The 55,392-nt window shown below is 46.6% G+C and overlaps 3 protein-coding genes across 3 annotated transcripts in view; all 3 read left to right on the top strand.

Moving 5' to 3' along the window:
* Nucleotides 1-20,231, top strand: part of lars2 (leucyl-tRNA synthetase 2, mitochondrial) — a 35,428-nt gene extending 15,197 nt beyond the window's left edge. Inside the window, exons 8-21 of the mRNA XM_079731417.1 lie at nt 1,198-1,305; nt 2,569-2,728; nt 4,325-4,429; nt 4,824-4,939; nt 5,058-5,341; nt 8,807-8,905; nt 10,044-10,181; nt 10,506-10,609; nt 12,023-12,202; nt 12,905-13,074; nt 13,887-13,964; nt 14,105-14,216; nt 15,446-15,573; nt 18,688-20,231. Of these exons, the coding sequence (XP_079587543.1) occupies nt 1,198-1,305; nt 2,569-2,728; nt 4,325-4,429; nt 4,824-4,939; nt 5,058-5,341; nt 8,807-8,905; nt 10,044-10,181; nt 10,506-10,609; nt 12,023-12,202; nt 12,905-13,074; nt 13,887-13,964; nt 14,105-14,216; nt 15,446-15,573; nt 18,688-18,867 (1,962 nt within the window). The 3' untranslated portion in view covers nt 18,868-20,231. The remainder of the gene's footprint in view (nt 1-1,197; nt 1,306-2,568; nt 2,729-4,324; nt 4,430-4,823; nt 4,940-5,057; nt 5,342-8,806; nt 8,906-10,043; nt 10,182-10,505; nt 10,610-12,022; nt 12,203-12,904; nt 13,075-13,886; nt 13,965-14,104; nt 14,217-15,445; nt 15,574-18,687) is intronic.
* Nucleotides 20,232-22,093: 1,862 nt separating this feature from the next.
* limd1a (LIM domains containing 1a) lies at nt 22,094-40,327 on the top strand. Its single transcript, XM_079730868.1, has 8 exons — nt 22,094-23,918; nt 30,452-30,553; nt 34,786-34,853; nt 35,921-35,983; nt 37,321-37,451; nt 38,416-38,467; nt 39,025-39,093; nt 39,698-40,327. The coding sequence occupies exons 1-8, from the start codon at nt 22,613-22,615 to the stop codon at nt 39,833-39,835; spliced, it is 1,929 nt and encodes a 642-aa protein (XP_079586994.1). The 5' UTR covers nt 22,094-22,612; the 3' UTR covers nt 39,836-40,327.
* A 7,603-nt stretch (nt 40,328-47,930) lies between these two features.
* slc6a20 (solute carrier family 6 member 20) lies at nt 47,931-54,720 on the top strand (the record flags this gene model as incomplete). The annotated part of the gene is made up of 11 exons (XM_079755465.1): nt 47,931-48,054; nt 48,832-48,972; nt 49,413-49,504; nt 49,816-50,043; nt 50,980-51,090; nt 51,327-51,568; nt 51,975-52,137; nt 52,964-53,168; nt 53,847-54,006; nt 54,186-54,351; nt 54,502-54,720. The coding sequence occupies 11 exons, from the start codon at nt 47,931-47,933 to the stop codon at nt 54,718-54,720; spliced, it is 1,851 nt and encodes a 616-aa protein (XP_079611591.1).
* Between the last annotated feature and the right edge of the window lie 672 nt (nt 54,721-55,392).

Genomic DNA, 55,392 nt, shown 5'->3' with positions numbered 1-55,392 from the left:
CCTCTGACCCCCCCTAACGTGCCGGATGTCGCCCTGACCCCACCGATGGTGTGTGTGATCTTATGTGCCACATTAACTAGGTTTGCGCTCTGACTATAGCGGCTAGAGAAATATAAACACAAACCTGTCCCAATTTGAAGTTCTTGTGCTTTGCGGTTGTTCCTATCTGCTCTTGCTGGCTGCGACATGTCACCCACACATGCAAGAATCTGTGAGGCTCTGACCGGGGCCAAAGCCACGGCAGAGTTAGCTTAGCCGACGCCGGCGGGAGTCATGCTTGCAACACGACCCAAATACACAGCAGAGACAAACGACACACATACTGCAACACACGGGAGGATTCGCTGCTGCCCACCGTCTTTCTTCCTGTGTGTATTTGCATGGGAGGAAGAGGAGGGGCCTTGATGAGGTGCGGCTCGCTCAGAGCGCACGGCGATGGGGGGGGAGGGATAATAAACGGCGACATGTTGAGAGGGCGAGGGAGCCAGGGCGAGACACATCTCCGGCTCAGGCCCAGCTGTGGCTTGTTGGCCTCAGCCTCGTTGATATGCATTGCTTCCTTTAATCCTGAGACTAACTGTGTGTGTGTGTGTGTGTGTGTGTGTGTGTGTGTGTGTGTCTGTGTGTCTGTGTGCGTCGTGATTAAATGCATGTGTGCATGGCGCTCCATCACCGCAAAGACCACATAGAATGTGTGTGTGTGTGTGTGCGTGTACGTGTACGTGTGGTGATATCCTGGAATATAGGGCGAGTAGGATTTTCTCAAATCCCTCTACCCCTGCATATCGTGACCCGGGTCACATTACTCTGCTTTGTTCCAGTAAATTGGCAGGGCCTTTAAACCGAGACCCCCCTCTTTGAGGACTGTTGATGGCTCCTCACATTATTTTTTAGAAAGTAACACACTGGTTACTCCTTCTCCCATGTAATCACATCTCCTCCTCCGGCCGAAGTCAGGTTTCCCCAGACCTAGCCAAGCAGAACGTCTCGAGGCTGAACTTTCTACAGCTGCATTTAAAGATCTTTGGCTTGTGACTTGTGACGTGAATCTAAGCTTGTAAACCTACAAGAAGACAGGGATGGCTACCTTCAAACGATGTCTGTGTTGGGAGGGGAGGGCTGGAACCATGCTACTGGACCTGTGACGTGTGTGTTTGTAAGGCATGTCTCATCGTTCTCTGTTCCGTCTCTCTGCAGCCCCTCCTGGAGGCCTTGGCGGACCTGCCCGAGTGGTACGGGGTCAAAGCCATGCAGGCAAACTGGATTGGAGAATGCAGCGGTTGCTTCTTTGATTTCCACCTCAAGGTAAAACCCCCCCCCCACCCCTCCCCTCCCTCCCCTCGCCTTCCAATCCGTCCGCCAATCCGTTTCCTTCTCCTCGCGTTCTGCTTCCATTCCATCCCCCCTGCGCTCCTCCGCCATCTTAATCCTTTAACCTCCTTCCTCTCGCTTCGCCTCCCATTTTCCCGCTCACTTCCACGCCCTACTTTGCTTTCTTTTTTTTCTCATTTTGCCGTCTTGCCATCTTTGCCGCCCTCTCCCCCCCCCTTTCCTGATTGATTGGCCTTCTTCGTTTTCAATTTCTCTGTTCCTGTTATTTCTTTTTTCTGCTTACCAAACACTCTTCACCTTGCCTAAGCGCTTCCATTTCCACATGCCACAGCCATCTGTGGAGCGGCAATTTAACCAAACAAGCGCGGGCACACATTGGTTCCTAATTGACTGTTTCTCCGGCCTGTTTGGAGATATTGACACTCGCGCCGTTTAAAATCCGGCTTTCTAGAAGCCCACGCCGAGATGATTATCCTTATTATACAGCGGCCCTCGAAAGACAAGAGGGGCTTTGATTCACTCTCTGAGGGAGGGAATAAAAAGAGCGAGGTAGAGAGAGTAGAGAGAGAGAGAGAGGTAAAGAGAGGGAGAGAGAGACTTAAGGTCTATATGTGCATGTGGCGTCTCATCCATCAGGAAGGTAATTAAAGCGCAGGCCATTGTGCAGGCCGGCAGGGGGGGGGCGCTGGAAACTGTGTGGTATTACATCTACATATTAGAAGAGGTCCCTGGCACTGGAGGGAGGTGTTATCACATGACCCCTGCTCCAGCGCTCTTTATTACATTAACCCTTGCCGCTAACCTGCCCCCATTTAAATAAACATTCATTACGTCAGCCAGAACCAGTAAGACTCCCCCCGTCGTGAACTGAAAGCCCCCCTGCTTGTAGCTGAAGCTACGCCTCTGTTCATAGCCGCTCTCACTCTCGCTCTCTCTTTCTCTCTCCTTCTTTTTCTCTCTTACTCTCTTTTTCGTACTGTCTCTCTAGAGAGAGAGAGACTAATCTAAATTAGTATTGGAGTATTTTCCAATGGTTCCCCCCCCCCCTCACTAACATAAGCTCTGGTGTTGTTCCCCATCTTGGGCAAACAGCTCAGGTCTCTTGTGAGGTGTGTCTAAGTTCATCCTAACCAATCAGAAGCCTGACCTGCTCCCTCCGAGCCGCCCCTCCCCCGTTGCCCGAGTGTTCCCCAAACAGTCCCCTGAAGGCCTCCCCCCTCCTGCTCTCTCCCCCAGGTGAGGGGTGAGGAGACGGGGGAGACGCTGGCTGCCTACACGGCCTCCCCGGAGGCCCTGTACGGCGCCGCCTACCTGGCCGTCCTCCCCTCCCACCGGCTGCTCCACGGGGGCAGCCCCGCCCGCCCGGCCCTGGAGGCCGCCTTCCAGCCCGGCCTAGGTAAGCTCGGCCCCATCGATCTCCACCCCTTCCCCACCCTCAGCGATCGACCTCCTCTCCACCCCTTCCCCACCCACCGATCCACCTCCCCTCCACCTCCTCTCCACCTCCTCTCCACCCCCTCCACCTCCTCTCCACCTCCTCTCCACCTCCTCTCCACCCCCTCCACCTCCTCTCCACCCCCTCCACCTCCTCTCCACTCCCCCTTCACCTCCTCTCCACCCCCTCCACCTCCTCTCCACCCCCTCCACCTCCTCTCCACTCCCCCTTCACCTCCTCTCCACTCCCCCTTCACCTCCCCTCCACCTCCTCTCCACTCCCCCTCCACCTCCTCTCCACTCCCCCTCCACTCCCCCTCCACCTCCCCTCCACCTCCTCTCCACTCCCTCTCCACTCCCCCTCCATCTCCCCTCCACCTCCTCTCCACCTCCTCTCCACCCCCTCCACCTCCCCTCCACCTCCCCTCCACCTCCCCTCCATCTCCTCTCCACCCCCCTCCACCTCCTCTCCACCCCCTCCACCTCCTCTCCACTCCCCCTTCACCTCCTCTCCACCCCTCCACCTCCCCTCCACCTCCTCTCCACCTCCCCTCCACCTCCTCTCCACCTCCTCCACCTCGTCTCCACTCCCCCTTCACCTCCTCTCCACCCCCTCCACCTCCCCTCCCCCTCCTCTCCACCTCCTCCACCTCCTCTCCACTCCCCCTTCACCTCCTCTCCACCCCCTCCACCTCCCCTTCACCTCCTCTCCACCCCCTCCACCTCCCCTTCACCTCCTCTCCACCCCCTCCACCTCCCCTCCACCTCCCCTCCACCTCCTCTCCACTCCCCCTTCACCTCCTCTCCACCCCCTCCACCTCCCCTTCACCCCATCTCCTCCACCCCTTTCCTTCTCCTCTCCTCCCCACCACCACGTCCTTATTTGTCCTGGGTGGTTGGATACATTTGCCGAGCCTCACATGCTTGTGGCATCTGTTTATTTAAATTGGCACAGTCTTCATATATGTAAACGAACTGAAGGCTTAGTAAATGTGTTTTGTACACCACCACCCTCAAGGAATGTGGGTGTGTGTGTATGTGTGTGTGTTTGTGTATGTGTGTGTGTGTATGTGGGGGGGGGGTAATTGGGATTCCATGTGGTGTCACAATGGGGGGTCATTGCTGATTATGATGATGCTCTGTTCTTGTTCCTCCCGCTATCTCCTCCTCTCTCCTCCTGCTGTCTCCCACTACCCTCTCTTCTCTGTCTCCTCCTGTTCTCCTCCTCTCTCCTGCTCTCTCCTCCTGCTATTTGTTCTCTTGCGCTTCCTCTCTCCTACTCCTCCTCTCTCCTCCTCCTCTCTCCTCCTGCTCTCTCCAACTCCTGTTCTTCTCCTCATCTCCCCCCCTGTTCCTCCCTCTTTCCTCCGGCTCTTTCCACCTCCTGTTCTACTCCTCCTCTCTCCTCCTGCTCTTCCTCTCTCCTCCGGCTCTCTTCACCTCCCGTTCTCCTCCTCCTCTCTCCTCCTGCTCCTCCTCTCTCCTCCTGCTCCTCCCCTCTCCTCCTCCTCCCTCCTCCCCTCTCCTCCTCCTCCCTCCTCCTCCCGTTCTCCTCCAGACTCGCTGACGGAGGTTACCGCTCGCAGCTCCCTCACTGGACAGGAGGTGCCTCTGGTCATCTCCAGCAAGCAGGCATTTGACGGCCATCTGGATACCGTGATCGGTAAATGGCACATTTCTCCCATAGCTGTCTCTCCATCTCTCCATCTCGCTACAGCGCCTTTGTGTGTGTGTGTGTCTCAGCTAGAGTGTGTAGGTGGCGGCTAAGCAGGCTGTCAACCGTTTCTCACACAGCATCACACACAGCATGTTCACCAGGGAGAGATTTCAGAGCACAATCAGTACATCTTTCATCTTCATCTCGTGTGCGTGTGTGTGTGTGTGTGTGTGTTTGCTTGTGTGTGTGTGTGTGTGGGGGGGGTTATGTCTCATGTGTATCTCATATGTGTATTTGTGTGTGTCTCATGTGTATTTGTTTGTTAGTGTGTGTGTGTGTGTGTGTAATATATGTTTGTGTGTTATTCATTTGTTTGTGCGTTTGTATCTTTTGTAAACAGGTATCCCAGACAGCAGTGAAGAGGACTTGTCTGTGGCCACCGCTCTGGGCGTGGAGTGGAACTCTGTTCTGCAGAGTCACTCAGACGGCACTCAGACTCTGGTGAACTCCGCCGAGGTAGGATGCTGAACACGCGTCACTCCCGTCAGAGGGCACCCACTCTGTCACGACGCAGACCTTCCACCATGCCGATAAAACCATCGCACCCGCCTCACATATGCATCTCTCCGTGCAGTTCACAGGCCTGACCAGAGAGCAGGCATTTGACTCCGTCACCCAGAAGGCCAGAGACGCCAAAGTGGGCGGGCACCTCACCAGCAACAAGCTCAGGGATTGGCTGATATCGAGGCAGCGGTACTGGGGCACGCCCATCCCCATGGTGCACTGCGCCGCCTGCGGCCCCGTGGCCGTGCCGGAGGAGGAGCTCCCGGTGGTCCTCCCCAAGCTGCCCTCTCTGACGGGTCGGGGGGGGGCAGCTCTGGGGTCGGCCCAGGACTGGCTGCTCTGCGCCTGCCCCAGGTGAGGCCTGCACCTTTGATCCACCCAATTAAGGAGGATATACTGATATTCCTCCGTCGGCAATGGAAATAGCCTATAGTGCTGATGTTGGGGACTATTAATGTCCCTTCTAAGTGAAGCATGGTGTTTGTGTGTGCTCGCCTGCTGACACGGCTGTTCACAGCAACCCACCAACCACGACCAGGTGTGGCTGTGGCCCCCACAACAGCAGCTGCAGCACCACGCACGGGAAGGAGGAGGGCGACGGAATAAGGCAATGAACCGCCAAAAAAAAATACACAGGGACAATGGACAGGGAGTCGAATGACACTAAACAAATAGATTCTGCTTCACAAATGGTGAACGGTAGCGGAGAGGATGAGCGGGTTGCGTGTCATCCATAATGTAAAGCTCGCCGTGAAGACGTCTCCATCAATCTCTCCTCTGTCGCGCTTCACGGAGGCTGGAGAGCAGCAGGCTGATAAGGATTCTGTGCGGGGAAGGTTTCTAGATGCCAAGTCCTAATTCACTAGGCTCTGTACACCCTCCTCCTCTTCCTCTTCTGCCTCTTCCTCCTCCTCCTCCTCCTCCTACCTCCTACGTGTCCCGTGGGGACGATGGTGCGAGAGAAACGACACATTTTATCCGACATAACACGCAGTAACAGGCGCGGGACTGCATGGGACCCTGGGAAGAAAGTTGCATGAGGAAGCATGCACACACACACACGCACACGCACACATTTCTGGGGTCACATAGAGGGCTGTGATTCGTCCCGTCATCCGAGTGGCAGTAAGAAGCTTGTTACCACGTTAGTGTGTTTGACTCAGGTAAGCCGTTGAGCATTTCCCGTGTGCGTGGGTTAGGGCGGGGAAGTCCTCTGTAAACAGGTTAATCAAGCAGCCGCGCGTCAAACCAACCTAGCACTCACACCCAGATGGATGGCTGTATCGAAGAGGACACATTTATCCCCTCCATCCACATATTCATAAATCTTCTCACACATAAACACACATACACACACATACATAGACACACGCATAAACACACACACACACACACACACACACACACACACACACAAACAAACACCCCCCCCTCCCGGGTTAGCCTGTGAGGGTCTGGAAATGTGTTCGCGTCACTTGTCTACCGTATCCAATTAAAGTCTTGAGTTGTACTCGGTGGTGGTGGGGGTGGGGGGTGGGGGGTGGGGAGGGTCTGATGAGAGATTGAGTGTCGCTGATGCTGTCTTATCTGTCCTTGAGGAAGTCATTTCCTGCGCGCCAATCTGTTCTTAAGACTACCATCGCGGAGAAGGCAGGGGGAAAAAAATAGTGTAAACTGGCCTGCCAAGTGAAACGCAGGCTGCGATCATGGTGAATCTGCGCGGGCGTGTGTGTGTGTGCGTGTGTATGTATGTATGTATGTATGTATGTATGTATGTGTGTTAGTATGTATATGTGTGTGGTCGATGCTACACATGTTACAAAGGGTTATCCCGGGGGCGTGTCGATGATGCAACAGATGCTCCATCTGCTGTCCTGTGATGTTTCTTATGCTGCTACATGCACTAGCATGCACAAGCACACGCACACATATATACCTGCACACACAAACGCACACACACACACACACACACACACACACACACACACACACACACACACATATATATGCACACACAAACACACACACACACACGCATACACACACACACACATATATAATATACATGCACACACAAATAAACACACACACACACACAGCAAATAGGTTTTCACTCTTTATCCGGTTCCGATCCTTTGACGGAGTGCGAAACGTCTCCAGGGACGCTGCGCCTGAAGGACGGGGAGTGAGGGAGCCGTGTCCTCCGAGCCCTCTGAGTTCAGAGCTCCACAACTCTCCCACTAACCCCGCTGCTCTCTGATTGGCCGTGCGTGGGCTGCAGCCGCCCGGTCACTCGCTGAGACGCTGCGTGTCGCAGGGATGTTTCGGCGAAGGCTCCCCATCGGATTTGTTGTCCTTTGTGTTTGCGAGGACGGGCTTTTGTCACAACGCCGGGTCCAAATCTCGCCGGGATAACACCTGGCTTGCACGTATTAACCCTGCGAACACTATCCTATTGTTGCTAGGCAACCCTCTGCACTTACCTCATCCTCTCAGCCCCGTAATAGGTGGCATAGTGGGTGGTTAGGGTGGGAGTGAGGGGTAATGAGGGGGGGGGGGGGGGGGGGGGGGGGGGGGGGGTAATGAGGGGGGGTGGGGGGGGGGGGGGGGGGGGTGGTCAGTGTGGTCTGTGTAGACAGGGGTGGGGGAGAGCCCAGATGAAAGATCTCCACCATCAGAGGGATCCGTCCGCGTTAGCAGGGGAACAAAATGGTGAGTGGCTGGCAAATGGACAGGCGGTCGTCGCTGATGAACACCAGGCGGGAAGATAGACCAGCGCACAGACACGGAGGAGAGAGAGGCCTCGCGGTTGATCCAATGGTTTATCAGGCAGGCAGGCAGGCAGGCAGGGTGGCCGCCGGGGCCAGATCAGAGATCAGCCTGACTGCCAGAGGAGACGCGCTGACAGGGACGCGGAATAATTGATTTTAGTTGAAGTGAAAGAATATATACGCACGCACGCGCGCACACACGCACAGTCAACGCGCTCGGCTGCGCCCGACGGCATGCCTCGGATGTTTTTCCGCGACACGGATGGTTGGATATTAACTCCACAGAGGCTGGTGTTGTACCAGAGCATGCAGGTGCAATATAGAAGCGTCCTGGAACCAGATCATGTATTTACGCAAATATCAAGTTCATTTTTACCCCCACGCCTCTCCCTTTTGCTACACGTCTATCCGGTCGGCGCATCAAAAGTGAAACGGGGGGGGTTCACTGGTGTGTTGGCGTATTAGCGTTTTTTTCCCCCCGAGGGAGAGAGCGCTGGATAAAGGGCGAGCGGGGCGGCCGTTCCAACACAAACACGCGAGCGCACATAAGCCGGCGCCGCGTGCCGCCTGCCAGTTAGCTCCCTGTTGGTACAGCCTGTTCCATGGGACCCAGGAACACAGCAACCCGGCCCCCACCGGCCCCCACCGGCCCCCTCTCCGCTGGGACCTGACCCCAAAGCCAGATGGAGCCCGCCTGGCAGACACACACACACACACACAGACACAGAAACACACACGCTCACGCACGCACGCACACACACACACACACAGATAATCAGAGACCCACACCCGTCTGCAGGACCTTTGGTATACACACACACACACAGACTAGACAAATGCAGAAAAAGAGAAATTATAGGTCACTTCTCTGGGGGCATACAAGCAGGAATAGTTCAGCATTTGATCATTTTTGCATTTGTATCTCGGGCATTGATTTTCTTCTTTTCCATGTCTGACTTTTGTCTGACTCTCCCTTTTGCTCTCTCTCTCTTCATCCTCTCTCTCTCTCTGTCTGTCTCTGTGTGTGCGTCTGTCTTGTGTCGTTAAGATGTCAGCGACCAGCCCGCAGAGAGACGGACACCATGGACACGTTCGTGGACTCGGCCTGGTACTACTTCAGATACACAGACCCCAACAATGCAGAGAGGTACGCACAGCGGATCCTCCTAGTGCCCAGAGATCACTCTGATAGCACCGATGACCTTTCTACAGTCCCTGGAAGAAATAAACACCTCAATAATTAAATAAATATGTCCCTAAATAAATACTTCAACAAGTAAATTTGTCCAGAAATATCTTAGTATAATTAACCTTTCAGTTAAATGCTTCCCCAGCCAGCCCGCTCATCACCAGGCATTTTTATCAACATACTCTCCCCCTTAATCAGTCTTTTATCCTGTTCTGTGTGAATTCATTGCAGTGAATCACGTTTTCATCGCATTACTCTGAGGGGATTTGGAATTTTAACGGAACAAAATGCCAGTTGAGGTTCTCCTGCGGGCTAAGCTCCGTCATATTAGAAAAGGACTTTTCATTTAATCTGAACACAGACCCCTCCAATAGCCCTTCCTCACTATTAATAACGCATATCTGCATGACCACCTCTCTCTCTCTCTCTCTCTCTCTCTCTCTCTCTCTCTCTCTCTCTCTCTCTCTCTCTCTCTCTCTCTCTCTCTCTCTCTCTCTCTCTCTCTCTCTCTCACACACACACAAAAACACACAGTTGTACAGATTATATAATATATTATTATAGCACAACAGCGAAAGCTATTACACTGTTTGTGCTTCCAGTTTGCCTGGTGAACGGTGTGTGTGTCAAGTGGGGGAAGAAGGTGTGTTATGTGGGTGTGTTGGTGGCTTGAATTTGAGAGAGCGAGACGGGGGGGGGGGGATCCAGGTATTAGATAGTACAGTCATTTGCATACAGCAGACACACTTTTATCATTGCTTTTTATTCTTGGTGGTCACTCTCTTGATTTCCTAACCGCTTTGACAATACTCTACCGAAACCACAGACAATGTCAATAAAGCTTTTTGTATTGAGTTGAAATGAAGTAATCAGGTAGCCCGTTGCCATAGCTCCCCCCCCCCCCCCTGCAAATCCTCACTCCTCCTCTTGGGCAGTGTGCCCCCTTGTGGCACAGCTTATGATGGGGCTCATGTACGATTTGACATTTAGGATCATTTACAACCACAACAAGCACAACCACCGCAGACAGACCTCCAAAGACAGGAGGGCTTTGTGAACATGAGCGTGGTGGAGCTGACCAGCTGTGTTCCTCCAGGCCGTTCGAGCGCTCTGCGGCCGACCGCTGGCTGCCCGTGGACGTGTACATCGGGGGGAAGGAGCACGCCGTCATGCACCTCTACTACGCCCGCTTCCTGTCCCACTTCTGCGCCGCCCAGAACCTCGTGACCCACAGGTGGGCTGCCACACACCTCTTGGTTATTACCTTGTGTTTTTGGGCTTAGTGTGTGAATGTGTGTGTGTGTGCGTGTGTGTGTGTGTGTGTGTGTGGCCTCTGGAGTGTTGAGGTGACTAAACGTCTGTCTGTCTGTCTGTCTATCTGTCTGTCTGTCTGTGTCTGGGTGTGTGCGTGTGTGTGTGTGTGTGGCCTCTGGAGTGTTGAGGTGACTAAACGTCTGTCTGTCTGTCTGTCTGTCTGTGTCTGCGTGTGTGTGTGTGTGTGTGTGTGTGTGTGGCCTCTGGAGTGTTGAGGTGACTAAACGTCAGTCTGTCCCCCCAGAGAGCCGTTCAAGAAGCTGCTGGTCCAGGGTCTGATCAAAGGCCAGACCTTCCGGCTGGCCAGCGGGGGGCAGTACGTGAAGAGGGAGGACATTGACTTCTCAGGTAGGCCAGCGACTCTCTCTGTCCTTTATGACCTGGTCTGCAGGAGCCTCGTCACACCTTCTGGATATTCAAGTTTGCGTGTCGCAATGAATATCATTTGGGCTTGGCTGGCCACTCATTTCCATATATGGGCGCGATCTAACTCTCTTCAAAAAGCTTCGGCCAATCCCATTCAGTACTTGGGTGACGCTCTCTTCACTCCTGCTGAACCCAGTCAGGGAGTAAAGCAACAACATGTTTGTAGCTAAGAAAAGCCTTTGTGGCAAATTTCTATTCGGCTTTCACCATTGTTATTTATTGAGTTCAGGGGAAATGTGTGGCTACTAACCCTGGGCGCCACAATCTGACTACAGCGCTCCTTCCTTTGTCATGATCTTCCACTCCCTCCCCAGCACTGATTGGTCGGAACGTTTTAACATTTCGAGGACAGGCTTTCAACAGGTTCAAGTCTCCCGTCACGAGGCTTTCCCTTGGTGTGCTACGCACCAGTTAAGACGCGTGCAGCGCAGATCAATATACACCTTATCTATGAGTCGTCTATAATCCACACATTACACGTACACCTGTGGAGCTCTTCCATAGGACAACAGCAGTGATTACATTTTTGTTTGGAATCGTCACTTCGTCTCCAAAGTGATCGGGAGTGACTCCCCAGCCCCCTACCCCCCTCCCTCCCCTGTCATGGGATGGCTTTGAATGGATGTCATGGTGAAAGTTGTACTGCAGCCACTCTCTGTTGCTAAGTAACAAGGTAAAACATGTCGGAGGAAGCCTTCCATCCTCCGCCTCGGCCTCTCGCTAGAGTGGAGTTCTGTAGTTTGCCCGTCTGAATCCCACGCTCCGTCAGAACACATCCGCCCTGAGGCCCATTGATGAATAGCAGGTGGGAGGTCAGTCCTTAGACTCGAGCCACTGGGAAAAGAATTGACGAGTCACAAATGCTTTGAAGGGAACCCTTTCTCCCTGTAGACGAGCCGAGGAAGTAGAAAGGAAATCAACCGATGACTTGGGGTACCCCGTTGCTTAAAGGTGACATGTTACACCACTAGGTGTGAGTGTGATTAGCCGTTACAAGCCGTTTTGAAAATCTGCCCCCTTCTGACATCACAAGTGGGCGTGTCCACCTAGATGAGTGATGGATAGATGAGCAACCTTTGCTACAGTCCAATGGGTAGGCTGGTAGGCTGATCCATACAGCACACATCTAGGTGGACACGCCCACTTGTCGGGAGATGTCAGAAGAGGCAGATTTTCATAACGGCTTGTAACGGCTAATCGCATTCCCACCTGGTGGTGTAATATGTCACCTCTGACGGACAAACAAACAATCAGCAACAGGGAAAGTGTAAAAGAAGCAGTTTCCAGGCCTGGTACATTCTTCAATGACCTTTGACCCCGACGGTTTGTTGCTAGGCGAGGAGCCCGTGGCACGGGGGGGCGGGCCCCTGGAGGTGACCTGGGAGAAGATGAGCAAGTCGAAGCACAACGGGCTGGACCCCCAGGAGGTGGTGGAGCAGTACGGCGTGGACACGGTGCGCCTCTACATCCTGTACGCCGCGCCGCCCGAACAGGACATCCTGTGGAACGTCAAGAGTGAGTCCCTCACAAGCCCCGCCCCCTTTGGCGTTCTCGCTCTCCCTCTTTCTCTCTCAATCGACCTCGATCTCCATCTCTCTTTATCCCTTTTCTCTGCCTCTCTCGCTACCTCGGCCTCTCTTTTCACTATCGCTCTCTCTCTACCTCAAGGATAGAGAGGTGAGGAATCTCCCTCTCATTCTTCCTCTATCTCTGTCCCTCGCTTGCTCTCTCCCTCTCTCTCTTAATGCTTCTCTGTTTATCCTTGGCTCGCTCTCGCTCTCTCGCTCTCTAGCTCTCACTCTTTCTCTCTTTATCCTTCTCTCTCTCGCTCTCTTGCTCTTTCTCTCTCGTTATCCTTCTCTCTCTCTCTCTCTCTTTCTCTCTTTATCCTTCTCTCTCTCTGTCTCTCTCTTTATCCTTCTCTCTCTCTTTCTCTCTTTATCCTTCTCTCTCTCTCTCTCCTTCCCTCTTCCTCTCTCCCTCTTCATGACAGTGGTGTGTGACCTTCACAATTGAAAATTAATTGGAAGATGGATTTGATATCTTTGCTATTTTAATACAATAATTGCTACAACTTCAAGTCATTTTGTCTGATGGTCAGGTCTCTTTCCTTGCGTGTGTTGGCGGTGTGTGTTTATACCATTTTATATATATATATATATATATGAATAATGGACCATGTCATGTTTATTCATGCGGTGTGTTTCCTCTCCCAAGCCGACGCACTACCCGGGGTTCTCCGCTGGCAGTCACGTCTCTGGCAGCTCGTCTCTAAGCTGAGGGGGGCTCGGCAGCTGGGACCCCCGCCCGACCCCTCCCTGCTCAAGAAGAAGGAGCTGGCGGAGGCCCGGAGGATCTGGCAGAACATGAACTATGCCGTGCAGCAGGTGAACCGCGGCCCTCATGCACACACGCGCATTCTGACGTGGAGCTGACATACCGACGCTGGCCACTAGGGGTCACTTATGTGCCACTTTCAAATGTTCACGTTTCTGGCCCGTTTTGTAAACTCAGTTTCGTCACGTGTTTCTGTGCTGTTGATTTCTTTGGGGGCGAGGAAGTTAGTCGGTTCTATCTGTCTTTGGTCCGTCATCGTTTCACACATCCTCCTTCATCCCCCCGACGCCAGAAATAGTAGTTTCCAGAATATCCTGTTACCTAACAGATTGTGGGGCCTTCATGGGCTGCCAGGATCCTAAGGTAGAGCCACCGGTTACACAAGCTCTGTTCTGACGTGGCTGGAGCATTTCATCCCATGCTGAGCATCCCTGGTAACTGGAAACCCCCAGAGGAACGGCTGCCAGATGAGAGGAATGAAAATTGATTTCAAATCCACTCTCCCTCTCTGCCCCTCTCCACTTTATAAATAGCGGTCTTTCATGGCCAGGTTTGGTTCTCCCGCTCCCCGGGGGCCAGACTTCTAAGCGTTCTCCCGGACCTCTGCTGTTATTTTTTTTTACCGTAAGCCCCCCAGAAGCCCAGGCTGCCCATTGATCTGCCTGTTGGTTGACCCTCCCTCCAAGGGCACTGCCACCCCCCCCCCCCCCCCCGCACATCGCGTCGCAGAGGCCTTGCCCTTCACTGGGTCGAAACATGCCGTCGTTGTCACGGTTACGTTGGACCGTCGGACCAGCCGATCACCTCGACCAGGAACGAGTGTGTTGTGCGAGGTCACGCTGAAATCGGGTTCCGTTTGCAGGTCACCGCCCACTTCACCGAGGACTTCCTGTTCAACGCCGCCATCTCCCGCCTCATGGGCCTCACCAACACCCTGAACGTGAGTGTCACGTCCTGCTGTCCGAGATCGCACACCTCACACCGAACACCTCGCACCTAACACGCCTCTGAGGGATGGTATTGTAACACGTGTGTGTGTGTGTGTGTGTGTGTGTGTGTGTGTGTGTGTGTGTTCCTCAGGGGGCCACAGCCAAGGTGGTGCAGCACAGCGTGGAGTTTGAGGAGGCCCTGGCGGTGTTGTGTGTGATGACCGCCCCGCTGGCCCCCCACCTGGCCTCCGAGCTCTGGGCAGGTGGGGGTCTCTGCTGTGCTCTGTTCCATCTGTTCTGTTGAGTTGATGGGCTTCCATGTGTTTGAATGTATCGCCTCCTATTTATATTCTGAGCTAGTAGAGAAAGTTGTGTGAGCTAGATCTCACGTGGACACTTATACAAGAATCAATAGTTCACACACACACACACACACGATAACATCCATACGTTCACACCCACACATTTACACACACTAATCTGCACGTTCGCACTAACATCCATGCGTCCACACCCACACATTAACACACACTCATCTGCACGTTCGCACTAACATCCATATGTTCTCGCCAACACGACCACATGCGTTTGGTGGCGTTGCTGCGTGACCACTTCCCCTAACTAACCACACAATGTGTGACCTAACGGTGACCCGCATCAGAGTGCTTCACAAGTAATGTAGCGCAAGTCAAAGGAACCGTCGATCCGGAGTCCTCTTAGTGGAGGACCGCGCGCCCCCCCCTGGGCCTGGGGACATCCCCTCATTGTCTTGAGTCGCAGGCTAGCATACGCGTGCACACAGCAGCTGATCCACGCCTCCAGCCAGCCCGAAACATGAGCACGGGCTGCCTGGGCAGTGTGTGTGTGTGTTTGTGTGTTTTGGGATCTCAAGTTTGTCCTCTTAAAGGGTGTTTGTTTGAAGAGAAAGCAATGTTTAGGGAATATGTTGATCCTATGGCCTTCACCTGACTCTTAACGCGAAACACGCACGCACACAAACGCATGCAGGCATGCACACACACACACGCACACAGAGACGTAAAGGCACACAGACAAATACACACAAACAAACAAAGGGAAGCGGTGCATAAGCTGGGTGTGTGTCTCCTGTTGGGAGGTGTGTGTGATAAGCCGTGCGATCGGAGGTCCCTGTTTCCCTACACATCCACATCCATACATTCACAGGTACACACATTCACAGGTCCACACATTCACAGGTCCACACATTCAGAGCCATGCATTCACACATTCATACATTCACATTGACATCCAATCTACATGCATTCAAATCCAAACATTCACTAATTTACACATCCACACATCGACACATCCACCCATTTCCAGTCACACCTCCACAAATGAAGTCATTCACATCCACGTGTTAACATCTACACCTACAGATATTCACATCCACACGTTAACGTCCACACCTACAGACATTCACGTCCACACGTTTGCCTCCCTTCTAACCTCCAGCCCTCCTCCCCTCCAGGCCTGAGCCAGGTGCGAAGCCCCAAGAGTTGTGTCCTTTCTGGGGGAGGAAGTGTCCTGCAGCAGCCCTGGCCCACCGTCCACCCAGAGTACCTCTTAGAGCCGGACTTCCTGGAGCTGTTAGTACGGGTAGGGTGGTGCACGTGCTCGCTCACACACACACACACACACACACACACACACACACACACACACACACACACACACACACACACACACACACACACACACACACACACACACACACACACACACACACACACACACACACACACACACACACACACACACACATTAGATTGCTAGAACGATAGCAGAAGCTTCCCACACTGAACTATTATGCTGCCTACAGCTCTGGGTTTGACTTTTTTTGGTATTTGACAAGATGTCTTTCGGGCTCTCCTCTAATTTGAAAGCCTTCGCATTTAGAATTATATGTGCACATGTTTGGTCCTCCGCCAGCCGGCATTTTCATTCAAACTCTCTCCTTTCTAACCCCAAGCCTTAGTTCCATGATTATAGTCGTAGTCTGTCATTTCCACTGAGCCTATGATTAGTGTGTGTGTGTGTGTATGTGTGTGTTGTGGTTGCTCGTGAGTGTATGTGTGTGTGCTCGTGAGTGTGTGTGTATTTGTGTGTGTGTCCATGTCCCTCCATCTGCATGTCAAGTGGTTTGCCTCGGGCTAAACAGACAAGTGAGGGACCAGTCACAGCACAATCATTTGTATTCCTGCTCAGCTGTCATTCCCTCTCCTTTTTTATCTCCCTCTCTCCATCTCTCCATCTCTCTCCTCTCCATCTTTCGCTCGCCTTCTTCTTCTTCTCTATGTCTGGCTGTCTGGGTCTCTCTCTCTCTCTCTCTCTCTCTCTCTCTCTCTCTCTCTCTCTCTCTCTCTCTCTCTCTCTCTCTCTCTCTCTCTCTCTCTATCGCTCTCTTGCACACACACAGGAACCCCACATGTCAGGAGAGGCTGTAATTATTGGGGATAAAAGGGTGCATATACACTTGTATGCATATTCACGTGCACTTCTGTGTGTGTGTGTGTTTGTGTGGGTACACGCCCTCACACACAGCGGCGTGGGGTGCATGCTGTTTTTAGGTTCCACAGCCAATCAGTGAGAAGAGCCAGCCATGGGGAAGAGGTTCAAACACAGAGACACCCTGATCAGATCAAAGCATGTGGAGCATGCCACTCACTCATGCACGACCACGGGGGGGGGGGGGCAGCAACCTTTCTCTCACATGCACACACAGACACGCACACACAAATACATTCAAACTCACACACGCACTCACACGCACGCACGCACACATACATTCATACTCACATTCACACGTACACACACAGGCACGCACGCTGACACCCACTGAGTCACACCTACACTTAGACACGCACTTACACGCATACACTGAGACCTCTTTTAAATATTCCAAACATTTAGTCAGTTGATTGCTACGACGTGAAGCTGTTTGATTGTTGCACGCCCCCCCATGCCTCCATCAACCTCCACTTCTCCACCCACCCCCGCCCTGTTGAGTCCTCCAAACCCCTCAAACTCTCATGAGCAATGGTGTGGATGAAGGCCGGCGCAATCAGCTGACTAGCTACTCTCGCTCTCTCGCTCTCTCTCGCGGTCCTTCGCTCTCACTCTTTCACTCACACACACACATATTCAGGGATGCTTGGTTTCTCGCTTTGTCTCACAAAGTGGGTCTCTCTAACTCTGTCTTTCGCCATCTTTATAAAAAGCCAATGCTAAGGCATTTGAGTCATCCCTAGCAGAACTGCACTTCCTTGGCTGTGGCATGGAAGGGTTTGATGTGGGTGTGCTGACACACTGACACACTGTAGATGAACTAGGTGGTGGTGGTTCCGCTCCAGTCCTTCTAGCCTTTGCTGCTGCCCCTCCCAGTGCGTTGGCTGTAAGCGCACACGGTCTGCCCATTAGTCACTGAGTCGTCACGCTCTCTCTCTTCCTCTTTCTCTCAGTCTTACTTTGTCTTACATCCATATCTATCACTCATTCTTTCCCTTTCTGTTTCTTACGCGAGGCAGAAGAGAAGACACAAACAACCCGTGGTGATGGTGTTCACACTGGCGGATCGAGAAACGGGCACATGGCTAGCACCACAAGACACTACAGATTATTCTCCTGCCTGCAGGGTTCTTGTCAGGCTAAACTGTCTCTCTACATGTACTGCACATGGAGAAGTGGATCGATTAGTGGGAAAAAATTGTATCTTCTAGTTTAATGATTGTTTTGAAGTCTCTTCTCAGGTATAAAGTGTAAGGGTTAGAGTTAGATTATGTTTTTCTGTTTTAAATTCAACACACATGCAAACAAGACAAAATTGCCTGATTATTTATTCATATATATATATATATATATATCAAATCAAGTTTCAGTTTGTCAGGTATTGCAATCAAACAGAGTAAAGGGTTGTATCCCTATAATTAACAAGGGGGTATAATTAACAATTATTCAATGAATGGACCCCATATATTTGGAAGTCTATTGGCCACTTTAGATTTATAGAAGCGTATTCTCTCCATCTGTATGATTATAATCATTTCACTGAGGCACTTCATAAAGCAGGGGTGTGTATGGGATTTCCAATCAGTTCCTCAGATGTATAGCTTTAAGTAGTTTCTGAGCATCCAATGAGTGCAAGTTCTCGATCAGGAGGAATGTCCTTTCCACAGACCGCGGAAAATCACTAGAATATTTCACACCAATAATGGAAATGAGTAAATGAGGACAGAGCCAGAAAATATGTGTTAAAGAGCCCTCTGCACCTTTGCATCCGTCACACAATAGAGAAACAGAATTGGTGTCGTTTGTTCTTTGAATACTGGAGTCTATGGATGACTTTGAATTTAATCTGTTTGTAACTGACCATAAATTGAGCAAATTTGGATTCTGGTCAAACCTTCATTCCAAACGTCATCAGACACCTCGAGATACAGCTCAGTGGACTCCCTTTAAGATGATAAGTGGATACAGAGGTTGTAAGCAGACACACACAACAAGATATCAGGTGTTTGGAGTCTGGCGGAGACTACATCGGCTCATTAACAGGCCACGCTCTGGCATGGTTTCCAAATGTGGGCTTTTGTCTTTAACATAAAGCCTAATCTACAGATACTGAAAGAAGTGGGAGTCAGAGATGTTAAATGTTGTTTTCCAGCTGACTCAATGATGCAAACTCTTTGACACTTTTTTCCCTCCTGTTGACTCCAGATAAACAACAAATCGTGCGGGACGGTGACGGTTCCGCTGCAGATTTCCCAGGATGCCGAGCGTGTGCAGCAGCTGGTTCTGGAAAGCCCGCTGGGACGGGAGTACCTCGCGGATCGCCGCATCCAGAGGGTCATCCTGTCGCCGAGGACAACGCTCATCAACTTCCTGGTGGACGAGTGATGCGGGGCGAAGAGCAAGAGACTCCTCTCTGGCTGCCTGTCGGTCGGTCTGTCTGTCTGTCTGGCCCTCCTTCTGTCAGTCAGACACTCCAGAGACAGTTTTTATTGTGATGGATGAATAACTCTTTTTGTACATATATCTTAAAGGGAGTGTAAAAAATATAAGATACAGTTTTTTTGTATCATCGTGTGTCATGGCTGGGTCTGTCCATCCGTCTCACAGACTTTCTGTCTGGCGGCGTGTCTATGCATCTGTCTGTCTGACCGTCTGGCTGTCCGCCTGCCTGTCCGTCTGTATGTGGGCTTAGCTTAGCCTCGTATCGGTGGTCTCAGCCATGGAGCTGAGAGCCTTACATAGCCACAGGTCTGTCTGCCAGGCCACAGAAGAACATGACAGGAACATCAAAATTGACAAGAAACACAGAAAATATATGCAGTCGTCTCAAGAAAGAATTTGACAAAGCATTATCCGAAACATGGAGTGGAAAAAGATTTCCCTCTAATGGAAGTCCCGGCCTCCCTCTCAAATCTCACCTCTAAACCCATAAATATGTAACAGAACTCACACGTAAGTCTGCATCTCTCGTCCCTTACCTCTAAACCCATGTAACTATGTAACAGATATCACTCTGAAATCCTGCCCTTTCTCACCTCTAAACCCATGTAACTATCTAACAGATATCACTCTGAAGTACCGCATTCTCTCTTGCCAAAACACACACATTCAAAGGACTCCCTCTGACCTGATCTGACCATAGAGCAACTTTGAACGTGTTGTGCACCCACTCTCATCGCCGCCTGTTGGAGGGACATAATGGGTCATACATTTTGCAAGTAAGAGTTTATTGTTGTGGGAATCACAGTCCCATTAATAATGGCACTGACAAATAATTTGGAACTGTACAGCATAACGTTGCTATATAATGCTCTCTCAGCCACTTAAAGTTATTATATAGATATAGTTCATACGGAGACATTTGTACACATGTATGAATATATAGATTTCAAGCCAAATGTTTTGTATTTTTTATTAATATATATATCAATTTATATGTATATAATTATTTTTTATTTTGATCCAACATTGTTTCACCCACAGACAATAATGCAAGGGGCCTGCCCCATGGTTGCACTCATAACCTTTTCTCCACATTTCTCTGGTCTGACGGTTCGGGGACAGGAAGTGGCCGACAGGAGAAGCAGAACAACAGGAAGAGAAACCAGGAATGAGGGGATGTTTGGTCCAAAGCCTTGGTTTAGTCCACTCTTACCTGCTGTCTCTTTCCCGTAGAAGAGTATTGGTCAACACTGAATGCCTTCAAGCCTTCAAACATAATAAACATGGACAGATCCATTAGGCGTACACCATGACGGTCATTTTTTAACTTACATTTTCTTGACTCATAATGTAATTGTCATTCATTACAAATCTTTTTAAATGTTAGAAAATGATTCACCGGTTATGCAAGCTGATCACCGGTTAGTTACCCTTCCTTGGCTTTTGAAGAGAAGTGATTCCGGAAAATAATTTAAAGAAATAATTATTTAATATTTCTCCCATGACTTATGTCAGAACAAAATCTCGGGATCACAACAAAAGAAGAAGTCCTCAATTATTACCAAATGTCTTTTGATGAAATCATCTGACCATTTTAATCTATTCTGTTGTGAAAATAGCCCATGAAATAAAATGAGAGTGCATCATGGAAACTAGGCCTCATCTTAAAACTAGTCAACTTTATATCCATGCTGGTAATTACACCTTGATCAATCTTGACTTAGTTTTAGACGGCATGTTGATAATAAAGAAAAAGCTGTAGCAGTGAAAATGTGGTTGAGCAAATTTCTGACATGTGATTAATAAAAGTTGGTTACCGATAGCAACTGAATTCATATAATATAACACTTACGTCACACTCAGCAGTTTCTATGGAGACCGAAGTATTCAATTGGCAACAGTATTAAGTGTGAGTTTCCTTGACAAATTTATCATGAGATTTCCCTTTGTAACGTTTCGAACTTCCCTTTACACACTCACAAACACATACGCACGCACACATAAGCACCCATCCACCCATCCATATTCCTGCTGCGAAAATTAGAGACTGAAGTAAACCAGGGTGCATATTTGTGTACCAGTGACAATCCACACTCCTGGGGCTGGAACCATTTTTGAGTTTATTTAGTCACGCTTGGAAGCAGTTTTCCGTGAGCTCATTGTGTTGGAGGTGGTCTGCCGTTCCTTTAATTGTTCCATGTGTAAGGCCAAACTCTGCATGCATGTGGGTGGGTTGGCCTTGCTTAGGCTGCTCAGGTGTTGACCTCAATCTAGAGGGAATACAATGAATCACAATAGGAGCCATTTACTTTTCCTACGTAAAGTACATTCTGTCTTGTATTCTGTGCAATGCCTTATTTGTACAGCCTGTTTGCATGCTAGTTTCAATAACGTGAGAAGTTTTTCCCGACAAATCGACCTAAACTCTTCTCAAAAGGCATAGGTTCTGACTCCCTGTGGTCACTAAAGACACCTTGACAGTCATAGCAAGAGTAGGGTGCGAACCCCGGTGTGCTGGTCCAATTCCCTATCTGGCTATTGTACCAATTGCCCCCTAATCCTCCCCCAGTCTTTGATGGATAGCATCTCTCCTCACATCTCCTCTGTGACCGCCAGTGGGTGTGGGGATGCATCATTACAGTAGAGTAAATATGAGCTGAGACAGCTCAGAGAGACAGCAGAGAATAGATATGAGCTGAGGCATGTGTCATTACAGTAGAGTAGGTATGAGCTGAGGAAAATGTGTCATTACGGTAAAGTAGGTGTGAGCTTAGGTAGATCTGTCATTACGGTAGACAAGATATGAGCTGAGGAAGATGTGCCATTAGGGTAAAGTAGGTGTGATTTAGGTAGATATGTCATTATGGTAGACAAAATATGAGCTGAGAAAGATGTGTCATTAGGGTAAAGTAGGTGTGAGCTTAGGTAGATCTGTCATTACGGTAGACAAGATATGAGCTGAGAAAGATCTGTCATTACGGTAGAGTAGATATGAGCTGAGGAAGATTTGTCATTACGGTAGCGAAGATGTGTGCTGAGGTATATGGGTCGATTACGGTAGAGTAGATATGAGTAGCGGTAGGTGGGTCATTACGGTAGTTTAGATATGCGCTCTGCGCCTTTAAAAGCTAACTGCGCCCTGGTCCCACGGTCCACTGGCCACGCCGGGGTCTGTCCACTCCTGACCGAGTCTTACCAACGCCACTGTGTCCAGTTAGACGTGTTGACAGCAAGAGCAGCCTTCTTCGCACGGATGTATAAGCGCGACATTGTAAGTAACCAACTGTTTTTGTGATAAAGTTGCCCAAGGGGAAAGTTCTCAATGAAGGGGTTCCGCACCCAGCGCCATGATTTAAGTTTTAAAAGGGGTCGTTGGATCTTTTCGTTATAACCAGACAGCGCACCGCATCACAGAGTTTGGAACCACTTAAACTGAGTAACGAAGAACGTGTTGGTTACTCACTAATGCGACGAAAAGTCGAATTCGGCTAAGAAGAGGAATAACAACTTTTGACCAAAGACCCTCGGTACACTCAGTGCTCCCTGGACACTGCTCCGCTTCGGGACCTCAAGACGAGACGCGGTGTGACTTTCTGATGCTGGTACCAGTCTCTAGTCTGTGATCCTACCAGTTTTTTTTTTCATTCTTCTACTTTGTCAAAACGCCAACGGCGAGCAACTTTTCAAAATGGATAAATACGAGGATTTGGGTTTGGAGGCAAGTAAGTTTATAGAGGATCTGAACATGTATGAAGCGTCTAGAGACGGGTTGTTCCGGACGAGGAGAGATGCGGGGAACAATCCCGACTTCGAAGAAACCAGGAAAGTGTTTGCCTCGAAAATGACAAAGATCCACATGCAGAAGCAACAAGAGGAGCAGGCAAAAAACACCCTGGCGATACGAATGAACGGGGGTCACGGTAGCGCGTACTACACCAAAGACAGGCCGCCCATCAATAGCTCCAGACAGACGTCCGAAGCCGCGGCCAAACCCCCCATTCTCTCCGGCCCTGTAGCGCCCGTAGGCGGGAATCAGTACGCACAACATGACGGGCAGAAACCGCATCCAGTCCTCCAGCCAGAAGTTTCACAGGGCAGGGCACATGGCTACGGAAACAATTACGATAATAAGGAGCGTTTTGAGCCCCATTACCAACACCACACCCCAGCTCCTTCCAATTCAGGAAACGCGCCCAACAGCACGCCCACACATGGGCACCCAGTCAGCCCATCGGGTGCTTGGGGAAGTTCAAGTGGAATCCAGTCATTCGCATCCCCTCCTGGTTCAATCTCTGAGAGCAGTCCGTATCATCAGCAACCCAAACACAAGTCTCCGTCCCCCTCCCCTCACAGCCATCTATATCCCAGCATCCCTGGGGCTCCCAAGGCCCCTGCCCCTCCAGAGAGGCAAAGTCCCAACTCCACCATACGGATTGGAGAACCTTCCAGCTCTGGCAAACCAGACCTCATCCCTGGCTTGCCACTCTGTGCCTTCACAGGTGGCGCTAGCTTCCAGCTTCAGCAGCCCTCCGCCCAGCCTCTGCCTGTAACACCACCCACAGCCTACTACCCTTCACCCCCATCCACCCTCAGGCCCTCCGTCAGCCAGGGGAACCCCTATCAGAACGGCCCCCCCACTCAGAACCACGGCTTGGCTGCTGGGATGGCTGTGGGTACCCTGCTCGGACCCCGGTCTGGATCCCCACAGCTCAAAGCCCACGTTACCCCGACCCCAGGGATGGCCCCCAAACACCAGGGGGAGGGGGAGCCCCGAGGGTCCCCCCTCTCCCGAGGGTCTCCCCTGGGACAGGCGCCCCTCGCTGATGTCCAGGGCCGTGGTCCCCCCGTGGAAGAGGCTGCTGCGGTTCTGCCCAGCCAGGCGGTCCCTGCCCTGGCGCCCGACATGGGGCCTTCTGCCGCTGAATCCAAGTCAGACGTCCTCGCACAACATCTGGAGAAGGAGATGGAGGCCAAGCCAAAGACGGACTACTTTGGTAAGAACTTTAACACTCTCTCTCTCCACATCCAGAAACGACCTCCTTCCCAACCTCTCAGGAGGCGGTTTGCAGTGCAGGATACAAAGGGATAACGTTTAGCAAACGTAAAGCCTTTTAAACTTTGTACTGCGGTTTTGAATGGTATTTCCATACAGTGTCTTTTGTTTTGACATTCCTGTCACACTCCCTCACACAAAGCTCTCAGATTAGGTGGCCTGTTGCGGTGCGGGCCCCAGTTGTCGTTGTTTGTGTGTGCGTCTGTGTCCTTGATGGTCCTACTTGATAGTGGATCACTAAGCTTTGTGTGCATGCATTCCATAAAACTTTACATTGCAATGCGGAGGCAGGTGCTTTACGCGCTCTTTGTTAAAGTACATCCAGGCTCCTGACCCGTTTAGAGTTGAAAATATAACAGTACAACAGTAACAGAAACTTGCATACATTTTATCAAGTTCTCGCTCACACTCCTCTGTTCCCCCCCATCCAATAGAATGCAAATTCATTTTACATAATTTCAAAAGAGGGACTTTGCTCGTTATGTCCTTCTACTTTAAATAATGCCCCTTAAACATGTTTCTGTATCTTTTCTTTTTTCACAAGATTCTTCTAAGTGGGAGATACAGTCTGTGTTAGTGAGGAGGTAATCTGGGATCCCCCTACTATTCCGTAGCATACTAACCTCTGGGGAGAGACATCACAGAGCCTGGGATGGAATCCAGAAACCTATAAGTGTCAGAGTTACTGCTTGTGTCCTCCTCTGCTACGAAGATATTCTACCAACGTTAACTAATTGCGGCGCTGGATGAAGCATTCAGAAGGGGATTTTAATAAGTGGATTTCTACGAGCTGCCAGCCTACACAGTGTTGATATCAAACCTTTACAGACATTTCTTTTTTACAGTTTACAGTTTAGTTTCAGAGTTTGTGTTCGCTTCTAATAGCCAATGACATACTTATAGAGCCCGCCTTCAGCAACATGATTGGATGAAACAAAGAATTTTGAAGTAAGGTATAAACCTTATTCACTTAGATTTGAGGTTGTATGGCATACATGTTCAATCTAAATTCTGAAATAGTGTTTGGTGTGAGGGCATAATAGGTATCTACGAACCCTAGACACTGCATACGCAGTGTTCGAAGTCAGTGTGATAGGGTTACACCATGAATTGAAAGTAGGGTGAGTAAGGCTCTTTCACAGTCAATGAGAATGACGAAGGGTCCCGGGGTTTGTGATGGCATTATAAGCCTGACTCAACACTGTATTAGTTTCCTGTATACTGCAGTCAAACAGGCCAACATTAAAATGCATTTTAGATTGGCGACCGGTTGTGCAAATGGTATCGCCACCATCAACCTTTCACCACTATTTTATTTTTAACTTTTATATAATAACTTGAGGAAACATTCACTCATTATTCTGAATAAGCAATCAGTTCATTGAAAAATCTAGGATATTGTGGGCATCCACAGTACCATGTATGGTCAATTATGAGAGTGATCACAATGTGGACTCTAAGCTCACACACAATCTCAGGATAACTAGTAACTATAAGTGAAGACCGCATAGTGTTGTGCTACGCACTGCTGGAAAATCTCAGAGACCCTCAGCATACAAATATTTCAAACTTCCTGGAGGACCGTTCTTTTGCGCAGACACCTGCGCACAGTTATGTCCCGTGGCCTCTGGACTTCTTATTCCCTCCACAGATGTCATTCTCTTCATCCTTGGATGACATTCCCGTTGCGTTCTTTCAATCCTGGGTCTGGGCGGTTTGGCTGCTGTTCAGTCCTTTCCAAATTACCTCATCACCATGAAGACAGACCTGTGCCTGCACATTTCTCTATTTCCTTTTCATATATATTCCATTTCACCAAGCATAGGCAGACAGGCCGACAGACACACTCTAACACAACCATTGGTTCGACACACCTTTTTATTTAGTTTCTCCTGAGTTAGGTTGATGTGAGCTTGCCCTTCCTCCTTTTGAAATTCTAATCTCTTGAGCTCTTTTTTTTGGACTTCTTTTCTATTTGTGTTGTCACTTCATCCGGCCAGCAGATTGTGTCAGACTTGATCAACATCGTCCTCCTGTCCTGTTTTTGACGAAGCCGAGAGCAATGCAAGCCCGAATTGGATAAGAGAGGGAGAGAGAGTGTATTCTATTTATATTGAGGGCCATGTTCTCACTCTTCGTGCGTCTGACGGCTTCTTTTCTGCATGTCACCAGGCTACAAGGGACTAAAGGTAACATGGGGAACAGGCCACAGGGGTCTATGATTTAAGGCCACCTTTGTCCTCACACGACCGTGCATCACTTGATAAGGCCTACTCTGGTTCCCAGGAGGTGCATATGTTCTTGATTAGTCGGTGGAAGCCTCTGCAGTGCAGGGGTTTCTGGGACTTTGATCAGTGAGCTTAGGGGGTTCTTGATTTTCTTTATTGATGTAAACACGAGTTGAGTTATTGGAGGCCCTGTTTTGGATGAGTTAAGGGCGGGGAAGGGGGGGGGCTTGTTTGCTCGCCGGGCAGCCCATAACGGCGTCCCCTGTGTCCTAGTGAAGGAATTTCCTGTTGGAATGTCACAGTTGTAATTCCAGACACCCCCTGAGTCCTTCATTGACTTTTAAGAGGGGTATGGTGTGTCACAAGCAGGCTCAAGTCCACCTATCCACACTTACATGCTGGCAGGTTTATGGGAAAGCGACAGTGGCCAGTAGCACTAAAATACAAATCCTTTCAATGAACCACTAACGCTCCTGTGCTGTACAACACAACACAACAGCAGAAATGGACACTCGAAAAACTATTATCAAAGGCTAAGTCAACCCCGGTTTAAGGAGCAAAACTTTTGCCTGCGACTTTAAAAGAAACAACTTCCATTTAACAATACGTTCTTTTATTAAAATATAACAGAACTTTAATTCCATCACCGCCCACCTCTGTGCCAGAGGAGCGGAGAGAAAATAAGCAGGGCTCTCAGCCAGGGAGTCCCTCGCAGATGGAGGAATAACGTATAATATCCCTGCCTCTCACTAGTCTTTGGAAGTTCCCGAGAGAGAGAGAGAGAACGTGGCTCATCATCGTTTGAGTCATGCGTCTTCCAAACATGGACATCATAATTACAATGTGGGAAAAGAGGCACAATTGCACCGCATGCTGATTATAATTGCTTATATCTGCTCCTTATATTTACGCCCAAGTATTTAGATCCAAAGAAAAGAGTGACACCTTTTTATTTGAATGCCAAGACCAAGCGGTACACATTATACTTAAAACAATACAGATACAATACAATGTGTTTTTTATTTTTAACCTTTTTTGGAATATCTTTTCGCTGGTGACATGGGGCAGCTTACACACTTTTTTAAGAGTTATAAAAGCACACATTCTTAACCTCTTACTTGATGCTGGGCTTATACGGTTCTATCAGGATCTTAAGGTCCTGCCAGGATCTGTCATCTCTGCTGTGCACTGGAACTGGGATCCATCAGCATCCCAAACACACTGCAACAGGGAGTTCTGGGAAAATGAGTGCAGTCAGTGCCAAAATGACAGCACGGGGGGAACACTGAGGAATGTCTGGAAAAGGGGGAGCGAGGAATTTGAGTAAACCGGAGACTGGGTCGTTAGCTGATGAAAATAGAGGGGGGGAGGGGTAATATGATCAGAGAGGTGTTGAATGGATGACTAGACAAACGTCTGGAGGAGAGTATGGGTGGGGGGGTCTTTGTCTGTTGTAACTGGAGACCAAGTGGATGAAGTATTTATGGCGGAGGCTGATTTATGAGAAATGTGAGGGGGGGATATCATAATCGGCCCATATTTTCGCAGATTTTCTAGTTCACATGCTCGCTGGTTGCACTAAAGTTTTGTCTTCATATAGGAGATCATTGGAGTCCATCTGGCTGTGGGTTGGAGGCCTTATCTTTACTCTTCCCAGGATCTCTGCCTTCCGCTCTGGTGTGTGTGTGTGTGTGTGTGTGTGTGTGTGCGTGTGCGTGTGTGTGTGCACTTCAACTCCTTGGCTACAGAATAAACATTTGCCAATAAGCCGACACATTGGACGGCCGATGACTTAAAAAAAAATCCTGAACATGTGCTTTGTCTGTAACTTTTTCTTTTTTTGTCGTGCATATGGTTGACATAAAACCTGTTCCACTATGGGTGCAATAAGAAGGGTCAGTACTTCCTCAGGAGTGTAGCAGCAGTATAAGCAGGGTTAAGCTTTCAATCTGTGATCCGACTTGGTTGTGGATATAGGGGGCGGGGGGGGGGGCAGCAAGGGAGTTTTGACCGCAGGTGAAGCAGCTTGTTGGGGTGGGGTTTTGAATCCCCCTTCACGAACTCGGCCCAGACCAACCCTACCCCCCCCCCACCCCCTTTCTGTTCTCCTGTTCCATAAAGTGTTGCAGCGAGTAGTTCTGTAAATAATCAGTGTTTTGGAATATTGGGCGGTTGCCTACGTTAGGTTTAGCAGAACATTTCTAGAACAGAACATTATTAACAGTCCTGTTGCTTCTTTAGATGCCCAGTTGCTGCTTTAGCAGCCCACTCCCAATTATACGTTCAGTTATTAGTTGCTCGGTTAGCTGCCCAGTCGCAACGTTAGCAGCCTTCTTGCGACTTTAGCAGCCCAGCTGCTATCTACCAAAGATGGGTAAAAATAAGGTTTGAGGGGGGGGTTAAGGTATGGGGTATTTATCCTCCAGAGGAATGTGCAATTTAAAGTTATCTAATATAAAAAGGAAAACGGTTCATTCCTTTTGTTTTAATATGGTTCACATTAGATTCCAAGGGAAATGCATTCTGGGGTATTTTATATTCACCCATTGCTAAATGAAAACAATCAGATGTTCCTTTTTGAACATGAACGACTTTTGCGCAACAACTGCATTAGTTGTGTTGAAGTTGCCTATTATTGGACTCACATCGATCCTTCCTTAAGTCCGGAGAGAGGGTGTGTGTGTGTGTGTGTGTGTGTGTGTGTGTTTACCCTTCTGTCTTGCTCTTGCTTTCTCCCTATACCCTGTGTGTGTGTGTGTGTGTGTGTGTGGTGTGTGTGTGTGTGTGTGTGTGTGTGTGTGTGTGTGTGTGCGTGCGCCGTTATATAACTCGGTCAGACATGAGGAGCACATCATGTAGTGGTGGGTCTTAATGTGTGACTGTTTGTGGAGGATGAGGGCGCGTGATGGGGCCGCTGGTGGGGAGCCTGGGCTCCAACAGAGGCCCCTTTGTCAGCCCCTGGGCCTGGGCTGTCTTTACTGGGAGGCTGAAGAGCGGACCTCTGTTCCCCTCTCCTGCTCTAGGGGGTTGTTCTAGTAGGGCTCAACACACACACGTACATATACACACACACATACAAAGCCTTGCGCAAAGACCAACACACATGCATGCAAGCACGCACATAGACACACACTGTTCTTGATTGATCTTGGGAAGTCGTTGTGACTAATGTACTCCTTTGATATGCCATCGCCCCAAGGTTACATAATAATATCAAATAATAACATCATAATATGCACAGCACACAGGTAAATCCTGTAATCTTTTATTGTCCCATAATAACACCCCGTTACAGGCAATCTAATCTAAGATGTATTTCATTATTTGATGACACCTGTAATCACCTGTTAAAGGACAGAAACTTTAAGACGGAAATAAAAAGGAGGTGGAAAAGACATCTGGAATCTAGCTGAATGAGTCATGTGGCTCGGTGTCCCTGCTTCTTTCCATCCGTCTTTTCTTCCTCTTTCATTCTTTTTTTGTGTGTGTGTGTGTGTGTGTGTGTGTGTGTGTGTGTGTGTGTGTGTGTGTGTGTGTGTGTGTGTGTGTGTGTGTGTGTGTGTGTGTGTGTGTGTGTGTGTGTGTGTGTGTGTGTGTGTGTGTGTTGTTTGGCCAGGTATGGAGGCTTAACCCTGATGCTATTGACCGTTAGCCTGTGTGTGTGTGTGTGTGTGTGCCAAGTCAAACAGTGCTCTCTGATGAGTGAAACAGAGTGCTAACCAGCTTCCTGGCTTTGAAAGGATATTTTTTGCGGATTTTTTCATTGTTTTAATTCTATTTGATGTCCCAGTCTCAGTGCTCTGTGCACCTCCCATCCCGTTTTACTGACCATAGAGCCTCCTGGGGAAGCCAAACTGTGACTCAGCATCCCTGGGTGCTTTAGTATTTATAGATGGATGATGAAAAAGTTAGAAAATATAAGAATAAGATGACTGAGGTCGCACAGTTTGAACACATTGCTATTCTCTGTTGCACAATAAACTTTTCTGTTTCAGCCCCGAATGGGAACATACAGTGTTCTATGTGTTGGTTTACCATGCAATATGCTTTTCTTAGTAAGAACTCAATGTGAACATGCACGTTCTTATGTTTGTTTCATGCGTTTGCTTTTGAGATTTAAAAACGGTTTCCATGCATCTTTTTTTCTACGTCTTTGTGTATTACCAGTTTAGTGGTTTATGCTGTATTAGCGAGGGGAAGGTTGTTCCTTGTGACTAAACATTTTTGTGTGTGCGTTGTGTTCCAGGGGTATGTGTGAAGTGTAACCAGGCCGTGCACGGAGCCAACCAGGCCTGCCAGGCCATGGGAAACCTCTACCACGACCGCTGCTTCTGCTGCAGCGCCTGCAGTAAGACACACACACACACACACACACACACACACACACACACACACACACACACACACACACACACACACACACACACACACACACACACACACACACACACACACACACACACACACACACACACACACACACACACACACACACACACACTGTGTCTATAGAGTGTATTCCTCTGTTGACAGAGCGCTCCCAGTTAACCCCACCTCACTCCTCTGGCCTCCTCCTCATCCACCAAGCCCCCCTCCAGATGGGCGGCTTTAGCTGAAGCCCCTCTTTTTCACTTGAACGGAGATCCATCTCTTCAGTTGTTCTGCGCCCTGAGCTCAACACACACACACACACACACACACACACACACACACACACACACACACACACACACACACACACACACACACACGCGCGCTCTGGCTCGTGGAGCCGAGGTGTGGTGTTTGGTTTCTGGGTGTGTCAGTCACTCCTGCGGCCAACCCCAGAGCATGGACACCGGGAAGAGAGCGAGGCAGGGACGGAGCGTGTTCAGGGAGCACGGAGGAGGGTCAGCCGGGGTCACTGGGCTCATTCATAACCGTGACTTCCCCCAATTCTAATCCTCATTTAAAATCCCGGTTCACTTCTTTTTTTTTTTTTTTCTCGTTGACCTTTTTAATATTTTGTTGAGTGATTTTTATCAACCCAGCCCTCACTTGCCTCCTGTGCTCGTTAGGAGCTCAGCAACGATTTCCATTAAAGCTCGTTATCCTAAATGTACTCGGCTCCTTATCAGATCGGAGACCAGGAGCTCGTCTGCAGCAGTGGCCTAGGCGTCTTCCTCGGGTGGCCCAGCCAATTTGTGTGTGTGTGTGTGTGTGTGTGTGTGTGTGTGTGTGTGTGTGTGTGTGTGTTCCATACTTGCATCAAGGGCAGTTTAAATAAAGAGGGGGGGATTATAATGAGCTGGTGTGTCTGACGCGACGGGCCGTGTACAGAAGTGCATAGCTCTCATATCTTCCACTGGACGGGGGGGGGGGGGGCAAGGGCACACTGGCTGAACCCCAAGAGGAGCCCATCTTGGGGTGGAATGTCGGGCCCCCAGATATGAGGCTCCAGGAGGACACAGGGGGGTTGTTATGTCAGCTGCCCCCCACGGAGCCTGGGGACAGACAGACGAGGTATTCACACACACACGCGCGCACACACATACATAGGTGCGCCGCGTACACACAAATAGACACTCACACACAGTCACACACACACAGAGGCACGCACACGCATACACACAGTCACACATACACACACACACGGTCGCGCATACACACACACACAATTTCGCTTACAAACAGACGCACACATAGACGCACACATAGGCGCACCCATGAAGGCAAAACGCATCTACAAATAAAGATATACAAAAATGCACGTTTGCTGGCACCCACTCACACCTCCGTCAACCACACAGACCTGCTCACTCACTCACACACCCGGTGGCGTTTCTGCGTTGTTAGCCGAATGTCTCACCGATGCTTTAAATACCCACCAGCCCAGTGCCACCTTCTCGCTGGTGTTGCGCAACACGCCGGTGAACAGCATTAGAACTGTGTGCTTGGCCAACACTGCCCTCGTCACGGCAACCACAAACGCTCCTCCCGCCCTCCCCACCTGGAGGTCACTCCATGTAAAAGTGGAGTTCAGCCGTCAAGGGGGGGAGGGGGGGGGGGGGGGTTATCGTTGACCTCAACAGCCAGTAGAGAACATATAGACTTGGTACAAGCATGAGCGTTAAAACTGTTAATCGGGATAATGAATAACATGGAGTTGAACTAGCCACGGCCGAACGAAGAATAAATGTCCATTTGCCAACCGTCCGACCACCATGAGCCACCTTCAGGCCGTCGGAGGAGCTACACAGTAGTTGCTTCCACCAGGGATTCACAAACAGGCAGTCATGGCTGGGGGGTTGACCAGGTCGGTAGAGACAGACCCTCCGTTGTCCACAATTCCCCCCACCCCCTCCTGTTGGAGGTGGGGGGTAACCAGCTTGGTAGAGACATTCACCTAGACCTCCATTACGATAAGCAGTGGCAGCGCGACGGGGATAGCGCTGTAGAAGATTCTTGTGAATCGGTGCACACTGCCTTGGCATCGTCGCTTTTGCCAACAGGTCCCGTTACACCAGAGCAGATACGAGACCTACATCTCTAATATTACCACAATAAGAGTCCCTGGCATCGCTTATGCCAACAGGTCCCTTTATACTATTCTAAAGCCAGAGTTTAGTCGTCCCAAGTTTTGCGTCCCAAGTTTTGCCTTGTGGTAATTAGTTTATTTTATTTTATTATTTGAAAGGTCAATCCATGCCTATTAGACAGACAGAGCTCTAACCTTTTTGGATTTTTCAGTCCCTTCAAATGGTGGAGCAACCGCACACGTTTATTGTGGTCCCGCCGTTGAGGTTGCTTCACGTCGAGGGACTCTAGCCACATGCCGTGCCGTGGTTAAAGTCTCTTCAGCCACCATTAACAGATATGAGACCTACACCTCCGATAGTACCACAATAAGACTCTCTCCAGCCGCCATTAACAGATATGAGACCTACACCTCCAATAGTACCACAATAAGAGGCCCTTTAGCCAACATCATCAGATATGAGACCTCAACTCCAAATAGCCCCAAATAATAAGTAATGCTTCACTTTGTTATCGTTTCATGTTAACGGTACACAGTAGACTTGTATAGAACAGTTAAAGAGAACGAGATTCCAAAGTATACATCTATTATAAGTGGTCCTTTACCTGGGGCTATTGCACGAAATGATCTTTCTTATGAAAATACAGAGACGCATGTAAAGGATTTTCTTGAATGTTTTAAATTGCCAGAAATAGCCCGTCAGGCTTTAACAAAGGAGGAATAGCTGCCATTCCTGCAGCTCCGGCGTCTGACTTTAATTAAGTCCCTATCTCCGCTAACGACTCACCGCCATTACTTTATGAGTCACTTTGAAAAAGAAACTGGAATGTGAGGAAGAGGAAGGTCTCTCTCTCTCTCTCTCTCTCTCTCGCCAACCCCCTCCCCCTGGGACCTCTGCCTCCACAGTCATTATCCACCAGGCCAGTTTGACACCTCGTCTTCATCCAATCCGCTGTCGCCTCCAGAGGTCATTCTTCACACGCGGTGGCCATATTGTCCTCTAAAAGAGAGGGAACGTCCGGGGGAACGTCATGTGACAATACTTTAATGGATGAAACATGAGCTGGCGGCTTCAAGAGGTTCAGGAGGCTTCGACGCCCATAGTGTTCAGCTGTTGTTGACCCCTACCGCCACATGAATTGAAACTTTATGGCTTTCGTGTCGTTTTTTCTCCATGAGAATAACAAATTACCAATGATTCGTTGTGTAAAGCAATTTTGAATCATGTCATTGGATTAAGTATTAAATATAATTGAAAACATTCTAAGTGTAGTGTGTGTGTGTGTGCGTGTGCGTGCAGACTCTGGAGTCATTATAGAGATAAAGGTGGATTCAATGTACCGTGGTTAAAGCCCCTAACCCCCACTCCCCCCCCCCTTCAGAAAATGTGTGGAATGTTCCCTCTTCCTGTGGGCCATGGACAGAGGTGTGTGTGTGTGTGTGTGTGTGTGTGTGTGTGTGTGTGTGTGTGTGTGTGTGTGTGTGTGTCCAAAAGTTTATGTTTACACAAAGCAAGCATACATTACCCATTCTAGCCTCCAGAAAGGAAAGGTTCCTGCGGCCACAAAAGAAGCAAAATGGCAGCAGCATCTCTCCACTGAGCCTCAGCCAGCGTCTGGCCATGTGATCAGACAGGCTTTAATGAGTAGCGATGTCCGGTAACAGGATCCAACCAGGCTGGTGCTCCTGGCCCCACCACATCCAGATGTGCCGAGCCAGCCGTGCTCTGGATGTGTGTGATGAAGCGGGGACTGCCGGCCCGACCGGCAGGGACTGCCTGGTTGATTTGTGCGTCTGGTGCTTCTACCCGGGACAGAAGGAATTACATCTGAAGTGTTTATTCCTCTGCCGAGACGGAGAGTATGCACAGGCCAATTACTTTTCAACAAGGGTCTCGCCAAAATAGATTTGATAGAGCAAATTGTTTTTAGACGTGTTAAAAAAAAAGGTTAAACCATTTACAATGACATCATGAGGTAGGTGGTTTATTAGCCTCCTCTGACAGATAAAGTGCGCGGTTGCATGTTGTATTGACGTATCGTTTGTTTGCTGTGCCTCCTCAGGTCGCAGGCTGCGCGGGAAGGCCTTCTACTTCGTAGGGGGGAAGGTGTTCTGTGAAGAGGACTTCCTGGTGAGTGGCTTCCAACACCCTCCCACACCACAGATCTGGAGTTGTAGCCAACCTCGTAGATGTTGCTTCATCTTCTGATGCCTTTATCCAGTGCACGCTCTCCACGCGGCGATCTTAAACAGTATATTGTCTGCTACCCAGGATGGATTAATAAGGGACAACTATGGCCTCAATCTGTGTTTATAGTCCTGTCTGCTAACTTTTCATTTTAGGTTCATGATTGTGGTAATTTAACTAGTATGATTATGGTTTAGTTCTTGATTAGGCTGATCAGGCCATCATGTGACGATTAAATCGATGGCCTTGCAGATTCCACCTCGACTTTTTTTTTCCCTACCTCTACTCTTCTTTCACACTGTTCTTCGTTGAGGGCTGAGTGTATTGCGGAGACTTCTCAATGAAATAAAAAGTGTGACCTCTTGGTGACCAGAGTTAAGTAGGAGGTGTTGGACACCGTGATCCCGTGGCAGACCATATCGGCTGACTCCCATGGGTGAGATTGTGAAGCTGTCTGGAGCCAGAGAGCACCGCTTTAGTCCTGCTTCATAAGAGGACAGCTGTGGCTGGTTTCACACCATTTGAACCAGTAGGGTGTCCACAAGGCTGTTGGTTTGCGAGATGCTTATGACAATTCAAAAAAAGTTATTTTGAGGGACTTCTATTTATGTGAAGCCCATAGTGATTTGGCTTCATCATTATGGGAACTAAGAAAGAAGGATAAAAAAATAATGGCAATGTCTGAAAACCCTTCTGGTAAATTTCAGATTGTTTGCAGTTCCCCAAGCTGGGTTATGTCTGAGCTAGGGACTAGTGTTTCCTGGGAACCAGACGAATCTGCGAGCTCATGTTTTATTTGCTTTGTCAGATGTCACTGCCCCCCCCTCCTGTTCAGACCGATTTCCAGCAGACCTGGCCTGGGTCGGGCCAATCACAACCATTTATCTTATATGGGGCGGGTTCAATGCAATGAGGAGCAACCTATGGGATTGCTTGAGGCATTTTTTTTTCTAGTGTACAGGTCTTAACAATGACAATATCAGTACATTAATGTTTGTTCTTTGTCTCAGTTCTCAGGTTTCCAGCAGTCTGCTGACAAATGCAACGCGTGTGGACATTTGATCATGGATATGGTAAATTCTTGTGTGTGTGTGTGTGTGTGTGTGTGTGTGTGTGTGTGTGTGTAACATTCCCTTGTCAGGAACGCTGAGCAGCTGTGACTGCACATGGCTTCCTGTTGAACATCTGGAATAAGGCTTTAACGAAAGAGTGACTGAATTCTGTCCGAATGTCTGTCCGTCTATCCTTTGATTCACATCTTTGTGGGATACAGTTAAATATAAATTGATAAAACACTCACTTATAAACACTTAAATTCACACAAATACACTTAAGTTCACTCATACTGAGTGTGTGTCAAAGGCCTTAAGGGTCTACCCGAACCCTAGGGTTTGTTTATCGTGTGTAATTCCCAGTGGACCCGACAAGAGCTGTCTAATTTGCGTGATGATTAGGCTAACCATTATGATCAGATTTACTAGAGCATGAAATAAGGGTGAAAACGGTGAGCAGCGCCAGTGAGTTTTCAGAGTGGAAGATAGGTGCAGGGAAAGGACTGATAAAGTGTATAAATTGTGGTGGACTGTTGCAGTTCCACTCATATAAGAAAATTCCCATCGCATTTTTAAAGCTAAACCGTAGCCTAGTCACTTTAGGTCTTTAGGACTGTTATTTCTATCAACTTTTATTAGGCTACCACATGTTGTATCTGACGTCATAGCCGTTTTTAGCAGCAGACCGGAATTTCTAGTACCATAATCATTTCTTGGTTTGTTGGTCCCATAAAATACCCGACCCGTCTTGGATATGCAATGGGTAGGGTCTGACATATCTCAGACAAAAACGAAGCGGATAGTCAGATTTAATTCTCGAATCCAATCGGATCCCCGAACACATTTCCTGGGTCCATCAGGATTCGTCATTTTGGTCCCGAGAAGACTAGTGTGTGTTTCCCACTCGCTTTGCACCGGTCTCCGCATGTTCTCCATGTAGGCCTACACAGAGGAGGAGGAGCCTTAGGGGACTCTCCTCCTCCCCCACAGCCACTATAAAGAGAGGAGGAATTGAGGAGACTCTCCTGCTCCTCCATAGCCACTATAAAGAGAGGAGGAGTTGAGGAGACTCTCCTGCTCCTCCATAGCCACTATAAAGAGAGGAGGAGTTGAGGAGACTCTCCTGCTCCTCCATAGCCACTATAAAGAGAGGAGGAGTTGAGGAGACTCTCCTGCTCCTCCATAGCCACTATAAAGAGAGGAGGAGTTGAGGAGACTCTCCTGCTCCTCCATAGCCACTATAAAGAGAGACGTTTCCACCGGCGGCTGGGAGGGGGACGTCTGCGAGTGTTTTTTGAATTGAGATGTGTTTCACAGTGAACGGGGGGGATCTGATATACTGCTGCGTTTTCACTTAGATCCTGCAGGCCCTGGGGAAGTCCTACCACCCCGGCTGCTTCCGCTGTGCCATCTGCAACGAGAGTCTGGACGGGGTCCCCTTCACGGTGGACGCCGGGAGCCGGATCTACTGCGTCAAAGACTACCACCGGTTTGATAACTCCTCCTTTAAAGACTAGCACCGGTTTGATAAACTCCTCCTTTAAAGACTAGCACCGGTTTGATAAACTCCTCCTTTAAAGACTACCACCGGTTTGATAACTCCTCCTTTAAAGACTACCACCGGTTTGATAAACACCTCCTTTAAAGAATACCACCGGTTTGATAACTGCCCCTTTAAAGAATACCACCGGTTTGATAAACTCCTCCTTTAAAGACTACCACCGGTTTGATAAACTCCTCCTTTAGGACTACCAACTGTTTGATCAACTCATCCTTTAAAATGAACATTGGATGTGACACATTTTACATGAAAAGTGCAGATAAAGCAGGGAAAGTAAAAGACTAGGTGTTTCCAATGTATGCATTCTACTTGTAGGCATCCTTGAACCAGATGCCAAACACCCATACCTGCTCCTCAATGACACTCTACATACTACACTTCAGCGCCCTACATCACTCTCAATACTACACTCTACATAATACGCTCTTCATCACTCTTATAACAACACTCTACATAACTCTCAATACTACAATCTACATAATGTGTCAGTTGTCATACCTCTCCATATGCAGTCTGTTGTTGTTGTTGTTGATGTTGTTGTTGTTTTTGTGTACAGGTAAGGCAGCAGCGGTACTCCACATTTAACCATTTGGAATAAATAGACAGGGCAGTCTGTTGCCACTTTATTACCACAAGTAGCTCAGTAGAGACTTAATTAGGTATGATCAAATACTTTATCTATTGCCCGTTCTGCTCTCTGGAATTCTGTCTTTTGAGGATTATCAAATCACATGTTATAAATCTACAAACTAGCATCGGCTTCTATGTTTTCGATTCATTGAATTCATTAATGGATACAAACTACAATCAAATGGGTATGAATCAATCAATAATTCTGAGCAATCAATAATTGTCCTAACTCCTTTTTTATTATCTTCATATCTCCTACCAGAGTCCTGGCCCCAAAATGTGCTTCCTGTAACCAGCCCATCCTTCCCTCAGAGGTGAGTCTCTAATTGGTTGATAACTTGATGAAAACAAAAAGTACTAAAGAACTAGTGCAAATGCTTCTATCCACTCTTACAGGTGGTAATTCCCAAACCTGAAGTCAACACTAGGGAATATAAATGAGCCTACAGCCAACAGCCTAGAACACATGACTACAAGGGCTACCTTCAATCTGGAATGAAGCTTTTAAAATAAAAACTTCTTACTTTTATCTCTGCTTGGAAAAGCTTCTTAAAAGCTTGCCATACTTCTGCACTCAGAATAGAAAGCCGTACTTGTGGTCCTGTTTGTATTAGATCTGCTGGTAGGAGGTGAGACAATTTGTCTTGTTGCTGTATGTCAATCATCCACTAGAACTCATCACTCAAACTTTGCATTGTTGTTCCGAGTTTGAATTAGACAACAAAATAGCCGCAACCACCAGAAGCTCCTGAAGGATGCACTGATTGTTAGACTCGTGGAAACGCCTTCCTTTCCAACCGATGAGAAACTGTGATGAAACTCTTGTGAAATCGATATTGATTTGATCCTTTTTTGTGCCCGCCCTCCCCAGGGGTCTGATGAAACCGTACGAGTGGTGTCCATGGACAGGGACTACCATGTGGAGTGCTATCACTGTGAGGTAGGTGTAACTGGGGTATTCCCGTCCCCCCCATATCAGGAATAAAAACAGGGAACATTGGCTGGTTTGAAAACACTCATTAGGCTCAATGCTATGGTTTCCTGAAGGCCCCACTGCTGTTTAGACGAAACACAACAAAGAGTTTCTTAAAGGCCTAATCACAGTGGTGGATGATAACCATAGACTGCTGTGGGCTGCACATCATCATCATCATCATCATCATCAGCAGCAGCAGCAGCAGCAGCAGCAGCAGCAGCAGCAGCAGCAGCACACTTTCTCCTCATTGGGCCGCAGGGACCTTTCTTGGGGGTGGGGACCCTGAGTGGGGCTCCGGGGGTAGGGGCCCCAGGGGTAGATGGGCAGAGGAAAAGTGACCACATATTGGAAATATTAATTAGAATAAATTCAGATGACCTTGATTTCAAAGTGTAACATTTTAATGCCATGAATTAAATTAACTTAACATTTAGATAGAAACACAAAATTCAATAGATTTTAAAAATTCAAAACATTAATGGCAGTGATTTGCTTATAAAGTAACGGTATGTAACAATTAAACAGTGAGGTGGTTAGTTCACATTTGGTTTTTGTATTCATGTTGCAGGACTGTAAGATGGAGCTGAATGATGAAGAAGGCCACCGCTGCTACCCCCTTAACGGCCACCTGCTGTGTCACTCCTGCCACCTGAAACACATCGAGCCAGGCAGCTCGTCGCCCATCGCCGCCTCCTACCAGCTCTAGTTTTGGGTGGAGGGAGCCCCCTGGTGGATAGATGAAGAAACTGCCAAAGAAATAGAAGAAGCAAAAAAAAGTGGACATTCAATACATTTCTATGAGATTGATTTAGTGTCTTTTGTGTGTCTCTGTAAGTAGGCAATCATCGCAGTGTGATCCTGGTTTGGGTCTAGTTGTCCTGAATATTATTAATCTGAACCATTATGTGGTTTGGGCACTAATTTAAATTGGGCCCACATCACTAAATATTTTATAATTAACATAATTATGAAGTAAGTTCCATGGAAATTGCTGATATGTTTTGAAATTGTTATTTCGAAGTAGTCTTTATATTTCAACTAGGGCTATAAGGACACAGACTATATACATATACTGTAACCAGTAGAATAATATAGCTTGCCTGACAAATAACTATTTTCAACGTTTTTTTTCTGTATAACCATTGACTCAAATAACCTATATTTATCTGATTTACTCTTGAAGTGAAGTCATTTTCAATAATCCAATAAATTATTTACAAAAATGATTTGAGTGCAATAATGTCAGTGTGACATTAAAGGAATTGTATATCTTAGTTAAGTCCTGATGGGGCTGGAACTAAGAAATATGGAAGTAACAGAAAGTAGAAGTAACCAGGTATTAAATTATTATACCTTTGAGGGCGGCTAAACCTAATCAATGTTGTTTTCACTTCAGTCCGGAAAACATAGTCGGAACAGTAATTAAGAGCAGGCATGAACTTTTAACTTCTTACTTTCTTGTTAGACTGCACTCTTCCAAGATCCAAAATCCTTCCATATTTAACATGGGAGTAGACTAGACCCGCCATAACTATATTACACTGGTTTCATAAGCTTTGAAGAAAAGGTTTTTATGTTAGGTTTAATTTGAAAGAAGTGCAATATAAGTAATAACTATAACCCTAATAAAGTATGCTATTTCAAAATTGGAAGATATTTTTGAATGCTAATCAGACTTTACAGTTATGATCCGTGAAAACACCGATTTGATAATTACCTTATTTTGCTATAATTTTCTATAATTTAAAAAACGCAGATTTCGTCTGGTATCGCGAGACTTTAGGGATCAAGGCTAAGCTGCAATAGTAATTAACGTGCTAAAGAACGAACTCAATAATAAAACGTAATTACGTAAAAAAATAATTTCAAATTCGACAAATACAAGTGGTTAAACGGAAAACATAATTGCAAAAAGCTCAACACTGACCATCATATTCTTCTTTGATAACGATAACCTGGCATAGGTGAAGGTATCGTATTAAATATAGCTTCGTATTTAACTCGGCTTCCGTTCATGCACACTTCTGTTGGGTTGAGGCTTTTGCGTGTGTTTTCCATTAATACACTTATGCTTTTCTTAAATTGTCCTTTTTAAAACACGTATGAAAATTGTATAACATTACATGATAATTACTTGGCACATCATACAATTCCTTTTGTTTTTTAATCCCATATCTGTATATCCGAAGAGTTATGGCTCAAAATCATACTTTTGAGCCTCCGTCATTGTTTGACTTGCATACGTGTATTCGTGTTGATAACTAGAGTGACTGTGTTGAGACCATCATCGTGTATGGCTTGGTAGGATGCTATGTGGTATAGAGTGGCGAAGTCACGCCTCTTCCGGTAGAGCCCATGGGACCTATGAGATCGAAAAATACGAATGGGTTTCAATGGAGAGAAAGTAATTATTTTCTGGTCCCAGTCGTTATATGCCCTGGATTACACATATTTTGTTTGTGGATTTAAATGATGATTTTAAAGAAAACTATTTTTTTTCTTGAATAAGTTTGATAATGTTAGGTTTTGAGTGAGGCCGCTTTGTGAACTACAGCCCCTTGCTGCATGAGTTTCAGTTATGCCGATGGGGAGAAGTCGGTCTTGTCCACGCCAGTCGCAGGGAGCGTGACGTCACATACGAGACTAGTCTTTCTCATTGTTTTCTCTACAGCCTTTAACTGAACAATTGCATAATAAACGGTGAAACTCCTGACAGGAAAAATTTAAATCCACAAACAACATATGTGTAATCCGGGGCATATAAAGACTGTGACCAGAAGATAATTACTTTCTCTCCCATTCATATTTTTCGATCTCATAGGTCCCATGGGCTCTACCGGAAAAGGCAAGACTTCGCCACTCTATGATCTTTTAAATAATGCACAGTGGCCATGCGCCTTAACCCTAAGTCACCAGCAGAGGGAGGTAGATACTTTCCCCATTATGCAGTCAATGGCATTAGGTTTTTTTGTCTCTACATCCGTTTACCGTCGTTTTACTGCAATTCAAAGACTGACCTGTCTCATTTGAGTATTGTTTGTCAAATTTCCAGCCCAAGGAGTTACATGTAAAAAACAAAAGATCGAGCTAGCCAGGAGTCGAACCTAGAATCTTCTGATCCGTAGTCAGACGCGTTATCCATTGCGCCACTAGCCCATATGAAGCCGTTAAAGTAGTGCCCTATTTCATCAGAATCATCATAATGATTCTGATGAAATTGCGCGTAGCAGTCCCACCGCTTCCACTCTCATCGAATGGGAACAAGTGTGTGTCGAGTTCTGTCAGCAGCTGGGAAATGTTTTCATGTGCTTTGCTTGTCACCTGCACTGTGGCCAAATGACACGTCCATCGTTGGTCAAGCAGACGTTTTAGCGGCTAGGCTACTAGCTTGCCTACTGGGCTAAAGTATAACGCCGTCATTACACTTGAACGTTCCCGTGTGATGCATTCTAAATAGTGATAGGTTTACATGTATGTCAATCACAAAGTCTCTATTTTGTACATATTTTTTATTTAGTTTAACAATTAATTATTTGCTCTGGCGCCGGGTCTGAGTACACCCTGTGACCCCTCAGTATCACGGACAGCTCACTAAAATGGTTTTGTTTTGAAGAGTAATGTGTGACAAAAATACTGATAAATCTTTTGAATCTCAACTAACCTAACGTTACTTAGTACGTCTCTTGTCGTGCAACGTTTACCAACGACCAAGGGCAAGCTGTGTATATTTTTCAGTTGGCGCGTTTCCCGCCATGGATAGACAAAGGGGAGTGTTTTTACAAAGGGCTGCATAGCATGCTTTTTATTTTGATACTAAGAATTCAGTCAGCCACTGGACTGTTGGGAGGGTAAATCACAGATACACTTTCCGTACCCCCATTTTGACAACTGCTGATATAAAGTAGGCTAACTGGTACCTTAGCTCACACAACACTGCACACACACACACACGCACATACACATACACACAACACCAAGGCGAGTGGGGTAATGTTAAATTCATACAGAAGAGTTACACTTAATTCTCAGAATTACAACTATTCTCGTAAAATTAAGACCTTATTTTGAAATCGTAGGTAATTCTTTTTAAACCTGGATCATTTCAGACCAAAAAGTTTATTCACACAGATACTCTTGCTTGCTCGTTCTTTGTGAAAAGCAAACTTGTATATTGGGACAGTACTTCTGCCACACAAGGATAGACCATTACGCAGATTAAGAAAGACCCACAAATTGACAATTGTCATGGTGGCCATTATTCACTTGAATTATTTAGGCCCATACTGTAGCCTACCTTTTATGACAAAACCCTGGACATTCGTTCAGCTCCTGCCATCATTCAGAGGCAGAGCTTAAAGCACCACAGGGGTACCTTTTGAGTCCATTATATCTGGTTCTTTAAGGAGAAACAATGGCAAGACCAAACAGTTTGTTTCCTAGGTCACTGACACACAGTCTGCAACACTGTTTTTTTTTTGCACGTAACTTTGTAACCTCAGCTGTTTGAAGAGAATGTTAAAGTTAAATAAGAATAAGAATCCCCAACCTGTACAAAATGACATGGCATTTTCTTTTCGTGGCCTTTGAGCGAACCCTGATTGAACCATGATGAAACACCAACAAACACAATGTGTGTCCGTGGGATACAAATGTAAACAACAGGACCACTTGTACAGCTGTGTTGCTCACCCAGAGCTCCCATCCTTGGCCCATCCAGTACAGATGCCTATGCGACATTCAAGACAATTTGGTAACCTGAAAAAATGATATCTGACTTGTTAAAAAAGGATTTAAAGTTAAGTCCAGGGCAAAAATGGATATCATAATCATAATTGTAATAATTAAAATAATGAAATAGTGAAAATTATTACAACTATAACAGTGCAGCTTTGTGACCTCAGAGTCCTGTCAAGCTGGTTGCCTTCATTAAAGTAATCTCACGGCTCGATGCATCCCAAGATGTGGTCCAGGACACTGGGTGAACTGGGACACAAAGTGACAACCTACAAGTAACACAAGGTACATGTCATTAGTTATGTAGTGTTTTACGTTGATCTTAACCCCGGACAGGTTATAACCATTTCAACCTATTTTAACCTATTTAACTTTTCAAAAAAGGTTTTACTAGATTTGACAGCAAGAATCAAAAATGTATTCTAACTTGCAAAAATGGTTGCGATGAACTAATCGTGTAACCAGTGTAGGTTAAACTGTCCTTATACTTAACAAGGGTTAAAAGAAAAGAAAAATAATCGAAGGCTCTGCACCCTCCCTGTTCACATCCTTCCTCAAGGATCGCACTTACAGGTTAACCTGGAAGGAATCTGTCTGAACCTTCTCTCACTACATGAAGTCACTGGGGTCTGCCATTCACTCACATGGCTTTTCCTACCACAGCTATGCAAATGTAACACAACTCATTTTGTCTTCTTCACGGCTCAAAACCCAGAAAGCAGCATCAATCTCTGTGTGTCAGGGTGACATCCCTCAGGGGATGTCGCCACGCCACCTGAAGCTCATTCTTGAGAGGCCTGATATGCTCTCCATTCCAAGGAAGGAACCCTCCATCTATGGCCTCTCCATCAATATTGACAACTCTTTGGTGCCTGCCAATCATACAGCGGGAAACCTGTGAGGAACGTTTAGGATAAAACAAAACACCTGAAAAAACTAAGAGAGGTCAAGAAAGCCGAGGTTTGAAAGACAAAGACTTTATTATCACTTGTAACAAGTATCAACAACATCTAAATTGGTTTGCAAAGAACTCCTGTCTAATCCAGGAAAACAAATGCATATACATATATACATATAAACATATTTTTCATGTCATGCTACATACACAAGTTATATGTCATATGAAAGCTGAGACTCCACAAAGTCCAACAATGTAAGCCATAACATTCTGTGAGCTAATCTCAATTAACAGCGTAGTCAGCGTAGCTGATCACGCTGCTGGCTAATGTCCCTGTTTTGTAGCAAACATTGTGCAGAATGGTGGCACTGTGGAGTTTGTAAAGTTATTGGAGGTTTAAGTTCTGTGTCTGATGTATAAGTAAGGTCCCGGTTAATGTTGTTACTGATAAAGATTCTGTGTGTGTTCAGTTTCATTGGGCAATCCTATAATTATCCATTAATTACAATTGTAAGTTTGTCTTACATTTTTCAGTAGAACCTCCTCCTACCCATCCACCCCCAGCCCCCAAATCATAAGCCGTTTTCACACATGTCCTCCGTCTTTTCTCCGCATTTGTATATCAGGATGTTCGACAGTGAAGGTCATTCACACTTAGGTGTGAGGTCTCAATCTTGGACACACTTTTGCTGCTGTTCTTTACACAGAACTTGTGAGGTGTGTGTGCCAGTGTGTTAGAGATAGTTGAGAAATGTTCCTTGTATACCACATAATGTCATAGTTAATAACTAGGTTGCGTTTAGGAGTGTATTTGTGTACTTGCCATTGCATAAGTATATGGTTAATCAGTTTTCTGGTAATATACGTTTTGGGTCTGGTTTTTGGTTGATTGGGCGGCTTTTAGATGGTAGTTTGGATGGAAATTGCCAATCCGATCTGGCATCACCAGTGCTGTGCAATGAATTGAAAAATGAATATCGAATAGAAGCATCCGACCAGTCTGGGGAAATATTGCAACTTAATGACGATCATCACAAGAAGGGTAAGCCTTGAGCCAACAGCCGCAAAGTTCCTCTAACTCAGTCAAACTGACCGCACGGATGCAGTTAGCTTGGTTTTTCCAAATTTTCAAATTCTAAATTGTGAACTATGAACATGAACTAGGTCATTTTAAACTGTGTAAACTGAACTTTAAGCTAGCTCTTGTGAAGTGTGAACTTGTACATCATCATGTTCCCAATGAGCTGACTGTCGCCATGGGTAATTGACACCCCCATCCATCTGAATGTGTTTATGATTGGTTGTAAGTCGTAAATCTCCCATGATTATTGGTTGGCTATGACTGTCCGTTATGTTCTTTGTAAGGTGTGGCGAGGAAGTGGTTCCAAGCGACGGTTGATGATAGTAGCGGCCATAGCCCACTGCCCAATTCCCTAAATATAAAAAATATAAAAATATAAATCTACCATGATTATTGCTTGGCTACGACTGTCAGTTATTTTCTTTGTAAGGTGTGGCGAGGAAAGTACATGTCGATTCCACCTATGAATGCTTTTGCTACGCTTATTTCTTCAGGATTCATGATGGACAGGTTGGTTGCTTTTAGTAAGCAGATAACTATTCTGCTCCAGCCATTGCCAATTCATCCCACAATGATATGTTTTCGCTTGTTCTCTACCTGGTAGGCAAACATTTTGAACTTTGAACTTCCCAACCCAATGTGTTAGAACTATCGCTAGTCTAAACAGCTTTGCAAATCTATACTGTTAGAGGGAAAAAGAAAGAGAGCAAAGATCTCCAGCCTGGTATAATCCAGTTTTATTTTGGTTTGCGTTTGAGACATTTCAAAATATTTGTGATTTGGATATGTCAAATATTTAGATTTGACATGGTCCTCTTCTACCCTCCTGGCTTGCTTGTCAAATGGAGAAGTTGGTTCAAATTCAGGTGCAAGATTCCAAGTCCCGGAGCTTCAAGAAAGGCTGCAAAGTCAATACTTGGCTCAATACTTTATTCTTGGGCTCACGCAAGGTACCCAAAAACAGACGGAGGATGAGACGAGGAGAAGAACAGGTGAACTAAAAGACATGAACTAAAAGTGATCTGTTGGTCTCTGGGGGATCTGTTGTTGGACTGTGAGACAAGCGAAGGAACATTTGATGCTAACACCAACCCCTCAGTTGGTCAATTGCTTTAAAAACTAAAGGGGGTTAGAGGCAGACGGCTGGCAGGGAGGAGGATGAGAACAGGATGACGGTGAAACCTTTTTATCAACCAAAACTGGGGGTCAGAGACAGGGCTCTGGCAGGGCGGAGGAAATGGCATGAGGCAAAACCTCATCTAATACAATCCTCAACATATTTGTATTACTTTGTCGACTTTGCGCAAGCACCAAAATGGTATTTTGGGTTGTTCAGACAGTAAACTAATTTTGACATCATTTGGCATGAGACTATTTAGATACCTTACTTATATGGACCTGGTACTTTAAATAATATCACACTAAGGATTAGGATGATTAGCAGAAGCAATCCTATTTTTTTGCTGCATTAATCATTTTCTTAGAATTGTAAGATAAATATCTGTTTAATTCAGAAATACAAGAGCGGACTATTACTTCCCATGAAAACATTTCTCAAAATTTCGAAAAACAGCAAAAGAAAAATGTATTCAAACTTGTCTCTGTATTTTGATTATAATATTTTCAATCCAGAAAAAAACGCCAAGTGACTGGTCACTGTGTGTAATTGTTCTGTTCAATTAGGTTAATATTCAACTGAATATTGTGATGATTTCAGTGGCCGAAAACCAACAAATAAATTGTTGTTAAGAAAAAAGTACTGCAAACCTAAACCCAAACTGTGGCAATATGTCGATTTAGAGTGCACGATGGGCATATTGCACATTGCATTGTGGCCTTGGTTGCCCCGCTTTAGACAAATCGAGATTTTAAATTTTTTTCTTAAAGGAGCAGGTATACTCAGAAAGATCTCAAGATGCCCTTTAAATCAAACATTCACCTCGGTTATCTGAGGAAAGAGTGGGTTGGGAGGTGAGGGAGTTAACTTTAGACCCTGCCCCTGCCTAGTGGTTCTGGTTCAAAATTGCTTTCACAGTAATCCAGCGAGACAAGCAAGCTGGCTGTATTCGAGTTAGAGACGGCACAGTGATGGAAAAGGATGCAAGACCAAATTGGGAGAATCCCATGCAATTTGTACTTGCATGCGTCTCCTACGCTGTGGGACTGGGAAATGTTTGGCGTTTTCCATATCTGTGTCAAATGCACGGCGGAGGTAAGAAACCCTACAACAGGTGGTCGCTCAGAATAATGCCCTTATTTGCACTCTCTGTTGAAAACATTCACGCCTATACAAAGACATGGTCACAATAGATAGGCTACATACGACGGGAAGTTAATTGTTAAGTCAATTGTTAAATCGAACTAGATGTCATTCCTGATTTGTTATTAATATTTTATTGAGGCCTACCTTTTTGTAATTTTTCTAATGTTAAATTTATATTTTCCTTGACGAATTAACCATATGAATCATAAATACATTGTCGTTAACATGGCTATTGTTGTGTAAGGGGCGTTTAAAAAAACGGGGTCTATCTGAATGAAACGTTTTCCTTGGGGTGGTATTTATCAGGTGGATGCGTATCCTATGCATATTTATTGGGCCAATAACCATATAGGCCTATATATTTTTTTATCTTCAGCAAAAGTAAAGTATGATATTGATGCAGTTTCATCACATTGTCTGCTACTTCAATAGGCCTAATATAATAGCACATTATACGATACTTTTGTAATATTAATGTAATACTGAATCCAAATAATAACAGGTGTGATTGAAGTTAACAGTGCTGTCATTTGAGATTATCGGATGAGTGTGTGTGTGTCTGTGTGTGAGAGCGCGCGTTTTTGTGCGTGCGCGCTTGCGTTTGTTTTTTCGTGTGTGTGTCTGTGCATACAGGCTTGCATATGCTGTCTCCCATATTTGGGTAAGGGTTTGTAAGTGAACACATTTTTTTCAAAGGCCTGTATAACTTGTATTTACGCGTTTCAGGTGGCTTTTTGATCCCATATCTGATCATGCTGGTCCTGGAGGGTGTGCCTCTATTCTACATGGAGCTCGCTATAGGCCAGAAGATGCGTCTGGGCAGCATCGGGGCGTGGTCTGCCATTAGCCCCTATCTAGGCGGTATTGGTGAGTCAAGAAGTCAGATGTACCTTTTTTTTCAATTTCCTTTCTAAATATATATATCTATAGATATAGATATATCTATAGATATATATACACCAGTTTAATAGTGTGTTAGGATACATGTCAATCAACTGCGATCCACCCTTTTAGTTTAATAAACATTGAGGTGATTGGGTAAACTGATTGCGTTAATATTATTAGTATCTATTGGGGTTTTATTGACACTTTTAATATTCATATTAGTAGTGGATATTGGGTTTTATTGACACTATTAATATTCATATTAGTAGTGGATATTGGGGTTTTATTGACACTATTAATATTCATATTAGTATTGTCTTTTGGTGTTTCAGTGACACTAAAAATATAATATAATACAAAAAGAAAGTAACGCACATGGCAACTCAAAGACTAAACCACCTTATATCCTTTTCTTATGACAGGTCTTGCCAGTGTCCTGACTTCCCTGTATCTGTGTCTGTATTACAACATCCTCAACGCCTGGAGTTTCTGGTATCTCTTCAATTCCTTTCAGGTGAGCCCACGCCATACCTTACAAATCAATATCAACTATAATGGCCAACCAGCAGCAATACCAAAATATAAGACATAATATATAATTAACATATATATACTGTACATCAAATATATAAGTGTAAAACAGCAGCCATGTGCTTTCGCGTGAGCCCATGTTATATCGCACCGATCCATATATAATATATATAATCAATTATAATTGCCAATGTAAACAGTTAAACACACCAGCAGCAATACCAAAATATAACACATAATATTAATGTATTATATATATAAGTGTCAAACATGTGTTCTCTCGTCCACCCCCAGTCCGTTCTGCCCTGGGCAGAGTGCCCGCTAAACGCCAACATGACAGGCCCGGACGAGGAGTGCGAACGGGCCACGCCCACCCAGTACTTCTTTTACCGGCAGACCCTGAACATCTCCTCGTCCATTGACGAGACGGGCGGGATGCAGGTGGGTCAGGTGCTCTGCCTGCTGCTGGCCTGGGTCTTCACCTTCCTCTTCATCCTCCGCGGAGTCAAGTCCACAGGAAAGGTGGGGCGCCCTCCATGGGTCTCTTTGTCTCTTGAGTCGCAAGGCGTGGGTGTTTCTCACTGGGCATGAGACGGAAATATCTATGAATAATAAATGACTAATAGGTGGTTTAGAATCTATATGGTATCTAGACATTTGACCACATAATAAATTGCAATTTTGAACTTTGGTCAGAAACAAAACTGCGGTTGACACTTACACATCTTACACAGACTCAAGACTCACCTGTTCAGAGTTCACCTAGACTCTGCATAGCCACCCCCTCACCCCCCGCCCCCTCCTGGCACTTAATGTACACACTTATTGTATGTCTTACTTAATTAGAGTTCTTAGCTGTGTAGCATCGTATCCTAGCCATCTCTGTTGTTTACGGAGAATACGGTAACTTAGTGATTGTTAGTGCTTTGCACTTGGTTCTATGAACATCCTTACTGTACCGACAGCAATATATTGTGTCACCTTCCTATGACAAATCTACTTACTGTAAATAAGTACCTTGTCTTAACGCTTTGGATAAATGCGTCTGCTAAATAACCTAAATGTAAATGTGCCATACAATAAGCACGTGATTTGATAACAAATCTCTTTTCAATCTCAAATGAATGTGGAAAAATTGTACAATACATCTCTCAGCCCTTCCAGTCCGTTTAGACACACTGTTTTCAGATCACAACCTCAAGGGATAATTAAGGCTTTGGTAAACAGAGCCAGGCACTAAAGGCTAAAGCACTTTCAAAAGCACATTCCATGCCAAATGGAGCATATTATTAACTTATTCAACATATTCCTTTTGTTGAATGACTTACTTGGCTAGACTTGGCTAAAACTGATTCTTGGTAAGGTAACCAATGGTTACAAAGATATCAACTTTGACTAATATGTGCTGACAAGTCATGTATGTTATGTTATGTAATGCTAACGTCATACTTTTTGAAGGTGGTCTACTTTACTGCCACATTTCCCTACGTCGTCCTCTTCATCTACCTGATCCGAGGGCTCACCCTACATGGATCTGCCAACGGTATCAAATTCATGTTCACGCCCAAGGTACGTTGGCCATCCCAGGGGCCGCCCTGTGGTTGTGGCTGTTGTTGTTGATCGTTGACCGTCAATATATATTTATAGGTGCGGTCGGTAGGACTGCACCTTTAACACATAGGTATTCTTCCATTCACCTTGATGAGGATTACGAGTCATTTTCCCCATGGGTGAAGAATCTGTGTGTGTGTGCGTGTGTGTGTGTGTGTGTGTGTGTGTGTGTGTTGTCTCCTGTCTGATGTCAGATGGAACAGCTTGCCGACCCCAGAACCTGGGTCAACGCTGCCACTCAGATCTTCTACTCCCTTGGTCTGGGCTTCGGCTCCCTCATAGCCTTCGCCAGCTACAATGAATACAACAACAACTTTGAGCGGCAGGCCATTGTCGTGTCAATGATCAACAGTGGGACGTCCATTTTTGCCAGTATAGTCACCTTTGCTATATACGGCTTCAAGGCTACCGTCAACTTTGAGAGCTGCTTGGAAAGGTGAATCATTACGTGAAAGGATGTTTGTGTGCGTGCGGGCAGCTGTTTATCATTGAATCGGATTCAGTGTTTTTTTGTTATGTTCTTCTCAATGAATGCTTGGTCATACAGTATAAACCCGCTGCCATAAACTCTTTCATATCAGCTATCTATACATTTTATAACTCTGAACAAGATGGTTTCACCGTCCCTCAGCTATATCAGATGAGTTCAATCAAAACATGAATCATAGTGTAAGCGTAACCGATTTTATTGGGGTGATATCATCCCATCCCCTCGTTAAGCTTAGCAATGGGAGACAGGTGCCTCCATCATGGGAAATGACGGAGGTGATGGATTTGTCATTCAACAAGTGCATGTGGTAGAGGCATAATGATATTGAGACACTTGTTTCTCTGTCTTACAGGACGAGGATGCTGCTGCTGAATACTTTTGACATGGCGGAGGAGCTCATCACTTTGGACAACGTTGGCGGATGGCTGGAGAAGCTGAACAGCACGTATCCGGAGCAGTTTGCTGGCTTGACGGGTGTGTTGGAGGAGTGCGACCTGGAGGCGGAATTGGGAAACGTATGTTAGTCGCAATGTGTTACAATAATAATACTCAGAAACACCGCTTGTAGGTTGTATTTTTTCTCTTGGGAACGAAGGGAGAATGACTGGATGGGGAATGAAGGGTCAGTTTTTCAGTCAATATATCAAGTAAGGTGATTACATCAGGACATTGACAGTTTGAATTAGGACCACCTGCCGGTTGGCCCTTCATCTTGCCCTTGCAATTATTGTGTTTATGTTATGTCACAATAAAAGTACACCACAATTGTTTCCTATTGCGGTGGTACAGCATTCCATTCATTTATGATAGTTGGAGAGTTGCCCAACCCATAACACCTCTCCTCCCCTTATTTCCCCACTTTCTTTACTATCTCCTCTTACAGTGTGCAGGTTTATCTTTCATGCTACTCATTTGATAGAGGAACGGCAGCTGCTACCTGGAAAATTCTGATCTTTCTATCAATAATCTCTCTCTGTTTGTGCAAGCAAACTCCATATTCAACTTTATTTGTATGAAAGTCAAGTTGGCAGCTGTGCAAATGGCTGATATGTTGAGCAGTAATTTTTAATCACTTCTATTTAGTCATTTTTACTTTCAAACATTGAATACAATCCTTAGTAATCAACTAATCGTATTCTTACTGTTTTGGTTCACACTGTTTGGCTTCATTATTTAATGTTCTCTCTCTCTCTCTCTCTATTTCTCTCTCTCTCCCCCTCTCTCTCTTTATCTCTCTATCTCTCTCTCTTTCTCTCTCTCTATCTCCCTCTCTCTCTCTCGCTCTCTCTCTCTCCCTCTCTCTCTCTCTCTCTGTCTCCCTCTCTCCACCTCTTGTTTCAGGCCGTGGAGGGGGCCGGCCTGGCCTTCATAGTGTACAGCGAGGGTATAAAAAACATGCCTCTCCCCCAGCTGTGGTCTGTGCTGTACTTCTTCATGTTGCTAACCATTGGCATGGGCAGCATGCTGGGCAATGTCACCGCCATCATCACCCCTCTGAGAGACTTCAAGGTTGTGTCTCGAAACATCAGCATCGAGGCCCTCAGCGGTAAATCTCGCCTCACCCCAGGCCTCAAGCGGAGAGCGCTGAACTTTCTTCACAACGGAAGCATATTCTATTTGACGTGTACTCACTCATCTGCGCAATTTTAATTTGCTTAGAAAACACCAGGTGCTGGGCAGAATTAAAAGACCCCATGCCGAGATAAACGCACTCTGCTCTGCAACTCGCTTCAGCTCCGCCGGCAAAGTAGAAGTGCTCAGTGATTCACATGAGTGTGGAATTGAAGCAGAGGTATTTGACGCCATCGTCTGGGCTCAGGCTCTGGCTTTGCTTTAGGCCTCAAGTCTGTGAGGGCAGTGGGATAGTCCAGTTATCTAGATGCTACTGCCATCCAACTTTAATGTCTGTAGTCGACCTGCAGAAATCCTTGAGCCCAACTCTATGTCTATTTGTCTTTGGATTAAAGCATTTTCCAAATAATAAGACTGCAGATTGATAGATTGAGGAATGAAAAGAATAGGATGTGATCTTAGTTGAATTAAGTATAGGTGTTGTTCATCCATAGGTTTGGATTTTGTTAAGGGTTAGTTACGTTTTTTGAGGTTTCTTAGCACTGCTACCAGTGTTGCATGTAAGTCAACAAATCCGATGTTTCAGCAATGTTAACACTACCACTGCTTTATTAGTAATCAATATTGATATAATATGCCTGTCATCTTGCAGCCCTGGTTTGCGTGTTCTGTCTCCTGGTGGGGCTGAGCTTCACCACACGCCAGGGGAACTACTGGTTCACCATGTTCAATGACTACGCAGCCAGCTTCTCTCTCTTCTTCATCGTCCTCGTGGAGGTCATCATCGTCAGTTACGTGTATGGAATAACGAGGTGTGTTCTGTGAGGTCTGTGTGTGATCACACTAGCTGTTACACTAAAACAACCTTAAAATTGTTTTATATTGTCTAAAGGACTTCTTTAGTTCCTATTCAAATGTGTGCACAACCTGAGTAAACTAGGCCTACATACAGTTGCCGTTTGTGAGTTCATCTTATGTTCTCAATCTCCAGGTTCGAAAAGGACGTAGAGGACATGCTCGGCCGTAAACCCAGCTGGTTCTGGAAAATCCTCTTGGTCGCAGTCAGTCCTGTGCTTCTCTTGTGTCTGTTTATCTTCTACATTGTCGGCTACATCCAGGGAGGAACGCCCACCTACCAAGCTTGGGACAAAGACCTGGTGAGACCTTCTGTTCTCTAGTTTCTCTCCGTAGTGGAAGCAGTGTTGCCTCCAACTGACTAGAGAAAAAATCTCCTGAGATCCGTGTGGATTTAGTCCTTTCGCTGACGGCAGCAGAGTCAGACATAACCATGTGTGTTCTTCCTGCAGGGGCGTTCAGTGGTGATGGAGTATCCTGTCTATGGCCAGGTCTTCATCGGCCTGCTCCTGGTCTCCACCATCAGTTGCATCCCACTGAGTGCACTCTATACATACTGCAGGCGCAAGCCCAGACCCGGGACACCGGAGCAATCCCAAACTGCTCTGAGGGAGCTGGGGGAGACTGAGACAGGGGTTGTTCCACCGTCAGAACACTGTTCCCAAGATTAACCTCGTCCCTCGCCCCCACTCGGCCACGAGGTCCGCTGTGTACCAGCCAGGTGGAGAGATATTGCCTTTCCAAACTCTCTCTCCCTCTCCCCACCCTACATTTCTCTCTTACGCTCTCTCTTGCTTTCTCTTTCTCGCCTCAATCTCAACCTCTCTCTATCTTTGTATCTGTCTCTCTCTCTCACTCTCTCCCTGTCTCTCTGTCTCTCTCTTGCTCCCCTCTCACCCCCTATCTCTCCCTATGTATCTATTTCTATATCTATACCTATATCTATGTATATGTATATATTTGTATCGGATCAGTAGTGGCAAAAGAAGGTTTGTGTGGATTTTCAGGTTTGGGCATTTCAGCATTTCAGGTCTCTTTATGTTAAAGAGCATCTGAGGTCTGTTCCCGTCCTGGTGTTGAATGTACCTTAACGGAGAGTCTCATATATATGTCTATGTAACTATATATATATATATATATATATATATATATATATATATATATATATATATACATACATACATATATACACTCCAGAGGCTAAATGTTCCATGACCATTGAAGTCACTTTATTTCCTCCTCAACTGTACATATTCCCCATGTTATAGTTTTACTGTACGTCTTCATAGTAGCGGTGTACTTTTAGTATTTTTCGATGATTATATGGGTTGCATTGGTACACC

This window comes from Pollachius pollachius (assembly GCF_949987615.1).
Source record: "Pollachius pollachius genome assembly, chromosome: 1".
In the NCBI taxonomy this organism is placed as follows: Eukaryota; Metazoa; Chordata; class Actinopteri; order Gadiformes; family Gadidae; genus Pollachius; species Pollachius pollachius.
Note: the sequence above shows the minus strand (reverse complement) of the source record. Positions and strands in the feature narration are given on the sequence as shown.

What these genes read in the sequence shown, in the direction of transcription:
- limd1a (XM_079730868.1), top strand. Translation starts at nt 22,613, where the DNA reads ATGGATAAATACGAGGATTTGGGTTTGGAGGCAAGTAAGTTTATAGAG. An exon ending in GCCAAAGACGGACTACTTTG is followed by an intron (nt 23,919 to 30,451) that starts GTAAGAACTTTA and finishes GTTGTGTTCCAG; the next exon opens with GGGTATGTGTGAAGTGTAAC. An exon ending in AGCCCATCCTTCCCTCAGAG is followed by an intron (nt 38,468 to 39,024) that starts GTGAGTCTCTAA and finishes CGCCCTCCCCAG; the next exon opens with GGGTCTGATGAAACCGTACG.